The sequence below is a fragment of the Phyllostomus hastatus genome, unplaced genomic scaffold (assembly GCF_019186645.2).
Source record: "Phyllostomus hastatus isolate PE091 unplaced genomic scaffold, TTU_PhHast_1.1 phas_contig_348, whole genome shotgun sequence".
Classification (NCBI taxonomy): domain Eukaryota; kingdom Metazoa; phylum Chordata; class Mammalia; order Chiroptera; family Phyllostomidae; genus Phyllostomus; species Phyllostomus hastatus.
In genome coordinates this window covers 1,708,186-1,780,274 of record NW_025333860.1, presented here as the reverse complement: position 1 = coordinate 1,780,274, position 72,089 = coordinate 1,708,186, and the positions used below count along the sequence as shown (strand labels likewise).

At 41.6% G+C, this 72,089-nt stretch overlaps 2 protein-coding genes and 1 pseudogene across 2 annotated transcripts; all 3 read left to right on the top strand.

Annotated features, from left to right (window-relative positions):
* Nucleotides 1-3,400: 3,400 nt before the first annotated feature.
* LOC123820422 (cathepsin G-like) lies at nt 3,401-6,133 on the top strand. The gene is given in 6 exon segments (XM_045841133.1): nt 3,401-3,518; nt 3,521-3,598; nt 4,360-4,507; nt 4,945-5,080; nt 5,247-5,501; nt 5,915-6,133. Coding segments are annotated over 6 exon segments (954 nt in total).
* A 34,807-nt stretch (nt 6,134-40,940) lies between these two features.
* LOC123820492 lies at nt 40,941-43,556 on the top strand (annotated as a pseudogene).
* A 19,254-nt stretch (nt 43,557-62,810) lies between these two features.
* Nucleotides 62,811-65,248, top strand: LOC123820484 (mast cell protease 4-like). Its single transcript, XM_045841236.1, has 5 exons — nt 62,811-62,865; nt 63,437-63,584; nt 64,040-64,175; nt 64,401-64,655; nt 65,105-65,248. Exons 1-5 carry the CDS (start codon nt 62,811-62,813, stop codon nt 65,246-65,248), a joined length of 738 nt encoding a protein of 245 aa, XP_045697192.1.
* Nucleotides 65,249-72,089: the final 6,841 nt, after the last annotated feature.

The window sequence follows — 72,089 nt, the reverse complement described above, 5'->3', positions numbered from 1 at the left end:
CAATCAGAATTTCTGAAGTTTTTATGTAAATCAATTTATCCACTTTACCTTTATAATTATAAATGGTTAATGTTTTTATGTCTTACTTAAAATAATTTTCCCTACCTTAGGTTTATAAAGAAATTCTATCTTATCCTTTAAAGTTTTATTTTTACCTTTAAACTAATTAATTGGAAGCATTAAACAGTCAAGTTTCACCTTTATTCATTTATACCTAAAAAATTTTGCTATGCATTATTTCCATCATTATTAATCATTTTTTACTTATTTTTTATGTCCGTTATGATTTGGATTTTGATTTGTGATTTATTTAACAGTCTATATCTTTATTTTTAAATATATAGAGGAATTTTCTGCTCATATTTTTGTTATGAGTTCCTAGCTTAAATTCATTGTTGGATCACAATGAAGCATAATTTTAGACCTTTAAACATGTTTAAGACCTAATCTGTGGTCAATAGTTTGTAAATATTCTACATGTAATTGTAAAGGGTGGAATCTGCACTTGTTTGGTAAGGTGTCCTATATACACTAATTTTTTCATCAGCTATTTATAACTTCTACATCATTACCAATCAATTTATTAAATATGTCTTAAAACCTCAAATAACAGTGAAGTCGTTTCTTCCCAGGTATTATTCACTCATTGCTGCTACTGAGAACTCAGCCTTTGCTCACTATTCAGTTGCAAGTCATCTTTCTTTCTCTAGTAATCTCTCTTTCTTAAGATTTCTGCCATTTCCTTATGATATTGTTTTCTGAGTATGTATTTTTTATTCCTTTACTTTCATTTTATTTACCTTTACTAACCATAAATTGAATGTTGTTCACTGGGGTTTTTTTTTATTAATTCTTACCAGAGGGTATGTTTATTGATTTTTAAAGAGAGGGGAAGAGAGAGAAGGAGCAATAGAAACATAGGTGTGAGAGAGAAACATCAATCAATTCCTCCTGTGTGCACTATGACCTGGGACCAAACCCTCAAGCTAGGTGTGTGCCCTGACGGTGATCGCACCTGCAACATTTTGATGTACAAGACGGTGCTCCAACCAATTGAACCACCTGGCCAGGGTCATTGTTCATTTGTTGGAAAAAATCTCAACTACTATCTCTTACTCCTTTTCTTATTCTCTTTTTTCATCCAGAATTCCAATTAAATGTAAGTTCAACTAATTATATTATTTTCTATATTTTTGTCTTTATGCCTCTCTATGCTTTATTCTTGATACCTTCTTCTGAGCTACTGCACATTACAAGTTGTTCTTTCATCTTTATCTAATCTGTTATTAATTTTATCCACTGCAACTTTAATTTTGCTTACTACATTTTTCACATTTAGAAATTGTATTTAATTCGTTTTCAATTAGTATGTCTCTTTTTAAAATTTTATGTTCCCTGCAGCTCTTTTAAATCTTATTTTTATATCAACATATTGTTTTGAAATCTGTATAAGATTGTTCCTATAATATTATCCCAATCATTGAAGGTTTGTTTCACTGTTCTCATTGTCATGATTTCTTAGTCATGGTGCCTTATTTCTTTGTTTGCTTGTTGATCTTATTGACTATATGCTTGTCATTATCAATGAAAAAATAATTTTTAGGTGTGATTCAAATCTGGAATTAAGTGAATTTTCTTTAGATTTGTATTGGATTCTTCCAGCTACTTTGGGACACATCCATAAGCATAATAATACAACTTTATGGTCTGAGATTCCATGAAAATTTCAACTACTTCCAATCTTCCATGAATTACTTGCAAGGACTAGCCCCTTACCCTTCTTTGCTCCTTTGAGGGTACAGGCTTTTCAGGTCCTGGCTTCTTGTGGGGAGGGGCTCTGACTGGACCTTGAGCGATTTGGTTTTGTTTTCTCCTCTCCTTACTTTTATAAGGTCATCAAACCACAGACTCAAATTTTGTGAGTTCAACAAATATCCTCAGAGAAATAACTGCCTAACTGGACTCCCATTATGCTAGCTGGACTCCTATTCACTTTTGGTCTTGGCACTGCTTTAAACATTTGGAGGTTAGACATTTTAATCCCATCTGTTTTGGGCTGTTTATAGTGAGAAGGCTGGCATGCAATCCTAGGTCATTGTTAGTGAAATCACCTGTGCACATCTCTATTCAGATTGTTGGACACATAAATTTTACTCTCCTTTTTCACATGTGCAAGCTGTGTTTAAATTAGACTAATATTTTTTCAACAAAATCAAGTGTTGAAAATTTTTAAGTAAAAATAAATAAAAATTACTCAACATGCTAAGACAGTAATAAAGCTATTACACTATGTCTTTTCCCCTTCTTTTGCATTCCTTTTTCCACTATTTCTTTTCAGATGTGTAAAAAAATATCATGATATTGCAATCATAGAGCATGTATTAGGGAAGGGATTAATTTCTTTACATTTCTGAAAATAAATGAAAACCTGTATATATTTATATAAAAGGAGAGGAGTTGAAACTTTCAGATTTTCAAGTGGGCCTATCACAATCCCTAAAAGATTGAAAATTGTGTTAGTTAACAGTTCTTATATTTTTGCAAAAATTATACTGGATTACGTTTTTCTGGTATACACATACTATTCTAACTAGTTTTAAGTGTGTCTCATGACCCATTGTGTTATTCGGCAATAAATTGCCAGGTCTTACTCTCAATGTTTGAGGAATGGTTCCAGTTCTTTGGATTTATTATAAGTGGCACAGCAAGAATGTACCACCATCTTAAACCTGCCTTCTCCCCTCTACCATGAGCAAAAAATGGAGATTTGGCTGATACCTCAAATAAATAAGAGATGAAATAGGAGTTTATATGTTTTCCAGCCAGGCTATGACAGCTCTCAACAAAATCAACTCACTAGGCCTTTTCTGCACACAGGAACCTTCTGAGACACAAAGGCCTGCATCTTGAGTAGGAAGCAGACAAATACAAGTATTCAACTATGTCATAACTTTTAGTGAGACCTTCTCTGGGCTCAAGTGACCTAACAAATTTACCCTCAATGGCACAATCTTTATCTTCCATTTCCTTCTCTGTCAGTGCCTTTCACTCATTCAGGAGTGAGAGCTACTCAATCTGCCTCGACATCATCTAGAAAGTGGTGGAAGCAGCCAGGGTTTCAGCAGGTAGCCAGGGCCCGAATGCTGAGGAGAGGCAGGCTTCAATCCCAGAGCAATAGAAAATGGAAGCTCTGGGTAGCTAGCAGTGTTCAAGCCTTGTTGAGATATCATTGAATTGGGCGAGCTTGGGTTTCTGGAACACCAGGCCCAAATCTCCTCTCCTTGTACCCTAGTTCTCATTACCCCTGAAGCACTGACTCAGCAATTATGGGAGACACATTGGTGGCTTGGATCACTCTCTTTCCCCAGGTCACTGCCAGCCTCCAGGCCAGCCAGGGCTGATGAAACCTATCACACCCCCAGAGGAATGGAACTGTGAACCAGCCAGTCCCCACCCCACCCTCCCTTCCTTCCTCTCTCGGGGGGCTTAAAGTCTGGCAAGGGGAAGTACCAGCAGCAGCTGTTGGGCAGCCTTCCCTGGAAGATGCAGTTCCTCCTCATCCTGGTGGCCTTTCTCCTACTCCCTGGGGCTGGAGCAGGTGAGTGACCATGCAAACCCTCATAGGCCCATTCCCATCCCATAGACTCTGGGCCCACACTGCCTAGTCACTTTCTAACTCTGTGTCATGGAGCACATCATTTGAATTCACAGTACTCAGATTCCTCATTGGTAAAAAGAAATAATAGCAATGCCTACCTCACAGAGTTGCTATGACAGCTACATGACACTTAGTGTACATGAAACTCTTTGAATTGCCCCTGGCTTGCAGTATGTGCTCTGCAACTCTGTTCTTTGAATTCCCTCTGCAGACCATGTATCAAAACCTAGAAGACATGGATACAACAATAACAGCCCCATCAGCTCATGCCTAGATTCTTAAAAAACAATCCATGCTGCTCATGAGCTGGTCATGAGTTGGACAAACAGGGATCAGGGAAGCTCCTTGAAAAAGAAAGTACCAGCAAACTTTAGATAGAAGCAATTCCAGAAGCCTCTGGATCCTGACAGCACAGATCTCTCCACACTGGGACAGGCTTAAGCTGCTCTTGCCTGCAGCAAGGGTTGTTATCCTTTAGGGAAGGTGGGGGAGCTGAGATCTGGGCTGGGAAACCAGACTCGTTTCCTGCAAAACCCAGGAGTCCTCTCTCATGATGTGGTTCCCTGCAGACCCCAGTTCTCACCACCAAATCCTCCTCTCCCTGCATCATCTCTGTAGCCTCCCCATCTCCTAGACTTTCTGGAACCACCAAACTGACACTTCAGTGAGCAGAGTAATAACTGCTGAATACTTCCTTCCAGAGGAGATCATTGGAGGCCGTGAGGCCAGGCCCCACTCCCACCCCTACATGGCATATCTTCGCATCCAGTCACCAGGGGGAAGATCTACTTGCGGGGGGTTCCTGGTGCGAGAAGACTTTGTGATGACAGCAGCTCACTGCTTGGGAAGGTGAGGAACCAAGGGATTCTCAACAACCAGCAAGGCAGGTCCAGAAGCATTCATGAGAGCATAAAGCTGAAATCAGGGCTCTAGCAAGCAAGGGGTGAATAGTGACTGGTTATGTCGTAAGGGGCTGGACTGGACACAGGCCAAGGCAGGATAGAAGCAAGAGACAAAAAGCATGTATTGGAGCTCAAAATATGAATTTCAGCTACTTAGTAATTTATCCTAGTGATTAATTTCTCCTTAGAGTCACAGTGTTCCCCACCATCCCCAGTCCAGCTATTGAGAAACAGAGGACAGAGCGATCTCTGTCCTCAGCCCTCCTGTTCCCTCACTTCCCTCGGCTGCTGTCTTACGGCCCTGGGCTCTCCACCTACCCTGCAGATCTGGGGGACTTTTCCTCATGCAGCTCATACCTACCTCTACACCACCTTCCTTTGCAGCACTATAATGGTCACCCTGGGGGCGCACAACATCAGTAGGCAGGAAAGGACCCAGCAGCGCAAGTCTGTGCTCAGAGCCATCCCACACCCTAGATATCGCAGGCAGAACTTTCAAAATGACATCATGTTACTGCAGGTACGTTCTGTTTGACCCTCTGGTTCTCCACCTGAGCTCACTCTCTCCCAGGTCTGGGTTTCACCTTGTCCTTCGTCCATGGAGAAGGAAGCAGGGGCAGATACCTAGGGGTGGTGTGCTGAGCACTGCATAGACTTCCCCTGAGTGCCTGTACTCTTCTTGCCAGCTGACAAATAGAGCCAGGCGGAATCAATTTGTGAGGCCAGTGACTCTGCCTCGGTCCCAGGCCCAACTGAGACCTGGGTCCCAGTGCACTGTGGCTGGCTGGGGCCTGGTCAGCCAGAACAGGCAAACAGACACACTCCGGGAGGTGCAGCTGACAGTGCAGAGGAATCAGGTGTGCAGCAATCTCTTTAACGTCTTCAATGGCCAAAGCCAGATCTGTGTGGGGAACCAGAGGCAGAGGAAGAACGCCTTCAGGGTAAGGTCACAGGCATCTGCCAACACTACCTGACGCATTGGGGTCTGGAAAGAACTGGGCAGTAGAAACAGACTATATCCCCACGGCCTCAGTCTGGGGCCAGACCAGAGTAGAGTAGGGGCTTTTATCTATCAATGCAGTCTCTGAGGGTGGGGAGGGGAGGACTGCCTGACACACAACATGCATATGCAGTGTTTTCATGGGAAATAGAAAGGTACCTTGACTTAGGTTGAGCTATGAACCGTGCCCACAGCCAGGGTTGAAGCCTAACCAATGGAAGATGCAGGAACTTGACTTCTGCACCCCCACTCCCTTCCCATCTCACACGGAGGTTCAGGCCTCAGGACAAAAGGAATGGGGAGGTACAGACTGTGGAGGCCTGGCTTAGTGTCCCTTTCTCTCATCACCCACAGGGGGACTCCGGAGGCCCCCTTGTGTGTAACAATGTGGCTCAGGGCATTGTCTCCTATGGAACTAGAGCTGGAACTCCTCCAGGAGTCTTCACTAAGGTTTCCAGCTACCTGCCCTGGATAAACAGAACAATGAGACGCTTTAAAATGGCGAAGAATCAAAAGAGTCATCACACCACCCCACCTATGACGGACTCTTCTCTGGGACAAAGCTGGTTGTAAGAGATTTAATAAATGTCCATGTCTAGAGTGAAAATAACTTGTTTCCCACATTATTAACATCATGCTGTACAAATATGTCCAAGGCTGAGTCTGAGTTCCTCCAAGAATATGGGGTCCTTTCTTTCCCCAGGACAAATGAACCTCCAAAAACCATCCTAGGGGTCAGAATGAGGTACTTCTCTCCTCAAAGTCATTCATTCACCATCTCCCCTCCCACACGAGTTAGGGGTTGATGGAAAGCCACCTGTCTTTCCAGGGCAACGCTCTCTGCATTCCACCCTACAAGGGACTGTCCTATCAGTTATTAAGGTGCACCCTAAATTCTGCCACTGATGTGTGTAGCACAGGCCAATGAAAGGGAAAGAATTGAAACTCCATGTGAAGTTCAATTTAATATGTGACAAAGGTGGCATCTCAAATCAATGGGAAACTATGTACTTTTAATACATGGTGTTAAAACAACTAGTTTATAGCAAGAGGAAAGTAAAATTGGACATATTCCTCACACCATAAGACAAAATAGCACTCAAATGGATCAGAGATATAAATGCAAAAAAATAAACCTTAGAAGTTAGAAGAAAGAATAAGATCTGCTTGCTCAAAAAATAGCTAATGAACACCCATGTTCACAGCAGTACTACTAGTCACATGGCCAAGAGGTGGAAACAAACCAAGTGTCCATCTACAGCCAGAGTCCTTCTTCCAAACCCTGATGCAACTAAGCCCCACTGCTCTATAGACCAGTCATCATTTTCAATGAGTAGGGGGTGTGCTCCCTGTTTTCACCTCTAAACTTACAACAAACTCAAACCAAATGTTGATGACAATAGCATGACTTTTACCCTAAAGGTTTGCCCAAGGCTGCCCACATCAACATTACATTCAAACAAAAGATTACTGAAGTCACATAACCTAAAATCATGCTGTAAACACATTCTTTTCATGACTGTACAGAACCAGCTGGGAGGTTCTTCTATGCCCATCAAAATGTCAATCTTTCCTCAAAGTGTGACATTTACCACCTGAACCCTGCAGTTCCCCCCACTCTAAATGGAATTTTCACTGAACACATATCAAATCTAGCTGGCTACAAACAGAAATGCTTTGGTAAGTTAGACCATTATTTTACGGGAATTTCTTATCAGAAAGTCATTTGCCTAATATTCAGTGTAAGCCATTTATCAACAAAATTTTAATCAACAATGCATGTTGGACAATACTCAGTCATTCTCTCTATGTTTGTTACCACCAAACCAATCATAGGAATTCTATTGTTTGCATGTTCTGGGGGATAGCAGTCTCATTATTAATAGCTTGCATCAGCAAATGGGAAAAATACTTGATGGTGGGACTGGGGAAGAGAGCAAGTATCAGAGTCCCCATCCAGCCCTTACTCGCTGTGACAGGTACTGAGAGTCCCAGAGCACCACACAGTGTCAGAACTTAGTTTCCAGAAAACACCCAGAACAGACCTATCTCAGTTCTAAGTCGTTCCCTGACACTCAGCACTTCCAAGGCAGCTCTCTGGCTGCAGCTTCCCTACTGGAAAGGTTTCTACAGACCTGAAAATGTGCAGCTCTAGAAGACATGACCATTTGAGAGCCAGCCTCATCTCCCCCCACTGTGTGTCCCAATACAGTCTCTGCCCCAGACCACCGTGAGGAAGCCAAGGTTCCTCCTCATTTTTCCTGAATGTGTTCAGATGGGGACAGAGAGGCCTGGACTTTCTTCCTCTGCCTTTTCTACAAAACTCACTGTCCTGACAAGAATGGTAGATGTAGTAGAAATATAAGGAGCACTGGTGATGGTTGCAAAACAATGGGAATGTATTTACTAATGCCACTGAACTGTACACCAAAAAAAACTTACATATTTACATTAATAGGTAAATTTTATATTATGTATATCTTACTCCATTTAAAAAAAGTAATTTTTTAAACACATTATGACAGATACAAAAGGAACAAATCTCTAATGATAGTAGATGCTATCTGAAGCAAGTGGACAGCAACCTCCTCTGCCCGTGTCCAGCACTGTTGAAGCTACTTTTCCCTTCTGAGCACACAGGTTTCTGCATCAAGGAAAAAAGACACCACATCTGGCTAATGTTACAGAACCCAGAAGTAGATCCATTCAAGCATCTCCCTCCAGTGAACATGGCATTAAAAGCAATACAACATTACAAATTCATTAATAATAACCTCACAAGAACAGCCAGACTTCTCTCCAACACAATGACTAAGCTGAGGTGCAAATGCTTTCTGGCCTCAGTCAGAGAAGCAAAGTCATCGTCAGCCACATGTGGGGTCAGATGAGCTGGGGCAATGGGGGCAGAAGGAGAGCAGAGAGAGGCAACTGCTTGCCAACATTATCTAGATTACTGGGAACTCTGGGAGAATGGGGACCTGATCCTTGTGGGGATGGAAGTGGGCCAAGGAAGCATGCAAATGGCTCTGAGGAAATGATCTATTGGAAAAATGTGACAGCACAGCAAAGTGTACAACAAATTAGCTCCGGAAATTGTGCGACCTCTCGTGGTTCTATGTGACAATCCTGTCACTCAAATAACCACTTGCTTTGGGCCAAAGTTATATTCTCTCATCTTTGGTTGTCTATGTTTCCATAACTTCTGAAATATGATTTAATAACTACACACATTTGTTTATTAAGTCACTACATTGCAGAACATACTTGTGGTTTCCAAACTGAGAGTGGAGAGGGATTGTTAATCATCCGAGGTAAGTGGGCAATGCCAGCCCCAATCAGGAACTGTCACATCTGGGGTAAAGAATGAAAATGAGGCGACACTTGACCTGCTCCACCTTCTGAATAATGACTGTCCAATAGGTGCAGAAGCAAAATGAGCATTATATCCTGTTGGAAATACAATTTCAGAAGTCTTCTTGTATCCATATTAAATCATAAAAGAACAAAGAGAAGTCATCTAAACTCTTAGGCTGATGACTTGTATTCTAAGTAGAATCAGGCTTTGAAACTTTGCCCTCCAAAAGCTGATGGCCATCTAGAACCTATGTGAGCAACTACACTCAGTTCCTCACAAGAGACAGGGAGCCTTGCAGGGTAGAACCTTTGCCTACATTACAGTCTTCACTGGACACCAGGTTACCTGGGCCATGGGGAAGGAGTGACCTGGGAAACTCAAAGTAAGTGGCAAAGCTTTGTTTTTCCTTTTTCAGTTTCTACCTGTATGCCCCCCAACTTGTTTATTATTGGGGTCTTTTAAACTTTTGAAGTATCAACAATTTGAGAAACACATTGGCTTTGGTAGGACGACCAGGGAGCACACAGCAAAATCAAGTCCATTGGCCTGTGAAACTCTTCCTCTCAAAATCTTCTTCTCTCACTTCCTTACCTTTCTAGTACTCTCATCAATACCCAACCTCCACTTCATCCCCAATCTCTGATCCTCACCTCTATCTCCAGCACTTTGCAGTCTCCTGAAACCACTGAGAAGTTGATGGATGACTGGGCTCTTGAGTAATGTGTTTTAGGAGACCAGTGCTTGCACTTTTTCATTTATAGAAAAATAGGGGCTATCAAAAAATGGAATTGTACAAAAAGTACGATTGGATAGATGCATACTATTTTAGGAACTAAACACTTACCTCATTGCAAATTCAAGCCATGGTGGGCTCATATTCCTGCTCTTGGAAAATCCGTTAGGGGAAGAGAACACCTTTTCTAGCTAATGCCAACTCCCACCCCTGCCAAGTCACTTCTCCATGCAGAGCCCAGGCTTTTCTCTGGGTGAACTTGTCATGCTAACTATCAATGGCATCAGAATGTGGTTCTTGCAACACTCTCACCACACAAACATTTCTGTGAGGGGAAGAGGGGTGTGGTGAAAGCTCATATCCTGAGAATCAGTAGACCCAGGAGGAAATTGGTGGTCACCAGCTCTGCCCTGCCCTTACTTCACCTCTAGGACTGAAAAGCCTGGAAAAAGAAAACGCACACCTCTTCAAACCTGAGCAGTTTTTCAAAGAAGATGCTGCTGCTCCTATTCTCATTGGCCAGCTCCTCCCCTTCATGGCTGAAGGAGGCCAATGACCAGGCTTATTCCTTCATTGACACTTCCACAGGGTCCCAGTGAGGAGATAACTATGATCCTTTCTTACCTCCGTCTATTCCCAGAAATTCGCTGACCTTCAGATTTGTCACTGGACATATAATAGATTGAGACAAAAGTAGATAACAGTTGTGAGTACATGAAAACACAGAGTTTATTGTTGTATTAGTATTTATTAATGATTGTCTTATTTTCCACATGAACAACTGAAAACCTCTGTTTGCCCCACCTGGTAGTGCACAGAAATCACAGGAAAGAACACTACTGCCTAAGAGATCTGAGGGCCCTCTCCCTTTCATACCTCACAACCCTGTCACCTGGAATGTATCTTTCTAGGATGACCCATGATCCTGGTGAAGGGAAAAAGCTGAAAATGAGGGCTACCACTCCCCAGCTCCAACCTAGGGGTGGTTATCCATCCCAGGTGCTGTCATCTGAACTAAGAATGAAAGAGCTAGTTTCCCAGATGTCATCTTCTCCCTGTCCTCACAGCCTGTCAGCTCTACCAGGGCAGATGCCCAGAACCTAACCAAGCCATTAGAGTGGTGTCCCCTCACTACTCCCAAGGCCCTGCTGGAGACTGGCTCCCTCATACCCAGGTCTCTTCCCGTCCATTTCCCCATCTGATTCTGATTTCTAGTCCTTCGTACTCTTCCATCTTTCTCCTGAGGGAAATACCTTATGATGATAAATCTAGCCAGGGTTCAGATTGCATTAGGCCTGCTTGTTCCCAGCTGCTAGCCAAAGCAAATTGATACTTTTCATTCACGTGTTAAACAAGCATTTGTGTGTGGTTAATACATGCCTTACTTGGGATGCAGGAGAAAAAGGCCAGAGTGTTCTGCTCCACGAGCCAAAATCTTTCAGGTCTTAGGTCACATCCATTCCAGAAGTAAGCAGGAGACAGGAAGTCTGACAGGCTTTGGAACAAAGAAGCAACCTGGGTAAGTGAGAGAGAGTAATATCCAGGTCTCATAGGACAGTCTATCCTAAAGACAGGTGTCCTGCCTATAACATGTATTCAAAGTGTGTTTGATCCAGAACACGGGCTGACCTTCTCATCTCTACGTGAAGAAACTGAGAACTAAGCAAGGGAACATGAAGCAAGGTGCCTTGCAGCCCACAGGAGCCTGAAGCCCCAATCTCATCATGTCGGGCCCCTGAAGACCAGTCTAGCCTCTGAACATTCCATTGCTTCTGGCCATTAGGCAGTGCCTATGAACACAGAAATCCAGGGTAATTTTCTCTTTGGAGGAGATTAAATGGGGTAAGGGGGCCAGGCTGCACTTCAATCCTACATGGCATCAGTATGTTTCTATAACAACAAATAAAGCTGGAGCAGATGTGGATGGCTCCTGATAGGAGACAATTCATTCTGACAGCATCTCACTGCAATGGAGGGTGAGGAGAACCAATGAGCTTTGTCTTCCTGCGGACCCTGAGGCCTGTCCCATGGCCTATAAATCAGGAAGGTCTTTGAATATGCAGAGCCAATGGAGGAACCATTTGATCCACTCAGGCCAGAGCAGAGTGAGTGTGGACACAGGGTGGAGCATGTGGAGAGAGACCTGGATGGCAAAACAGGCTGCCAAAGGACTAGGCCTGCACCACCACTGCAAAGCAAAGAAGGACCACACTACCCACTTTTCCCATCCTCCCAATATGGCTCATGGCAGGTCTTCCTTAGGCTAGAATTCCAACCTATCTCAGAGACTGAGCTGTGATTCCTGTAGCTTATCCTATGCACCTTTCCTTTACAGGAACAATGCAAAGCCTCCATGTGTCTACACTAGGGTCTCAAGCTCTTTACACTGAATAAAAAGAAAAAAATACTTCAAACTGCAGAGACTGAGGTAACCCCAGGATTTAACCATCCATCGTCCATTGGAGCAGAGGCCAGAACTGCATTGTGGGGAAGGATGGGAGGCTGCCTGAGACTTAATCAACTCCTATTCTTGGAGTGGAAATCACTGATTCCTTCTTCATTCACCAAAATGACCTATACAGCCTATTGAGTAGTTTTTCTTCAATTTTTCAACAGTCTCTAAATCTTTTTTATAAGAATGGATTCAGAAAATAACTTTATTTTAAAAACACCATCCTTAGAGAAGGTTAGGCGAAAAAGAAGTGGTTTACTAAAAATCTGCCATTCATGAGTGTGCTTTGACTATGGGAAAGTATATTTTGGGTAATACATATTAATCATAGAAAGGTAGTGAAATACAGAACCTGTCAATGAGAAAATGAAAATCACCTAAATTCCACCACCCAGAGGTCATCATCATTGATGCTTAAGCATGTGATTTTCCACTCTTTATGCATTCATAAGATGCTGTTCCTTGCACAGAATCAGGATTGGGCTGTTTAGAACTCATAATGCCTTCCTTTCCATTAACCTTTCCTCTGTGTCACTCTGGTGAGAGTATTGGGATAACCTGCTTGTAAATGTATATAACTGCTAGGCCCAGGGACATTGAACCAGAAAAATAAGTGTCACCCACAGTATAAAAACAGAGAGGGGACAGCCAGCAGGTCACTCCTCTGCTCAGAGCCTTGTCTCACGAGGATTGTAAGTATAACCCAAAGAGCAAAAACATCATACTGCTGGGTTTCAGGCACACTTGCACAAGACTAAGCACTTCTCCAACAACACCATGTTACTGCAGGTAAGGAAACCTCCCATTGCTCTTGGTTTCCTGGGCCCTCATTATTTCTCCTCCCACTGAGACCTGTTTCTTCATTTCTTCCCATCCAAGCCACCTGACCAGTCCCAGTGGCTCATGGGGGAGGGAAGACAGTGCAGCCTCATCACGATGCCCAGGCCCAGAGGCCACTGGCCAACATGGGCTCTCTTGCCTCATCCCTATAGTGGCTGAGGAAGGCCACACAGATTAAAGCTGTGATGGCCCTCTGGCTGTCCAGGGGCAAGGCCCTGGTGAGGCCAGAAGTACAGTGGGCTGGCAGTGGTTCACAATAGGCTCTCACAATAGGCTCTTCAGACACTCTGCAGGAGGTGGAGCTGACCAAGTAGGAGGTCCCTGAGTGTGAACCCCACTTCCCTACCTACTACAGATTTGTGTAGGAGACACAAGGGAGATAAAGACCAGCTTCGAGGTCAGGTCACCTTTCCAGTATTTACTTAGACAGGTCCCAAGAGAGGAACTTGGGAAGTATAGGGCATGGAAGTCACCTTTCCAGTATTTACTTAGACAGGTCCCAAGAGAGGAACTTGGGAAGTATAGGGTATGGAAGTGATCATACCTTCATGCTTGAGCCTAAGCACTAGGAGAGCCTAAGTCCAAGAATCAAGTTTCCAGTGATTTCCCATGGAGGGTTAGGCAGGATCAGTCACGCCACAGCACAGTGAAACTGAAAGATACTTGGAGATCTGCAGGTCTTGGGGTGTCCAATCCACTCTGTGGAGTTCATGTCCAAGGGTTAGAGAGCAGGGAGGAGGCAGCCAGGGCAGCCTTCCCTTTACTTATATTGGGTTGGCCAAAAAGTCCATTTAGTTTCCTCTGTAAAATCAAAGACACATTTTTCATGTTCACTGGTAACTTTATTGATCTGAATACTTTGAGTATATCAGCTCTCTCCCCCTATTGCTTTTAGTGAGTAGAGGCCAGGGGTGCTGCTAACCATTTTCCAATGTATAAGACAGCCCCACATCAGAGAATCATTTGGCCAAAACATTCATACTAACAATAAGCTTGGCAAACCACTTTCGACATGTTTAATCAGTCACAGCACCATTCTCCATACACTACACAAATCTTTTTTTGCATTTCAGTTGCATTTTTACCTTTCTTGAAATAATAAACTAAAATGTCAAAAAATTACATATCTTCTTCCATTGTCAACAGTAAAATGGCTACACAAAAACTCACCAGTTTTGTTAAGTTATTTTTTAAAGATTTTATTTATTTATTTTTAGAGTGGGAAGGGAGGGAGAAAGATAGAGAGAGAGAAACATCAATGTGAGGTTGCTGGGGGTCATGGCCTGCAACCCAGGCATGTACCCTGACTGGGAATCGAACCAGCAACACTTTGGTTCGCAGCCCACGCTCAATCCACTGAGCTACACCAGCCAGGAGTTTTTTAAAATGCATTCTGATATAATAGCTGTCACTATACAATATAACTTAATTGTTTCAAATGAGGTTAAAGACAACTAAGCCTTACTAAAGCAATCATATGAAGAAAACTAATAGACTTTTGGCCAACCCAATGATATATGCAAAAGACATAAACTTCAATTTACAAATGCCACATTTCAAGTGCAAGACAGGTCACTGTTACCCAGATGACCTTACTTCAGAGTTCTGTGTCCTTCAAACAGCACCACCAGTGACAGATGTGACAGAACACAACAAATTCACTGCAAACATAAAATGTATCATGTGGGACCCACATCAAAAAGGGAAGCAACTTTCCTAAAAAGAGTAACAAATAAGTCACAGGGATAGGAGAAGCAAAATCCAGCCCATTTTAAACACAAGATGAAAAGCTAATGAAAGCTTATTTTCACACAAGACCATCCTTACATCCCTGTGCCAGGCGTTCCCTGGGGCTCACGGCCCTGGCAGAAGCACGGGTGAGAGAAGCACTGAATGCGTGTGTGGGATGGGCAGGTGAGCAGTAGAACGTGCATGAGCCAAGGGGCAACTTTGGGTCCCAGCAGCAAAACACGACTCTTAGGAGAAGCCAGCACACCAAAGAAACAGAGGCCCCAGATAGTCAGCCACAAGGAGCTCCACAGGGCCTCAGGGTGTAAGCCACAGCCAGCGGCAGAGAGGCCAAGGTTGTGTGGCCTCGAAGGACAGCACCTGATGAGTCCGCCTCCCTCCCACACCTGAAAGGAGCCCTTGACACAGGGTCACATACATTAGGAAGAAAACTGTTCCTTATAGAGACTGGGCATCATGAAGACTGGGCTGCTATTGGTTGCACATGTTCCCTTAAAATGATTTATAAGTATGTTTACATTTATTTCTCTCTCTTGACTTAGTTGTTTTTATTTCTAGGACCTTTATAGTATGTAAGGTCTAAAGTGTGTGGGGGGGTGGTTATTCATAAAAATGTTCATCACACCATTATTTAATAAGAGACTCCAATTTGGAACCATACTAATGTCCTACAATACAGGGAAAAAGGAACATGTGGCACATCACATTATGTATTTCTCATACAAGCCATTCACAGCTACATTACCCACTGCTCTAGGCTAGGAAATAAACTAGGCTAAGAAATAAAAGAAAGAAAGAAAACTGGGCTAAGTATATCAATAGAAAAGTTATTTAAAAAACTAACCAATTGGGGAAAAGCCAAAGCTTACTACCTAATCAATGCAAATTAAAATAGTAATAATTTTTGTGTATCTTATTAGGAAGGATTACAAAATTAATAATATTCAGAATCAGTATGGCCATTGAGAAAATTATGTTTTCACACCTTGTACAAATGAGTCTTTTATTTTTTTCAATATAATATCCATGCACTTTATTTCTTCATTTTTTTTGTTTCCTCTTTCTTTATCATTTTTTTATTTTTGCTCTAATACAGTTCTCTCCATTTTCCCACCACCACTTCCCCCCACCCCACCCACCCCCACCTTCCACCCTCAATCCTACCCCCTTTTGGCTTGGTCATAGCTTTAAAGGTTTTATACTGTTCAATCATATGTAACATTTTAAAAGCTAATTCCCAAATTTGTGCTAGACATCAGTATTGTTTTTAAGATTTGACTCGTGTAACAAATGTACAAAAAATAATCTTGTCGAAATTTCTTGGTGTGGTGGATAGCTAGGTAAAAAAGACTTTTTTAAAAGACCTATGTTACATATGATTGAACAGTACGGAACCTTTAAAGCTATCACATGGGATTACAATTTGCCACTGGAAGAATTTTCACCAGGCACATTTAAGTCAAAAGCAGCATAGTCATATGCCACTGAACAGCAGGAATATCTTCTGAGAAATGTGTCATTACATGGTGGAGCCTACTATACACCAGGGCTATATGCTATAGCCTGTTGCTCCTAGGCTGTTAACCTGTACAGTGTGTTACTGTACAAAACAATGCATGTTAAATCAAGCACAAGTGAAAGCGATGCAACCAAGGACTCAGTAAACACAAGGTGTTGGGCTCTGCTGCTCATATAACACGCATACTGTTTCACAGCATATTTCTTTCCCATAAGTATTAATAGTACATTCTAAAATACAAATAAGAACTATAGTATAGTAAATATACAAACCAGTGACATTGTTGTTTCTTATTCTTCTCAAATACTGTGTACTGTCCATAACCATATGTACCCCACTTTTATATGCCTGGCAGTGCAGTGGGTTTGTTGACAGCAGCATCACCACAAATACCTGAGTAATGCCTTGAGCAAGGATGACTAAGGTGGCACTAGGCAATAGGAATTTTTCAGCTCCATTATAATCCTACGGGACCGCCATTGCATACGCACTCTGTTGTTGACCAAAATGTTATGGGTCTCATGATTATAAACAGCAATCAAATTTTTATAATGCACATATTTTTTAAGTTTCTTCCTTTTCTCTACATACCCATTTTCCTAATTTTTCTACAACCTTTATGTATTATTTAGATATATTAAAAGCCTATGTTCATAAATATGAATGAGATCCTAAAATGATATTCACAAATAGATTTTAATTAAGTGAGGAATGGTTTTTGTTGAATGATATAAAGTATATGATTCAAAACTAAATATATTATAAACACATCTATATAAAATAATACATAGAAAAAAAACCTGACATGGAAATATACCTTTTTATACTGGTCATTTGGGTAGTAGGATTAAGGCTGACATTTTCTTCTAGTTTTTAATTTATTCAATACTCTAAGTTTTATAATTATGAAAATAATTTTATTTATAGAAGTATTCCATGTCAGAAAAAGGTAGACTTAAGTAAGTTGATACATGTATTAAGATTACCTTAATGAGTATAACACATGAACTTTAGCATTTCTGTGACTAAAACAATAAAAGTCTGTTCTTGCTCACACACGGTCCAAAATGAGTTTTCCTAGGAAGGAGTACCCTCATTTACTTCAATTGCCCCAGTTTGGACAATAAATTACATGGTCAGTTCATGTGAAGGGACCCAGGATCAGTCTCCTAAAATAGCTTCCAAATTCCCCAGGTTCCCCTGTGGCAAGAAGCAGAAGGGTAGAGAGTTCCAGCCAAGATGGAGGCATAGGTAGTAACACTTCAAATATACAGGGAAACAACAGTGAAGGGAAGGAAACTGGGACTCAGATAAATTATTTGAAACAGAAGGAAGAAATAAACATCCAACTGGAACAGAAAGAAGAAACAAGAATTTTAAAAAATGAAGAGAGGCTTAGGAAACTCTGGAACAACTTGAAATATTCTAACATCCGAATCATAGGGGTGCCAGAAGGAGAAAAACAAGAGAAAAAATGTGAAAACATATTTGAACAAATAATAAAGAACAACTTCCCCAATCTGGCAAAGGAAATAGACTTCCAAGAAGGCCAGGAAGTCCAGAGAGTCCAAAAGAAATTGGACCCAAAGAGGAACACACCAAGGCACATTATTATGAAGTTACCCAAGATTAAAGAGAAAGAGAGAATTTTCTCTTGCTTAAAAGCAGCAAGAGAAAAGGAGACAGTTACCTACAAAGGAGTTCCCATAAGACTATTAGCTGATTTCTCAAAAGAAACCTTACAGGCAAGAAGGAGCTGGAAAAAAGTATTTGAAGTCATGAAAGGCAAGGACCTACATCCAAGATTACTCTATCCAGCAAAGCTTTCATTTAGAATGGAGGGGCAGATAAAGTTCTTCCCAGATAAGGTAAAGTTAAAGGAGTTCATCAGCACCAAACCCTTATTATATGAAATGTTAAAGGGATTTATCTAAGAAAAAGAAGATAAAAAACTATGAACAATAAAATGACAACAAATGCATAACTATCAACAACCGAACCTAAAAAAAAAAAAAATGAACTAAGCAAACAGCTAGAACAGGAACAGAATCAGAGAAACAGACATCACATGGAGGTTTTTCAGTGGGGGGCGAGAATAGGGGTTAAGGTATATGGAATAAGAAGCATAATTGGTAGGCATAAAATAGACAGGAAGAAGCTAAAAATAGTGCAGGAAACAGAGAACCGAAAAACTTATATGTACAACCCATGGACATGAACTAAGTGGGAGGATGCTGTAGAGTTGGAGGGTGCAGGGGAAAGGGAGGATAAAAGGAAAGAAATTGGGAAAACAGTAATACCATAATCAATAAAATATACTTTAAAAAAATAAAAGGGTAAAAACCTAGATGGTCACAGAAGGTGCCCACAGCATATCCACTCACATACCATTTGCTATGACAATCACACAGCCACACTTGGCTTTAAGTGACACTGGATAATGCAGTTCACCTATGTCCCCTAGAAGAAAAAGGAAGTTTTTTGCCGAACTGTTACCTCTGCTGTACCACACTGCTTAAGAGTGTTTGCTGGCTATAGGAATCAAGAGACCTCAATATTTTCCTGTTACAACACTAACATTTCCATTATAGAAAAAAGTGGTAATATAGAGCTGAAAAAATAAGAATCACATGTTTCTCTGTTTGCTGTCCTTTTTGAATAGATTAGTATCGATTTGTACAGTTTTACATTTTGTTTTATCCACTTAATCTTAGATGATTCGAACTGCTCCATAACACAAAGCAGACTTCTAAAACTTGAAGTTTTTTGGTAGCTGGATAACATTTCATCCTGTGAATACATCATGATTTCTATTACCATCTCCCATTATTGAGTGTTTGGATAATCTGAGCATTTTTGGAAGAAGAGCCCAGGGAATGTGTACACCTTCACCTCTTTCTCACATTCACTCAGGGCCCCAGGGTCAGCTCCTCAGTCTCAAAAGTAAACTTTTCTGCCAGGAACACTGAGGGCCTTGAACCTTTGTTAAATCTTTCTCTGCCACTGCAAGGGTTTGCAGTGCCCTCTTTCCCCCTAACTCCTCTGATGGGAAGATTGTATGCAGATCCCATGGAATTTCCTTTGTCACCTAATCCTCCCTTACCAGGTAGGCAACACAGGCCAGTTCTTGCCAAGAAAGTGTCTCAGTGGCGCTGGCACAACCTCTCCCAATACTGACACTCCATGAAGTAATCACAAACCCATCATTAGGGACTTCCCAAGGAGTTTCCAAAAGTCCTTCAAAGAGTGACATTAAGGCAGCCTTGAGGATGCCTGGGATCCCTCAGCAATACACAACCTCCCCCACAGCAGAGAGCAGCTAGACTGGTGACTGACAAGAGCAGCATCAAGGGGGGAAGTGGCCCAGCACCAGCTTGGCAACTGCCTGCCCAGAAGAGCTGCAACGTTGGTGGCATATGGGGCCCAGGGAGGAGGTGGGAAACGGCCTACTTCAGTGTCCCAACATCCCAGAGGAGCAAAGGGTTGTAACTGACGGAAGTGTAATACAGCAGTCCAAACCAGATGAAACCAGCTATGGATGTTGTGAAAAGTGCCACTGTCTTATTTGTACAAATATTATGATTTTTATTAAAACAGAAAAAGAAACCATTAAAAACTAGCATGCCTCATCAACTCTCATATATTCCCCTATTTATCCAAATGTTCTCTCTAACCCACACCCTCTGGCAAATAGCCTTTAAACAAATTTTTATTGCAAAATATACAGACATGAAAAGTGCACAAAGCATAAATGTGCAGTTTATAGGATAATTATAAAGCAAACACTACTATTTATATCAAACAGAGCATAGTGAACATTCCAGAAATTCCCACTTGTTTTCTCTTTCCCTTAGGTCCCTTGCTTTAGGGGACATGTCAGTGAAAATATTGCTGCATGAAATACCTGAGATTTTCCTGCCTATATTCTCCTCTAGGACTTTCATGGTGTCAGGACTTATGTTTAAGTCTTTTATCCACCTTGAATTCATTTTTGTGTATGGTGTAAGTTGGTGCTCAAGTTTCATTTTTTTGCATGTAGCTGTCCAGATCTCCCAACACCATTTGCTGAAGAGGCTATTTTTACTCCATTTTATGCTTCTTTCCCCTTTGTCAAATATTAATAGACCATAGAGACTTGGGTTGATTTCTGGGTTCTCTGTTCTGTTCCATTGGTCTATGAATCTGTTCTTATGCCAGTACCAGGCTGTTTTGATTACAGTGGCCTTGTAATACAGTTTGATATCAAGTATTGTGATCCCTTCTGCTTTGTTCTTTCTCAAAACTGCTGCAGCTATTCAGGGTCATTTATGGTTCCATATAAATTTTTGAAATGTTTCTTCTATATCTGTGAAATATGTCATTGATACTTTAGTAGGGATTGCTTTGAATCTATAAATTGCTTTAGGCAGTATGGATATTTTGATGATGTTAATTGTTCCAATCCATAAGCATGGTCCATGCTTCCATATGTTTGTATCTTTCTTAGCTTCTTTCCTCAGTGTTGTGTAGTTTTCTGAGTACAAGTCTTTTACCTCCTTGGTTAGATTCATTCCAAAGTACTTAATTTTTCTTGTTGCTATGTCAAATGGGATATTTTTCCTGATTTCTATTTCTGACATTTCATTGTTGGTGTACAAAAATGCCTTTGCTTTCTGAATACTGACTTTGTATCCCTCTGTTTTGCCAAATTCACTTATTAGGAAGAGTAGTTTTTTAGTGGAGTCTATAGGATTTTCTATATACAATATTATGTCATCTGCAAACAGTGACAGTTTTGCTTCCTCCTTTCCAATTTAAATGCCTTTTCTCTTTTTCTTGTCTGACTGCTGTGGCTAGGACTTCCAATACTATGTTGAATAGAAGTGGTGAAAGTGAACAACCTTGTCTTGTTCCTGATCTTAGGGGAAAGCTTTTAGTTGTCACCCATTGAGTATGATGTTGCCCGTAGGTCTCTCATATATGGCCTTTATTATGTTGAGGAGTGCTCCCTCTATTCCCACTTTGCTGAGTGTCTTTATCATAAATGGGTGCCACACCTTATCAAATGCTTTTTCTGCTTCTATTGATATGATCATGTGATTCTTGTCTTTCCTCTTGTTTATGTGATGTATTACCCTCATTGATTTGTGAATATTGTACCATCCTTTCATCCCAGGATGAATCCCATTTGATCATGGTGTATGATCTTTTTGATGTATTGCTGGGTGTGATTTGCCAATATTTTGTTTAGGACTTTCACATCTATGTTCATCAGCAATATTGGCCTGTAGTTTTCATTATTTGTTGTGTCTTTATCTGGTTTGGGGATTAGGATGATGCTGGCTTCATAAAAAGAGTTTGGGAGTCTTCTGTCTTCTTGGATTTTTTGGAATAGTCTGTGAAGGATAGGGGTTAGCTCTTCCTTGAATGTTTTGCAAAATTCTCCTGTGAAACCATCTGGTCCAGGGCGTTTGTGTGTTGGGAGTTTTTTTATTACTGCTTCAATTTTGTCAGCTGTTACTGGTCTGTTCAGGCTTTCTGCTTCTTTTTCATTGAGTTTTGGAAGATTATATTTTTCTAGAAATTTCTCCATTTCTCCCAGATTTTCAAATTTCTTAGCATATAGTTCTTCATAGTAATTTCTTATAATCATTTGTAATCTCTCCTCTTTCATTTCTGGTTGTGTTTATTTGGGTCCTCCATTTTTTTTCTTGATGAGTCTGCTTAAAGGGTTGTTAACTTTGTTTATCTTTTCAAAGAACCAGCTCCTGGATTTACTGATCCTTAGAATTGTGCTTTTAGTCTCTATGTCTTGGTTATTTCCTTCCTTCTACTTGCCCTGGGCTGTCTTTTTTTATGTTCTTCCAATTCTTGTAGATGTGGGGTTAGGTTGTTTCTTTGAAATGGTTCTATCTTTTTTAGGTAGGCCTGTATCACTATGAATTTCCCTCTCAGGACTGCCTTCACTGTGTCAATAAATTTTGGGTTGTTGTGAGTTCATTTTCATCTGTTTCCAGAAACTTTTTGATTTCTTCCTTGATCTCATTCTCAACCCATTCATTGTTTAATAACACACTATTCAATCTCCATGAATTTGAGTGTTTTTGAGTTTTTCCTTGAGGTTGGTTTCTAGTTTCAGTCCCTTGTGGTCAGAGAAAATGCATGATATGATTTCAATTTTCTTGAATTTGTTGAGTCTTGCTTTGTGCCCTATCATGTGGTCTATCTATGAAAATGTTCCATGTGCATTTGAAAAGAAGGTGTATTTTGTTCCTTTGGGATGAACATTTATTTTTATATATATAATCAGTTAAGTCCATTTGATCTAGGACATTGTTCAATACCACAATATCTTGGTTGATATTTTGTTTGGAAGATCTATCCACTTTTGACAATCAGGTGTGAAAATCCCCTGCTATCATTGTGTTGCTGTTGATAACTTTCTTGAAGTCCTCCGAGATTTCCCTTATATATTTGAGTGCTCCTATGTTGGGTGCATACATGGTTATAATGTTTATGTCTTCTTGATGGATTCTTCCCTTGAGTATTATGAAGTGTCCTTCTGGGCCTCTTTTTATGATCCTTAGTTTGAAGTCTTTTTTGTCTGATATAAATATTGCTACCCTGGGTTTTTTTCCTGTCCATTTGTTTGGAATATTTTTTCTAACCCTTCACTTTCAGTCTGTATAGGTCTTTTGTTCTGAGGTTAGTCTCCTGTAGGCAGCATATGTGTAGGTCATGATTTCCTATCCATACATCTACTCTATGTCTTTTGATTGGAACATTTAACCCATTTACATATAAAGTTATTATTGATAGATATTTATTCATTGCCTTTTTACCTCCTTCATACCTGTATTCCTCTCTCTCTCACTCTTTTTCTTTCTTTTTTGAAAGCAGTCCCTTTAGCATCTCTTGCAACGCTGGTGTGGAGGAGGTGTATTCTTCGAGGCTTCTTTTATCCAGGAAGGTCCTTATTTGGCCTTCCATTTTAATTGAGAGCCTTGCTGGGTAGAGCAGTCTCAGCTACAGGCCCTTGGTTTTCATTGCTTGGAATATTCCTTGCCATTCCCTTCTGGCTTGGAACATTTCCATTAAGAAGTCAGCTGCTAGTCTTATCGGGGTTCCCTTGTATGTTACTTCCTGTTTCTCCCTTGCTGCCTTTAAGATTCTCTTTTTGTCTTGGAGTTTTGCCACTTTAATTATGATGTATCTTGAAGTGAGCCTCTTTGGGTTCCTCTTGATTGCAACCCTCTGTGCTTTCTGCATTTGTGTGACTTTTTCTCTCATCAAATTAGGGAAGTTTTCCATCATTACTTTTACAAACAGGTTTTCTATCCCTTGCTCCTCTTCTTCTCCTTTTGGTATTCTTATTATATAGATATTATTATGTTTCATGTTTTGCTGCGGCTTCCTTAACACCTCTTCATTCTTTCTTAGTCTTTTTTCCTTTTCTTGCTCTTTCTGGGTGTTTTTTTCTACCTTGTCCTCCAGCTCACTGATTCGATCCTCTGCTTCATCTAGCCTGCTTTTGATGCCTTCTGCTGTGTTCTTCAATTCAGAAATTGTATTCTTCATTTCCTCTTGGCCTTTGTTGATAGTTTCTATTTCCTTTTTCATGTTGATAGAGTTTGCAGTAAGTTCATTGTAGTTTCCCTGTAGTTTTGGGTAATTCTCAGTGATCCCACTGAGCTTCCTTATAACCATTGCTTTAAACTTAATATCTCATAGTTGACTTGCCTCCATTTCATTTAGCATTCTTTCTGAGGCTTCCTCCTTTCCTTTCATTTGGGGATTGTTTCTTTGCCTTCCCACTGTTTGTGAGACTTTTCCTGTTAGCCTCTGTTTTATAAATTGATATGTTCTGACTCCCTGAGTTTGTGGTGTGAACTTCTATGGTAGGAGACCTGTGAGATTCATTGGCACAGTCTCCTTGATCTCCTGAATGTTCTGCTCCTGGGATGACATTTATGTTGGCTCTCTCGATGTAATTGGGGTTTTTTGTTTTTGTTTTTGTTTTTGAAGATTTTATTTATTTATTTTTTTAGAGAGGGGAAAGGGAGAAGAAAGAGAGAGAGAGAAACATCGATGTGTGGTTGCCTCTCATATACCCCATCCTGGGGCCCTGCCCTGCAAGCCAGGCATGCACCCTGACTGGGAATTGAACCTTGACCCTTTTTTTTTTTTCACAGACTGGCACTCAATCCACTGAACTATGCAGGCCAGGGCTGTAATTGGGTTTTGATTATTGTTGGGTTGTTCTTTGGTGGGTCCTTCCCTCCACCTGGTTGACTGATTGTTACTCTATCCCATATGTCTTGTATGCTGTTGTGCAGGTGCAGACAGATTATGCTGAAGGTGATTCTTCTGTCTGTCTGAGGTTATAGGACTTCTCTCTCGCTATTGTTCACTTGTTTGTTCTGGGTAATGTATCCACAATTTAGTTGTAATTCCAGATTGATCCCAGGAAGAGATTAGTGTGGATTCCACTCACTCCTCTGCCATATTGCTGAATCCTATTGATCATTTTCTTTTTTTAATATTTATTTATTCATTTATTTATTAAATTTTATTTATTTATTTTTAAAGAGGGGAAGGGAGGGAGAAAGAGAGAGAAATATCAATGTGTGGTTGCCTCTCACGTGGCCCCCACTGGGGACATGGCCTGCAACCCAGGCATGTGCCCTGAATGGGAATCAAACCTATGATGCTTTGGTTCGCAGCCCATGCTCAATCCACTGAGCTACGTCACCCAGGGCCCTATTGATCATTTTCATGCCACTTATATTAACTTCTTTTATTTCATTTGCTAGCAGGATTAATATATAAAGAAATAGGATTAATTTTTAAATCCAGCTTGTTTCTAGCAAATTTTTTAAACGATCTTATTAATTTAATAATTTATCTGTGCATTCCTTGGCATTCTCCATGTACATATCATGTATCAGTTTCTGTCCTTATACCTTTGACTTCTTTTTCCTGCTTATATGCACTCACTAAAATATTTAGCATAATATTGCAGAGAAATGTAGTTTTGGCTCTCCAGGTGTCATTGTACTGTTTCACTCTTGAACAAAAAGAATTCAACATTTCACATTAAGTATAATAATTGCTGTGACATTTGGGGGAACAATTTTATCTTATTAAAGACATTTTTCTATTCCTAATTGGCTAAGATTTTTTAAAGAATGAAGATGAATTTTAGCAAAAACCTTTTTGTTTTGCTTCAGTTACATAATCACGTCATTTCTTCTTCTATCAGTCCATATGATGTGTTATAGCAATTGAATGTCCAATGGAAAGCCCCCATACCTAGGATGAACCTACATGAGTCATGATATACTATCTTTTTGCTTATTGATTGATTTAGCTTGCATCAATATTCACATGAGGGTGGCCGGTAACGTTACTTTTCCATATTGTCCTAATTGGGTTTAACATTGAGGTTTTGCTAGTCTCGTAAAGGAGATAGATAGCATCTACTCCCGAGAAGAAATTCTATAGCAGCCTTTGAATACTTTGTAGAGATTTTCAGTAAAGCCACAAGAGCCTCTGACTATTCTTAATGAAATATTTTTGATAGTTGAATCAATTCATTTCATGTTAACAGAAAAATCCAAACTTCTTGAGTATGTTTCATCAGTTATGTTTTCTAGATAGTTGCCAATTTCATGTCAATTTTCAAAATTATTAAATTCGTAATACTAATTAGATAGCATGAATGAGATTTATATATAACAATATATATACATGTATCTCCCAAATACAAAGCCTTTTTCAATTGTTACAAATATCTTCACCCACTCTGTAGCTTTACTTTTCACTATCTTAATAGTGTCTTTGATAATCAGAATTTCTGAAGTTTTTATGTAAATCAATTTATCCATTTTTCCTTTATACTTATCAATCAATGGTTAGTGCTTTGTATGTCTTGTTTACAAATAAAAATTTTTCTCTCTTATGTTTATAAAGAAATTATCCAAAAAAAAGAAATTATCCTATCTTGTAAATTTTATTTTTACCTTTAAAGTAATTCATTTGAGTTATACTGTTAAATTGTCAAGCTCTGTACATGACCAACACATTTTGCTATAAATCATTTCCTTCACTTTTGAAATCACTTTTTATTTCCATTATGATTTTGACTTTGATTCATGATTTGTCTATTTCTTTTTTAATGATAAATAATTTTATTTAAAGGAGAATTTCATGGGATTGTACTAATCATATTATTATGTCAAATATGTTATGTAAAATATAAAATTATTCTACTTGTTACATATATTCATAATTGAATACTTTTTCTTATATTTCTTATGGTATTATAGGAATTTTAGTATGGTTTTATAGTATTAACTGTGAAGTACTAAATCTCAGAGGAGTACAATGAAAAAATTATGTAGAAGTTTACTAGAAACTGCACCTCTATATATTTATGGTGATAAGTTCATTTAGAAAATTTTGCTTTCATTCTATTGACTTACATGTCATATCAGTGAGAACTGAGAAATGTCTTCTTCACATGTCCCGACTACACCTTACTTTTCTTTTTTTTTAATCCTCACCCAAGGATACATTTATTGTTTTTATAGAGAGAGGAAGGAAAAGAGAGAGAAGCTTTGATGTGCAAGAGAAACATCAATTTGAGAGACAAACATCTATTGGTTACTTCCCATACATGCCCCAACCAGGGATGCAACCTGCAACCTAGGTATGTGCCCTGACCAGAATAGAACCCACAACCAAGTTATCTGGCTATGTCTTTAATTTTAAAACTAGAGGGGAGAAGACTGGGTCTTTCCCTCCACTGCAGCCTTGGCCAGCCTTTGTAAGAAAGTTGAAGAGCATGATCCAGAGTTTGTGTGCCATTGCAGTGGGGTGCTGCCAGAGTTTAAACACAGGTGAAGATCAGATACTAATCTCACAGTTTGGTTGGTGATGATGATTACAGACAAATGAAAAATTCAGAAATCAACCATGAGTTCAAGATGAGCTGCAAACACAGGAATAAAAATTTTAAAACCTTGGAACATAATCCCAGCCACATCAAACCAAGCTGCATGGACTTGCTGGTGGCTCATAAATCCAGGACCTCCTCCACCACATTGACAGACAGGTGGAAGGCCATCCCTACCACCACCAACCCTACCCACAGGAATTGCTTCTACTCTGGTCTTATTCTCGTTCTGCATTTCTAGTTTAAATTCACTGTGGCCCACAACAAATGATGTATAATTTTAATCCTTTGAACACTTTCTAAGACATGATCTATGGTCAATATTTTGTGAATCTTCTACATGTGCTTGTAAAGTATATAATCTTTCTTTGTAGGGCAAGGTGTTCTATCATTTTCTCATCTGCTATTCATAAATGCTGTATCATTACTAATTCATTTCTAACCTATGTATAACTCTTCCCAAATGACTGTGAAGTTGTTTCTTCCTAGATACCTTTCACCCATTGTTGCTACTGAGAATTCAGCCTTTAATCACCACTTATTAGAAAGCCATCTTTTTTCCTCTGGTGATCTATCTTTCTTAAGATTTCTGTCAATTCTTTGTATTATTCTACTTGAACTTTGTTTATCTTTTTAAACTCCTAATTGGATATTCTTCATCACTTTGGAAAAAAAATCTCAGCCAATATCTCATTATCATTTTTCCTGGTCTGTCTTTCTTCTTCCAGCACTCTAAGTATGTTCAACCTTCTAATTGTACTATTTTCTATATTTTTATCTTTATGCTTCTCTGTGCTGTATTCTTGGAACATTTTTTTTTCAGTTACTACACATTACATATTTTCTTTTGATCTTCATCTAATTTGTCATTAACTTTATTCACTGTGACTTTAATTTTGCTTATTTCATCTTTCACTTTTAGAAGTTGCATTTAGTTCCTTTTCAAATAGTATGTCTGTATTTATTTTTAAAGTACATTTTGATTTCCAGCAAGATGGAGGCATAAGTGGACGCACCGTACCTCCACATACAACCAAGATTAGAACAACAATTTAGAGGCAGAATAACACCCAGAACTGACAGAGAATTTATCTGAATAGAAGTCGGACAGCCAAGAAGTTGAAGTAGACCCCTTCATCCAGACTGATAGGAAGGGCTGAGACAATCAGCAGCCGGGCGCAGGTTGCGGAGCTCGGAGAACAGGGAGAACTGGGTACAGAGGGCAACCGGGAGTGCGTGAGCCATCCATAAGCCATCTGGGGTGCACAGGATCGCAGCAGGTGGACTCTGAGTATGCAAGCGGCAACTGGCAGACCCAGTGAGGCTGCGATTGTGAACCAGGGCAGAGCACACAACCCAGGATCCCAGGGAGGGGACTGGGATCCCAGGAGAGCAGAGCTACCGACATTGTTCCCTCTGGCCCCCGCCCCCACCCCCACATACAACGTCACAACCTAGTAACTGCCCAGCCCCAGTGAACACCTAAGGCTCCGCCCCTCACCGTAACAGGAGCAACATGTCTCAAACAGAAAAACAGATTAATGCCCCAGGGCTCATCCTTTTGAGTGACCAAGAGATTGCCAATCTATCAGATGCACAGTTCAAAACACTGGTGATCAGGAAGCTCACAGAATTGGTTGATTTTGGGCACAAATTATGTGAAAAAAATGCAGGTTGCCATAAAAGAGATGAGGGAAGATTCACGGAGAACCAATAGGGATGGGAAGGAAACTGGGACTCAAAACAATAGAGTGGACCAGAAGGAAGGAAAAAAAAGCAGGAAAGAATGAAGAAATAAGAATTCAAAAAAAAAATGAGGAGAAGCTTAGGAACCTCCAGGACATCTTTAAACGTTCCAACATCTGAATTATAGGGGTACCAGAAAGGGAAGAGGAAAAGCAACAGATTGAGCATGTATTTGAACAAATAATAAAGAATAACTTCCCCAGTCTGGCTAAGGAAATAGACTTCCAGGAAATCCAGGAAGCTCGGAGAGCCCCAAAGAAGTTGGACCCAAGAAGAAACACACCAAGGCACATCATAATTACATTAGCCAAGGTAAAAACGAAGGAGAGAATCCTGGAAGCAGCAAGAGATAAGGGGACAGTAACCTACAAAGGAGTTCCCATCAGGCTGCCAGCTGATTTCTCAAAAGAGACCTTACAGGCAAGAAGGGGCTGGAAAGAAATATTCGAAGTCATGAAAGACAAGGACCTATATCCCACATTACTCTATCCAGCAAAGCTTTCATTTAGAATGGAAGGACAGATAAAGTGCTTCTCAGATAAGGTCAAGTTAAAGGAGTTCATCATCACCAAGCCCTTATTTTATGAAATGTTAAAGGGACTTATCTAAGAAAAGAAGATAAAGAAAAAACATGTATAGTAAAAGGACAGCAAACTCACAATTATTAACAATCACACCTAAAGCAAAACCAAAAGAAACTAAGCAAACAACTAGAACGGGAACAGAACCACAGAAATGGAGATCACATGGAGGGTTAGCAACAGGGGAGTGGGAGGAGGAGAGGGGGGAAAAGGTACAGAGAATAAGTAGCATAGATTGTAGGTTGAAAATAGATAGGGGGAGGGTAAGAATAGTATGGGAAATCTAGAAGCTAAAGAACTCATAAGTGTGACATATGGACATGACTAAAGGGGGGGATATGGGTGGGAGAGGGGGTACAGGGTGGAGGGGAGAGAAGGGGGGAAATGGGACAACTGTAATAGCATAATCAATAAAATATATTTTTTAAAGTACATTTTACGGACTTTGCTCTTACAACTGTTCCAATTTTTCTCCCTTTGTCCCACTCTGCCCGGTAACCCATATTCCCTCCAGTAATTGTCTCCTTAGATCAATCATGTCCATGTATCATGCATACAAATTCTTTGGCTTCTCCATCTCCTATACTATTCTTAACATCCCCCTGTTTATTTTGTACCTACCAATTCATGCTCCTTAACCCTGCACCATTCCCCCTATTCTCTCCCTTGTCCCTTGCAGCTGATAACCCTCCAAACGATCTCCAAATCTATTATTCTATTCCTGTCTAGTTGTTTGCTTAGTTTGTTTTTGTTTTTGTTTTCCATATTCAATTGTTGGTAGTTTTTAGTTTGTTGTCATTTTAAGGTTCATAGTTTGGATCTTCTTCTTTTTCCTACATAAGTCCCTTTAATATTTCATATAACAAGGGCTTGGTGATGATGAACTCTTTTAGCTTTACCTTGTTTGGGAAGCACTTCATCTGTCCTTCAATCCTAAATGATAGCTTTGCTGGATAGAATAATGTTCTTTGTAGGTCCATGCTTTTTATCACTTTGAATAATTCTTGCCAGTTCCTTCTTGCCTACAAAATTTCTTTTGGGAAATCAGCTGATAGTTTTCTGAGAACTTCTTTGTAGGTAACTCTCTGCCTTTCTCTTATTGCTTTTAGGATTCTCTCTTTATCTTTAATCTTTGGCATGTTAAATATGATGTGTCATGGTGTGACCCTCTTTGGGCCCACCTGGTTTAGGATCTTATGTGCTTCATGGACTTATATGTCTACTTTCTTCACCAAGTTAAGGAAGTTTTCTTTTATTATTATTTCAAATAAGTTTTTAAATTCTTGTTGTTCCTCTTCTGCTTCCTGAATCCCTATTGTTTGGATGTTGGCCCTTTTGATGATGTCCCAGAATCTTCTTAAATTCATTTGTTTTAATTCTTGTTATTTCATTTTGTTGTTTGAATTTTTATTTCTTCCTTATGTTCCAAATCATTGATTTGAATCCTGGCTTCCTTCCCTTCACTGTTTGTTTCCTGTGGATTTTTCTTTATTTCCCTCAGCAGACTCTTCATTTCTTTCCATATGTTTTTGCTGTATTCAATGAGATCTTTGAGCATTATGACCTCCAGTATTTTGAACTCTGCATCTGATAGGTTGGCGGTCTCCACACTGCTTAGTTGTTTTTCTGGGGTTCTGTTCTATTCCTTCATTTGGCCATATTTCTTTGTGTCCTGATTTTGGTAGCCTCCTTGTGTCTGTGTACTAGGTAGCGCTCTTTGATTGTGTTTTAGCACACTTGTTAAGTCTTATGGGACAGAATCTTGGGTATTGCCAGAGTGGGGTAACTGTGACTCCATGTGGGGGGATGGGACAAACAGGGGACAATATCACTGCTGGCTGACTTCTGAGAGCTTGACTGGCCCTTGTCCCATTTCCAATCACTTCACGCACTTCCCGTGTGTGACTTTTGCCCCTCCAGCTGTTGCACTGGTTGTGGTTCCCAGGGTAGGTGGGTTTGTGTATGTTCTGGGTTCTCCTAAGAAACAAGCACTTTCTTCTGCTGTTCCAGTACCCACAGGGTTTATAGCCAGAAGTGATTATCTTTCTTTTTTCCAGTAGCTGGAGCCCTGGGCTACACAGTACAGCCTGGGGTTAGGATGACACACTTGCAAGGTGACTCCCTGATTTTCATCTACCACACATGCACGTGGGGCTGCCCATTCTGCCATCCACCATCACCTGGCCCTCATAGCCTCACTGCCTCTCACCCCTGGCTTGCACAGAGACCAAATCCTCTGTGCCCCAGCTCCCCAGCTCCACCCTCCTACTTGTCTGGATGAATATAGCTTCTTTAAATCCTTGGTTGTTGGACTTCCATACAGTTCTGGGTGTTTTGCTGGGTGATTTTCTGGCAGTTCTGGATGTTTTTTGTGTTTTTTAGTTGTGTTATTTCTTATGGTTCTGCAATGGGATGGAAGCATAGTATGACTCTTTTTAAAATTTCATGCTCCCTGCAGCTCTGTTAAAGATTATTTTTTTCTTTTTTCTTTTTTTTAATTTTATTTTAATCATTGTTCAAATACAATTTTCTCCTTTTTACTCCCAATCCAGCCCCCCCTCCCACCCCTCCCCACTTCCCTCCCATTACCACCCTCCTCTTAGTTTATGACCATGTGTCCTTTAAGTTTGTTCCCGTACACCCTTCCCACTGTCCCCTGAAATTCCCTCTACTCTCTTCTGTGGGCACTGTCAGCCTGACCTCTATTTCAGTGACTTTGGTTATATTTTGCTTGTTTCTTTGTTTTGTTATTTAGGTTCCTGTTAAAGGTGAGATCATATGGTATTTGTCTTTCACTGCCTGGCTTCTTTCGCTTAGCATAATGTTTTCGAGCTCCAACCACGCTGTTGCAAAGGGTAGGAGCTCCTTCTTTCTTTCTGCTGCATAGAATTCCATTGTGTAAATGTATCATAGTTTTTTGATCCATTCATTTACTGATGGGCATCTTGGTTGCTTCCAGCATCTAGCTATTGTAAATTGTGCTGCTATGAACATTGGGATGCATAGGTTCTTTTGAATTGATGTTTTAGTATTCTTAGGATAGAGTCTCAGCAGTGGAATTGCAGGGTCAAAAGGCAGATCCATTTTTAGTTTTCTGAGGAAGTTCCATACTGCTTTGCATAGTGGTTGTACCAGTCTGCAGTCCCACCAACAGTGCACTAGGGATCCCTTTTCTCCATAACCTCTCCAATACTTGTTGTTTGTTACTTTGTTTATGATGGCCATTCTGTCTGGTGTGAAGTGGTATCTCATTGTGGTTTTAATTTGCATCTCTCTGATAGCTAGCGATATTGAACATCGTTTCATGTGTCTTTGGATTTTCTGTATGTCCTCCTTGGAGAAGTGTCTGTTCAAGTCCTTTGCACACTTTTTAATTGGGTTCCTTGACTTCTTAGAGTGCAGTCTTGTAAGTTCTTTATATATTTTGGAGATTAAACCCTTGTCTGAGGTATCATTGGCAAATATGTTTTCCCATACAGATGGTTCTCTTTAAATTTTGATACTGTTTTCTTTAGCTGTGCAGAAGCTTTTAATTTTGATGAGGTCCCATTTGTTTATTCTTTCCTTTATGTCCCTTGCTCTAGGGGACACATCAGTAAAAAAAGTTTCTGCATGAAATATCTGAGATTTTCCTACCTACGTTCTCCTCTAGGACTTTAATGGTGTCACGTTTTATATTTAAGTCTTTTATCCACCTTGAATTTATTTTTGTATATGGTGTAAGTTGGTGCTCAAATTTCATTTTTTTGCACGTGGCTGTCCAGTTCTCCCAACACCATTTGTTGAAGAGGCTATTTTTACTCCATTTTATGTTGCTGCCTCCTTTTGTCAAATATTAATTGACTGTAGAGACTTGGGCTTATTTCTGGGCTCTCTGTTCTGTTCCATTGATCTATGTGCCTGTTTTTATGCCAGTACCAGGCTGTTTTGATTACAGTGGCCTTGTAGTATAGTTTAGTGTTGGGTATTGTGATCCCTCCTACTTTACTCTTCTTTCTCAAAATTGCAGCAGCTATTCGGGGTCATTTATAATTCCATATAAATTTTTGAAGTGTTTGTTCTATGTCTGTGAAATATGCCATTGGTACTTTAATGGGAATTGCATTGAATGTGTAAATTGCTTTGGGTAGTATGGACATTTTGATGATATTAATTTTTCCAATCCATGAATATGTATATGTATGGAAACATGTATATGTTTCCATTTCTTTGTGTCTTCCTTGATTTCTTTCTTCAGTGTTATGTAGTTTTCTGAATACAAGTCTTTTACCTCTTTGGTTAGGTTTATTCCTAGGTATTTTATTTTTCTTTTTGCTATTTCAAATGGGATTTTTTCCTTGATCTCTGCTTCTGCTGTTTCATTGTTGGTGTATAGAAATGCCTTTGATTTCTGGATATTGACTTTGTATCCCGGCTGTTTTGCCAAATTCATTTATTAGGTCAAGCAGTTTTTTGGTAGAGTCTATAGGATTTTCTATGTATACTATCATGTCATCTGCAAACAGTGACAGTTTTGTTTCCTCCTTTCCAATATGGATGCCTTTTATTTATTTTTCTTGTCTGATTGCTGTAGCTAAAACTTCCAGTACTATATTGAATAGAAGTGGTGAAAGTGGACAGCCTTGTCTTGTTCCTGATCTTAGTGGAAAAGATTTTAATTTTTGCCCATTGAGTATGATGTTGGCTGCAGGTCTCTCATAAATGGCCTTTATTATGTTGAGGAATGCTCCCTCTATTCCCATTTTGCCAAGTGTTTTTATCATGAATGGGTGCTGTACCTTATCAAATGCTTTTTCTGCATCAATTGATATGATCATGTGGTTTTTGTCTTTGCTTTTGTTTATGTGATGTATTACATTTACTGACTTGCGAATATTGAACCATCCTTTCATCCCTGGAATGAATCCCACTTGGTCATGGTGTATGATCTTCTTAATGTACTGTTGGGTGCGGTTTCCAGTATTTTGTTGAGGATTTTAGCATCAATGTTCATCAGTGATATTGGCCTGAAGTTTTCTTTCTTTGTTGTGCCTTCATCTGGTTTTGGAATTAGGATGATGTTGGCCTCATAAAAAGAGTTTGGGAGACTCCCATCTTTTTGGATTTTTTGGAATAGTCTGTGAAAGATAGGGGTTAGCTCTTCCTTAAATGCTTTGTAGAATTCTCCTGTGAAACCATCTGGTCCCAGGGCTTTTGTGTGTTGGGAGTTTTTTTTGATTACTGCTTCAATTTCTTTTGTTGTTATTGGTCTGTTCAGAATTTCTGCTTCTTTTTCATTGAGTTTTGGAAGATTATATTTTTCTAGAAAGTTTGTCCATTTCACCTAGGTTTTCAAACTTTCTTGGCATACAGCTCTTTGTAGTAATTTCTTACAATCCTTTGTATTTCTGTGGTATCTGTTGTAATCTCTCCTCTTTCATTTCTGATTGTGTTTATTTGGGTCTTCTCTTTTTTTTCTTGATGAGTCTGCTTAAAGGCTTGTCGATTTTGTTTATCTTTTCAAAGAACCAGCTCTTGCATTCATTGATCCTTAGAATTGTGCTTTTAGTCTCTATGTCATTTAATTCTGCTCTGATCTTGGTTATTTCCTTCCTTCTGCTTGCTCTGGGCTGCCTTTGTTGTTGTTCCTCTAGTTCTTGTAGATGTAGGGTTAGGTTGTTTGTTTGGAATGTTTCTAACCTTTTTAGGTTGGGCCTGTATCGCTATGAACTTTCCCTCTCAGGACTGCCTTGGTTGTGTCCCATAAGTTTTGGGTTGTTGTGAGTTCGTTTTCATTTGTTTCCAGAAACCTTTTGATTTCTTCCCTAATATCATTCTTCACCCATTCATTGTTTAATAGCATGCTATTTAATCTCAATGATTTTGAGTGTTTTGGGTTTTTTTTCTTTGGGGTTGGTTTCTAGCTTCAGTCCCTTGTGGTCTGAGAAAATGCTTGGTATGATTTCAATTTTCTTGAAATTGTTGAGGTTTGTTTTGTGTCCTATCATGTGGTGTATCTTTGAGAATGTTCCATGTACATTTGAAAAGAATGTATATTTAGCTTCTTTTGGATGGAAGGCTCTGTATATATCAGTAAAGCCCATTTCATCAAGGGTATTGTTCAATGCCACAATACCTTTGTTGATATTTTGTTTGGAAGATCTGTCCAATTTTTGATAGTGGGGTGTTAAAATCTCCCACTATAATTGTGTTGCTGTCCATATCTTTTCTTGAAGTCCTCTAAGATTTTCTTTATGTATTTGGGTGCTCCTATGTTGGGTGCATATATATTTACAATATTTATGTCTTCTTGATGGATTCTTCCCTTGAGTATTATGAAGTGACCCTTCTGGGATCTCTCTTTATGGACCTTTTTTGGAAGTCTATTTTGTCTGATATGAGTATTGCTACCCCGACTTTTTTTTTCCCTGTCCATTTGCTTTGGAAGATTTGTTTCCAGCCTCTCACTTTCAGCCTGTGTAGGTTTTTTATCCTGAGGTGGGTCTCTTGTAGACAGCAGATATGTGGGTCAGTTTTTCTTATCCATTCAGCTATTCTATGTCTTTTGATTGGAGCATTTAATCCATTTACATTTAAGGTTATTATTCATAGGTACTTATTCATTGTCTTTTATGTACGTGTGTTCCTCTCTCTCTCTCTCTCTTTTCCTTCCCTTCCTTAAAGCAGTCCCTTTAGAATCTCTTGCAGAGCTGGTTTGGTGGAGGTGTATTCTTTTAGACTTCTTTTGTCTGAGAAGCTTCTTATTTGGCCTTCTCTCTTGATTGAGAGCCTTGCTAGATATAGTAGCCTTGGTTGCAGACCTCTGGTTCTCATTACCTGGAGTATTTCTTGCCATTCTCTTCTGGCTTGAAGTGTTTTCCATTGAGAAAGTCAGCTGTTAGCCTTATTGGGGCTCCCTTGTATGTTACTTCCTTTTTCTCTGTTGCTGCCTTTAAGATTCTCTCTTTGTCTTGAAATTTTGCCATTTTTATTATGATGTGTCTTGAGGTGGGCCTCTTTGGGTTCCTCTTGATTGGGACTCTCTGTGTTTCCTGGATTTGTGTGACTTTTTCTCTCATCAAATTAGGGAAGTTCTCCTTCATTACTTTTTCAACTAGGTTTTTCGATCCCTTGCTCTTCTTCTTCTCCTTCTGGTATCCCTATTATATGGATATTATTACGTTTCATATTGTCTTGCATTTTTCTTAATCCCTCTTCATTCTTTCTGAGCCTCTTTTCCTTTTCTTGCTCTTTCTGGATGTTGTTTTCTACTTTGTCCTCCAGCTCACTAATCTGATCTTCTGCTTCATGAATCCTGCTTTTCATTCCTTCTACTGTGTTCTTCAGTTCAGAAATTGTATTCTTCATTTCCTCTTGACCTTTGTTGAGAGTTTCTATTTCCTTTTTCATGTTTATATAGTTTGCAGTGAGATTGATGTAGTTTCCCTCTAATTTCTGAAAGCTCAATGTGAGTTCATTGAACTTCCTGGTAATCATTGTTTTGAACTCACTATCTGATAGTTGAGTTGCCTCTATTTCATTTAGCATTTTTCCTGAGGCTTCCTCGTTTCCCTTCAATTGGGGGTTGTTTCTTTGTTTTCTCATTGTTCATGGGTTTCTTCTTTTTTCTTCTTGTTTCTTAAATTGATCTGTTCTGATTCCCTGTAATTATGGTGTGAACTTCTGTGGTAGAATATTTGTGAGATTCAAGGGTGCAATCTCCTTCGTGTGTGCTGGTGTTCACAGCTTCCCCCTACTCTTTTTTTGTGATCAGTTGGAGGAGTAAGGCGAAATGGTTTAAGAGAGCAAGACAATCTACTATGATAATTACATTAGCAGCCTGTAGAGAAGAAATGGGTTATCCTTTGGCTCCTTATAGTGTTAACCGTGATCCTCCACCCCACTATCCACGTTTTAGAAAGGATGGAAAGAGGGTAAGACTCTTATTGGGGATGAGAGGATTGTTAGTTGTATCTAGAAAGCTGTGAGGCTGTGGGAGGTCAGATTCTAAGGTAGGGGTTGGATTAAAGATTAGTATATAGGAGTAGTGTGTAAAAGAATAGAGGGCAACCCCCCACAATAGTATAGTTCAGAAAATTGCAGGTGGGCTGAGATCAGGTAGGGGTATTGAGTAGTATTTACAATTGTATGGACTAGGTCTTATTAACAGTAATAGTAAAGTGATGGTCTCGTGGCAGAATTGATGAGATCTAGATAACAAGAATAAAGAGTATAGAACCTTGAGAGGTGTATTACTGGAACACAGATGAAGAATAGTAAATTATCAACACATTGTGACTGAGATACCAGGAGGAACCCATCAAATGACAGTATAACCAGCCAAGCAAAGAAGATTATACAGAAAGAAAAAAGAATACCAAAATATTATTAAAATAAAAAAATGTCAGAAAAAGTGAGAAAAAGATGATACAAATTTACAGTAACTTGCAAGATTAAAAAAAAAGGGAAAGAAAAGCAGAAGATGGAGTGCAGGAGAGATAAATTTGGAGTGGAAAGAATAATATTAGGATGAATGGAAGAGAAACATAAGGGATTGCGAGGTATAAAAATAATAAGAATTGAAAAAATAAAATGTCACATAAAACACAAGATAAAATCAATCAACCAACAACAGCCACAAAAAACAAAACAAAACCAAACAAAACCAAACAAAATGAGAAAAACCTCTTGTTGGTTTCTAACTGGCCAGACCAGTTTTTCTGATCTTGCTGGCTTCAGATGGCTGAAGGACCTTTGAAATGCTTCTCTCTCTTCCCAGCCAGATCGCAGCAAGACTGTCAGGTACCCTGGGTGCTCCCGAGCACACTTGCTCTCTAGAGCTCACTGCCGTGTTCTTCCGGACTCCAGGGTCATGCAGGGTTCCAGCTCTATGATCTCAGAAGGCACCCGCGATGTTTTGGGATTCACTACACCCTCCCTGGGAATCGTAAAAGCATGAGACCCTGCTGGGTTCACAGCACGCACGAGTCAGGCTTCCTGATGGGGCGTGAGCGGAGCCTTTCCAAGCTCTTTGTTTTCCACCGATCCCCACCCCAACCGGGCTAGGGGTGTTGGCGCCTTTCCCAACCAGGGGCAGTCGTGTTGGCTGGAGGCCCTCACTTCTCCCAGGTCTCTGGGTGGGTGTTCACAGTCCCTGGGCGATTTTTTCCCAGACCAACTGGCCAATCTGTTCCTTCAAGCAACACGTTCTCCCCTGAAGTTGCTCAACCCCGTATTCGGGGAGGGAGCAGTGACTCCCCTCTCCCGGGAGCCCTGAGGCAGACCCGGGAGCACTGGGCCTGGGGACTGCACACCCCTAGACCCCGCGCTGATCCCTGGGTCCCTTTTGTCCTGAAGTAGTCTCCTTACCATCTGGTTTTTCAGTGATTGCAATAATTTTTGATGTCCTGCTTTCAAAAGTGATTCGGTAACCTAGTCCACTTGCTCTGTTTCTCCACCGATACACGAGTTTCCCTCTTCTTCACAGAAGCCGAGAAAAATGCTGCCTAGAGTAAAGCCGTCATCTTCCTCCCCACCTAAAGATTATTTTTATATCAACATACTTGTTTTGTAATCTGTGTAAGATTATTACTATAATATTATCCAATGCTTTCTCAGTCATTGTGTCTTATCTCTGTGTTTGCTTGTTGTTCTTCTTTACATTTCACAATATATTGTCATTATAAACAAGAAAATAAAGTTTAGGTGTGATTCAAATTTTGAATTAAGTGAATTTCCCCTAGATTTGCATTAGATTCTGCCAGATACTTTGGGACACTTCCATATCACAATAATGCAACTTAAAGGTCTGAGATTCCATGAGAAGTTCAACTAATTCTGATCTTTCATGAATTACTTGCAATGACTAGTCCCTTACTCTTCTTTCTTCCTTTGAGGGTGCAGACTTTTCAGGTCCTGGCTTCCTGTGAGGAGGGGCTCTGATGGGACCTTGGGTGCATTTGATTTTGTTTTCTCTTCTTCTCACTTTATAAGGTCATCAAACCAGAGTCTCAAATTCTGTGGGTTCAGCAATACTCTCAGAGAAATCACTGCCTAAATGGACTCCCATTATGCTTTCAGTTTTTGGCCTGATAATCACCCCTGTATTGGTAGTACTTTTAGTCATTGAAGGTTTAAGACATTTAAACAGCTTTGTTTTCTGTTGTTTTTAGTGGGGAGGCTGGCATGCAATCCTAGGTCACTGTTGGTGAAATCACCTCCCCACATCTCTATTCTGATCACTGGATGCATAGACTTTACTCCCCTTTTTCACATGTGCAGGCTGTTCTTTATCCTTCTGTTTTTAAATTAGGCTAAAATTTTAAAGCAAAATTAAATGTTGAAAAAAAATTAAGCAACAATAAATTAAAATTGCACAAATAAGATACCAGTTAGTTTATTACACTATTTTCTCTTTCTTCTCTTTTTTCTGCATATTGCTTTTCAGATGTATAAAAAAATTTCATGAGGTTGCAGTCATAGAGCATCTATTAGAGGGAGGATTAAATTTCTTACAGTTTTAAAAATAAGTGAAAATGTGTATATATTTCAATATAAGGAAAGGATATATAATTTTCATAAGATTTTTATCTGGACCTATCAGGAATCTTAAAAGTTTAAGAATAGTATTACTTTTCAATTCTGATATAGGTTTTGAAAAAATTATGCTGGCTTATAATGTTTTTCTGAGCACACACAAATGTTCTAAAGTTTTAAGTGTGTCTCACAACCCACTGTGTCATTCTGCAGTATACTGCCTGTTCTTGCTTTATAATGAATGAGTAGTTCCAGTTCCCTCCACCCTGGGTGAAGAAGGGGGATTTGCTTGATAGGTCTCATAAATTCCTGATGAAATAGGAGCGTATATGTTTTCCAGCCAGGCTATGACAGCTCTCAACAAAATCAACTCACTAGGCCTTTTCTGCACACAGGAACCTTCTGAGACACAAAGGCCTGCATCTTGAGTATGAAGTAGGTAAATAAAAGTCTTTGACAGTGTCATAACTTTTAGTGAGAAATTCTCTGGGCTCAAGTGACCTAAAAAAGTTACCATCACTGACACAACCTTTATCTTCCATTTTCTTCTCTGTCAGTGCCTATCACTCACTTAGGAACAAGAGCTACACATTCAGGAACAAGAGCTACTCAATCTTCCTGACCACCTTCCAGAAAGTGATAGGAGCAGCCAGGGTTTTGGCAGGTAGCCAGGATCCAAATGCTGAGGACAGGCAGGCTTCAATCCCAGAGCAATAGAAAATGGAAGCTCTGGGTAGCTAGCAATGTTCAAGCCTTGTTGAGATATCATTGAATTGGGTGAGCTTGGGTTTCTGGAATACCAGGCCCAAAGCTTCTCTCCTTGTGTCCTGGTTCCCATTTACACTGACAGCACTGAATCAGCTCCTATGGGAGATGCAGTTTGGGCTTAAATTAATCTCTCTTCCCCCAGGTCACTAGCAGCTGGTAGGCCAGCCTCCAGGCCAGCCAGGGCTGATGAAACCTATCACACCCCCGGAGGAATGGAACTGTAAACCAGCTAGTCCCCACCCCACCCTCCCTTCCTTCCTCTCTCGGGGGGCTTAAAGTCTGGCAAGGGGAAGTACCAGCAGCAACTATTGGGCAGCCTTCCCTGGAAGATGCAGTTCCTCCTCATCCTGGTGGCCTTTCTCCTACTCCCTGGGGCTGGAGCAGGTGAGTGACCATGCAAACCCTCATAGGCCCATTCCCATCCCATAGACTCTGGACCCACACTGCCTAGTCACTTTCTAACTCTGTGTCATGGAGCACATCATTTGAATTCACAGTACTCAGATTCCTCATTGGTAAAAAGGAATAATAGCAATGCCTACCTTGTAGAGCTGCTATGAGTTACATGACACTTAGTGTACATGAAACTCTTGGAATTGCCCCTGGCATGCAGCATGTGCTCTGCAACTCTGTTCTTTGAATTCCCTCTGCAGACCATGTATCAAAACCTAGAAGACATGGATACAGCAATAACAGCCCCATCAGCTCATGCCTAGATTCTTAAAAAACAATCCATGCTGCTCATGAGCTGGTTATGAGTTGGACAAACAGGGATCAGGGAAGCTCCATGAAAAAGAAAATACCAGAGAACTTTAGGTAGAAGCAATTCTAGAAGCCTCTGGATCCTGACAGCACAGATCTCTCCACACTGGGACAGGCTTAAGCTGCTCTTGCCTGCAGCAAGGGTTGTTATCCTTTAGGGAAGGTGGGGGAGCTGAGATCTGGGCTGGGGAGCCAGACTTGTTTCCTGCAAAACCCAGGAGCCCTCTCTCATGATGTGGTTCCTTGCAGACCCCAGTTCTCACCACCAAATCCTCCTTTTCCTGCATCATCTCTGTAGCCTCCCCATCTCCTAGGTTTTCTGGAACCACCAAACTAACACTTCAGTGAGCAGAGTAATAACTGCTGAATACTTTCTTCCAGAGGAGATCATTGGAGGCCGTGAGGCCAGGCCCCACTCCCACCCTTTCATGGCATATCTTCTGACCGAAACACCAACGCGTCAGAGCTTTTGTGGGGGGTTCCTGGTGCGAGAAGATTTTGTGATGACGTCAGCTCGCTGTTGGGGAAGGTAAGGAATTAATAATCTTCCATGGGGCCAGTAAGGGAGGTCCAGAAGCATTCATGAGAGCATTCCACTGAAGTGGGTTTCAGCAATGAAGGGGTAAACAAGGACTACATAAGTCTTGCAGGGCAGGGAACAGTCCAGTGTAAACGAGGACCAAAAGAGGAAGTGAAAGGCATGCGTTACCACTCAAAAGATGAATTCAGGTTATTTCCCAATTTTCTAGGGGAAGCAAAACTAGGATGACTTAAGCAGAGGGCACAGAGATCTCTGCCCGAGAGCCCTCCTGTCCCCTCACTTTCCTCGGCTGCCATCTTGCTGCCCTGGGCTCTCCACCTACCCTGCAGATCTGGGGGACTTTACCTCATGCAGCTCATCCCTACCCCTACACCACCTTCCTTTGCAGCACTATGATGGTCATCCTGGGGGCACACAACATCAGTAGGCAGGAAAGGACTCAGCAGCGCATCTATGTGCTCAGAGCCACCCGCCACCCTGGGTATAATGAGGAGAACAACCTGAATGACATCATGTTACTGCAGGTACCATCTGCCTGACCCTCTGGTTCTCTATCTGAGCTGGCTCTATACTGGGTTTGGGGCTTCACCTGTTCCTGGGATCATGGAGAAAGAAGCAGGGGCAGATACCCAGGGGTGGTGTGCTGAGCTCTGCATAGATTTCCCCTAAGTGCCTGTACTCTTCCTGACAGCTGGAAAATAGAGCCAGGCTGAATCAATTTGTAAGGCCAGTGGCTCTGCCTCAATCCCGGACTGAGCTGAGACCTGGGTCCCAGTGCACTGTGGCTGGCTGGGGCCTGGTCAGCCAGAACAGGCAAACAGACACACTCCGGGATGTACAGCTGAGGGTGCAGAGGAATCAGGTGTGCAGCAATCTCTTTAATACCTACAACAGCCAACAGCAGATTTGTGTCGGGGATCAGAGTGATGAGGAGACCACATTCCGGGTAAGACCCCAGGCATCTGCCAACACTACCTGAGACAGAGGCATCTGTGAAGAACTGGGCTTGGGAACAGATTACATTCCCATGGCCTCAGTCTGGGGGCTTTTGCCCATCAATACAGTCTCTGAGGGCAGGGAGGGGAGGACTGCCCAATACACAACATGAATATGCAGTGTTTTCATGGGAAAGAGAAAGGTACCTTGACTTAGGTTGAGCTATGGACCGTGCCCACAGCCAAGGTTGAAGCCTAACCAGTGGAAGATGCAGGAGCTTGACTTCTGTACCCCCACTGCCTTGCCATCTCACACAGAGGTTCAGGCTATAGGACAAAAGGAATGGGGAGGTACAGACTTCAGCAGCCTGGCTTAGTGTCCCCTTCTCTCATCACCCACAGGGGGACACCGGAGGCCCCCTTGTGTGTAACAATGTGGCTCAGGGCATTGTCTCCTATGGAAGAAGCATTGGGGCTCCTCCAACAGTCTTCACCAGGATTGCTCGCTTCCTGCCCTGGATAAATAATACAATGAGACAATCTGAACATAAGGGATCACACTGAGACCCCCTTACCCCCTCTGACTGTCTGTTCTTTAGGATGGAATCAGCTCCAGTGGGGTTGCCAAAGCTTTAATAAATGTCCATGTCTAGAGTGCAAATAACTGATTTCTCATGTTATAAATATCATTCTGCACAAATGTATTCAGGACTGAGTCTGAGCTCTCCAGGAAAAACGGAGTCCTTTATTTTCCCAGGACAAAGGAACCTCCCACAATCCATCCCTGGGGACAGGATGACCTACTTCCCTCCTCAGAGTCATCCATTCACCATCTCCCCCTCCCCACACAGCTTTGGGGGTTAATGGAAGGCCACCTGTCTCAGGGCAGGCTCCCTGCCCTTCTTCACACTAGCAGGGACTCCCCTACCACATATTAAGGTATACCCTAAACTCTGCCACTGGTGTGTGTAGCACAGGCTGACCAAAGGGCAAGAATTGAAATTTCATTCAAGGTTCAATTTTTTTATTATTGTTCAATTACAATTGTCTCCATTTTCCCCTGTTACTCTCCCCTGCCCTACTCATTTCACCTCCCACATTCAATCTCCCCCCGTTGTCATTGTCCATGAGTCATTTATACATGTTCCTTAATGACACTTCCCCTTCTTTCCCTTATTACCCCCTCCCCGAAACTCTGGTCCCTGCCAGTTTGTTTTTTATTTCCATGTCTCTGGTTCTGTTTTGCTCACTTGTGTTGTTTTTGTTGTTGTTGTTGTTGTTGTTGTTGTTGTTGTTGTTGTTGATTAGGTTCTATGTATATGTGAGATCATATGGTATTTGTCTTTCACTACCTGGCTTATTTCACTTAGCATAATGCTCTCCAGTTCCCTCCATGCTATCTCAAGGGTAGGAGCTCCTTCTTTCTTTCTGCTGTGTAATATTCCGTTGTATAAATGTACCACAGTTTTTTAATCCTCTCATTTAGTGATGGGCACTTAAGTTGCTTCCAGTACTTGGCTGCTGTAAATAACACTGCTATGAATACTGGGGTGCATAGGTTCTAATATGTGGCAAAGGTGGCATCTCAAATCATTGGGAAACAATGAACTTTTAATACATGATGTTAGAACAACTTGATAGTTTGGGAGGGGGGATAAAACTGGACATTCTCCTCACACCATAAGCCAAAGTAACTCTCAAATGGATCAGAGATATAAATGTAAAAAGATAGCTCTGGCCAGGTAGGTCAGTTGGTTGGAGCATCGTCCCAACACACCAAGGTTGAATGTTTGTCCCACATTAGGGCACATACAAAAACCAACCAATGAGTTCAAAAATAAGTGAAACAACAAGATCAATGTCTCTCTCTCTCTCTTTCTGTCTCTCTCTCAAAATCAATATATAAAAAATATTTTAATGTAAAAAGCTAAACCATACAAGTTTTAGAAGAAAGAATAAGATCTGCTTGCTCAAAAAATAGCTAATGAACACCCATGTTCACAGCAGTACTACTAGTCACATGGCCAAGAGGTGGAAACAAACCAAGTGTCCATCTATAGCCAGAGTCCTTCTTCCAAACCCTGATGCAACTAAGCCCCACTGCTCTATAGACCAGTCATCATTTTCAATGAGTAGGGGGTGTGCTCCTGTTTTCACCTCTAAACTTACAACAAACTCAAACCAAATGTTGATGACAATAGCATGACTTTTACCCTAAAGGTTTGCCCAAGGCTGTCCACATCAACATTACATTCAAACAAAAGATTACTGAAGTCACATAACCTAAAATCATGCTGTAAACACATTCTTTTCATGACTGTACAGAACCAGCTAGGAGGTTCTTCTATGCCCATCAAAATGTCAATCTTTCCTCAAAGTGTGACATTTACCACCTGAACCCTGCAGTTCCCCCACTCTAAATGGAATTTTCACTGAACACATATCAAATCTAGCTGGCTACAAACAGAAATGCTTTGGTAAGTTAGACCATTATTTTACGGGAATTTCTTATCAGAAAGTCGTTTGCCTAATATTCAGTGTAAGCCATTTATCAACAAAATTTTAATCAATATACATCAGTCATTCTCTCAATATTTGCTACCGCCTAATCAACCATAGGAATTCTATTGTTTGCATGTTCTGGGGGATAGCAGTCTCATTATTAATAGGTTACATCAGCAAATGGGAAGAATACCTGATGGTGGGGCTGGGAAGGTTAGAAGGTGGCAGAGTCCCCATCCAACCCTTACTCTCTGTGATGTGTACTGAGAGTCCCAGAGCACCACCGAGTCTCAGGACCAGTCCCCAGGAAACACCCAGAGCAGACCCACCTCACTTCCATGTCTTTGCTGACACTCAGCATTTCTGAGGCAGCCTCCAGCTGCCCTGATGAAAGGGTTTCTACACACCTCACAGTGCTCACCTCCAGAAGACAATACCTTTTCTGACCATCCCAGAGCCAGCAACTCCACTCCCCACAGCTCTGCACACCTCCCCACTAAATAACCTTCAGCAGAAGAGCTTTGGAAAGAAAGTGTTTTCAAGACACATTGAAACTAGTGCAAAAGGACACAGTTCCTCCCACTTTCTTTCTCCAGGTACTGACTGTGCATTAGAGGCCTTACTGACTGGACTGAAAAGTTATAAAACCATAACAAGCTCAGGTGCAGGAACCTCACATGGAACCTCTCTCTCAACCCAACAGCCAAGGCAGACTTCCAGTCTACATAGGCTACAGTCTCTGCCCCAGCACAGTGCATCAATGTCAGGAGAAACTGAATGCTGGCTGTTCATCACATTGTAGCAGAAGTGCAAAGGTGTTTGGCGGTGACATTGATAGTAGTGTCTGAGTCTGTCTAGGGAAAAGGTGGGTGCCCCTAGAGAAAGCCATCTGAACTTTGAGTAGGACATAGGGGGCAGCACAGGCCAGTCTCAAATAGCTCATAGAAACCATCTGTGTTACAGAAATGTGAAAATGACTATCAGAAGTACATGGAATCTGCTAAACAAATTATAAATTATTTCAAGATTTTAGGCAGCATGACACCCAGAACAATTAAGAATTCCATATATATAATTGCTTTTTCAAATTTCCACTGAATTTTCTGAAGTACAGTTTTCCAAAGCTACATTATGATCCACTGTATAACAAACTATTAAGCCATTTCAACAGTCCAGAAATTTTACAGTATTTGATTTAGGAGCTGCTGCTATAACTTTGACCATTAGAATGGGTTTCAGAGGTAGCCAGCCTCTAATATGGCCTGAGTGACCCCCACCTCCTGGTATTCACACTGGAGAGTAAAGGCTTTGCTGGCATGACTGTAGTCAGGGAGGCCCCAAATTCCCAGGGCAAGGTAGACCAGAATGACATGAGAACATCAGGATAAACTGCATCATCTTCACTTTTCTTATCTGGAGTCAACAGATGTTACCCATCTGTTGGGTTGCCCATCTGTTGTGGAGGCAACAGATGTTGTGCCCCCAACATCACTGAGGCAGAAGCCACCCAACAGCAAATCTCTGTGGGCAGAGCCATCCCAAATCCTGATGGAGACAAGAGACATGAGCCAGATGCAATGTAAGTGCCCCATGCCTGCTTTTCTGCTTCAGCAGTCAATCAGGTCCCAGCTCCACCCTCTCCTCTAGCCTGACTCATCTGCTGGATCTCAGGTCACTCAGGGGCAGGTACAGGTGCTACAGGAGGGCTCAGTAAACATAGATCCTCCCTGGTTCTAACACCTAACAGAGAAAAGCAGACCATTTGCCATCTCTTGCCTCTCCCAGCTATCTGAACACAAGGATGAAAGACTTTTGCTTTGAGGCCCTTCTTCTTGCACCAGAGCTGGAACTAGGTGATACAGGGGATGAAGTGCAGGGAGGCAAGCTGAGGGGATCTGGATGATGGCAACCATCCAGGCACACTCTGGGAAGTAGAGATGGAGGAATGGCAGGAGCACAGAGCATCATCACTATAACAGCTCTGATCAGCTGTGTGTGAGATGTTGCATGTGGGAAAGTCAAAAGAGAAGAAAGCTGTCGCAGATGTAAGGTGACAGATGTATGCCAGCAGCAACCCAGATGCAAAATGTGCTAGGGGCATCTGGGAAGACTTTTGTGGCAGAAGTGAGTCTGAGACCCAAAGAAAATTCCCCTCTGAGGGGACTGCATCTGGAAGGCCAATTGAGCAGTGCAGGGAACCTGAACAGGGACAGTGAGCTGGGCTAATGGACACTGAGGACCCAAGAGACCTTCATCCCACCAGGACCCCTTTTCTTAGAAAATCACCCACATTTATCTGGCCCAGATTCCCACAGCTGGCCGTTTCATAACCTGTGGATATCAACTGGACTCCTCTTTGTGGTGCCAAAACTCCTGGCAGCTCACCTGGGCGCTGAGTGCTGGAGGACAAGGTGGCAGCATCAGCCCCAACCTTGGGGCTGATCACTCAGCAGCCACAGAACATTTCAATCCAGCATTTCTGGTCACAGCTGGCAGTTTGGTTGTGCTCCTGCCATCCATCAATATATAAAAGGTTAGTGAAGATCAGTCAACTCCTAGGCATGGTACAGGGCCCTGGAGATACAATGGTGAGAATGACAAATGCCTAATGACCCGGTATCAGAGAGACCAGCACAGCCATTCAGCAAGAGGTGAACAGGAACAGGGCTGTCTGGTATTGACACTAACAGGCCATACAGGAGATTTTACTCCTCACACTCCCTTTTCTCCAAAATTCTGGCCACAAGGACACAGAAGATGCTCTGACACCTACTAGAGAGGATGCCCCATGTGGGATTATGAGGTATATCCTGTCTCTTGTCTATAAGCTTGAATCAACCCCTCTGGGCTCCCAAACAACTGTATTTCTCAAGTAAGTGCTGGAATGTAAGTTACCTGAGTATCTTCTCAACTCTATTAGTGTTCCTTGTGAGGTTATTTAACCACAAGACCTGGAACCTCAAGGAGGAAATCACCAAGGCCCCACCTGACAGTCCTTAATTTGGGATAGCAATCACGCATACCATCCTTTTAGTCCAACCATACTCTCCTCCAAGCTAAATATCTATGGTTCCTTATCCATCCTCTTGAAGTGAGAACCCATTCAACTCCCAGGATCCTCTTTAGTGGAAATTCGCCTCAGAGGATAAAGGTGGTTATCTCCAATGCCAGATTCTCTTCAATTCTCTCCACTGTGCTGAGCTAACCTCTCAGGTAATGAACGAAACAGGCCCATTTGGAGAAGAACCCATCTTCCATCCTAGTGAGCTACTTGGGCCTAGGAATGTGTTTTCAGGAGAGAAAGTGGCCAGTATTTCCACTACACCCACCATTCCTCTCAGGACATTGAGTGGGAAGAAAGGCAGAAAACAACACTCAGGTTGGGTCAGTCTTCCATAACTGGGACTGTTTCTTCTTTCCTTGGAAATTAAATCAGACACTTATAACTGGGAATGGAGAGTGATGAGCTACATAAATTTTGCCTATATAACAGTCTTCAATGGGGCCCCGTGGCATGGGTCTATGGAACAGGAGAGATCAGGTACAGGGAGGACTACTGACACAGTCTGGTTTCACTTCTTTATGGTTCTGCTTACACATCCCAGTTATGTTAGCATTGGAAATTGTGGCCTCCTTCCAAGCATCATGATATTGAGAATAACACTATCTTTATCAGGGCAACGTGGGACCACACAGTGAACTCAAGCACACTTGTTTGGGATCCCTCCTCTGAGAACTGCTCTCTGGCCTGTCTTTATCTTCCTGGTACTCCCTTTAACATCTCATGTCCACTTCCTCCCCAAACTCCACACTGCACCTGCATCCCCAGGATTCTGCAGTTAACTCAAACTACCAAGAAGCTGAATGACTGGGTTCTTCAGCAGCATGTTGTAGGTGAGACTAGTGCTTGGCACTCTTACATGTAAACAAAAAAGCGCTTGGGCTGTCAAACAATGAAAGACTAAAAAGGAGAGGACTGGGTCAGGTGTTGATATTTTAAGAAGTATGCAGGCACTAATCACAAATGCACGGCAATGTGGAGTGATGTTCAGGCCCTTTGATCACCCAGAGTTCAATCAAGGTAGGGAATGACACTTCTGTCCAAGTCCCCAAAAACCTTCTGCAAGCCCAAGGTTTCCCCCTGGTGGATAGTGTCCTGCTATCTTAGCAACTGCCTAAGGATGCAGTGCTTGGAACACCTTCACCATGTAGAGAACACTAACCAGGCTATCTCTGTGACCCATTCTTGGCTCAGTGCTATCTAGGAATTTGCTAAACCCCAGATCTATTGTTAAAAATAATTCACTGAAAGGACAGAAATGAAAACTTCTCCCAAAGGACAATGGTGAGCCCACTTACCTTTCACCAGGATGACTTACTAGGAACTTATTAGAATGCTGAAAATAGGGATAAAACTTTCCATTCTCTTAAGCTAAGAGTGGTTATATATCCCAGGAGCTATCATCTAGGCCAAGAATGGAAGAGCTAGGTAATACTGTGCAAAACAGTACAGCCAAACACTGCAGAATCTGCATTCCTTTCAAGTGCATGTGGAACATTAATCAGTATTGAATATCTGATAAGCCAAAGAATAAGCTGCAACACATTTTTAAGTATTGGATTCATACAGTATTTCTCTGACCCACAATGGATAAGTTATAAATAAAACTAAAAGTATAACTAAAAATTAACCAATATTTTGGAAACAAACTCTGAATAATCCTTGGGTCAAATCTATAAGAGGCATAGATGGATGGGACAGACAGCTATCAGAGGGGAGGAGGGAAGGGGAGAGTGGATGAAAGAAGGTGAAGAGATTAACCAAAGAACGTATATGCATGACCCATTGACACAGATGATAGTGTGGATACGGCCTGGGCAGGGATAGGGGTGGGGGTGGCAAGGGTGAAAGGAAGGCTGGCAAAGTAGAGGAAAGCAGGGACATCTGTAACACTAAAAACAATAAAAATAAAGTAAAAATAAGTAATCAAATGCACAAGGAAATTTTGTAAATATGCAAGAAGGGCACGAAACTAATAGGCAAAAAGCAAAGAATGTGAATATGTAATTCACAGCATGAAAATCTCAAGTGGCTAAACAGTATATGAGGGATGCTCAGTTGTCAGAAGAAAATAAAATTAAAATAATCAGATACTATTTTACATCCACAGAGTTTTCTTTTTAAAAAAGCATAAAATGGTGTGCAGAATGTGAAAAAAAAAAGGAACTTCAGGGGAAACAAAGAATGTTTGTTTATCAAAAGACAAGAGGGTGAGAATACAAACCACAAAATAGGAGAAATCATTTGCAATGCATATATTTGGCAAAGGACTCATATCCAGAATATATAAAAACTTTTACAAACCAATAAGCTAGATATAGGCAATGTAATTTTTTTAATGAGCAAAATATTAAACACACACTTTACAAACCAGGATATTAAATGGCCAATAAGCAAGAAAAACATTGTTCGACAGCATTAGTTCAGGGAAATACAAATTGAAAATTGCATTAAGATACCACTACACAGCCACCAAAGTGGCTAAAATAAAAAGTTCTGACCATAGCAAGTGTTAGCAAGTTATGTACCATCAACACCAAACCTTTCATACACTACTGATGAGAGAAAGACAATCATGTTGGACCAAATGTTTTGCTTAATTTATGTTTATGTTGAGCACAGCAATCATATTTTAAATACACATTCAACAGAAATGCACACATGTGTGTACCAAAGGTATGAATATGAAAGTTCATAGCAGATTTATTCCCAATAGCAAGAACTGGAAATAACACAAATTCTAATATCCAGCAGAATGCACATATAAATTGTAGAATCACCACAATGGAACACTAATCATCAATAAGAATGAAGAAACACCCTTCTACATGACAACACAGATGAGTCTTTAAAAACATAGCTTGAATGAAAGAAGCCAGACACTAAAAGGTGTATACTGTCTGACTCTATTTATATAAAGTTTTAAGTAAATAGGCAAAATTAATCTAAGATGATGGAAGTCAAGGCAAAGATTACATTTAGGGAAAAGAAAGGTAGTCTCTGGGAAGGTCACAAAGAAACTTCTGGGGCACTGGCAACAGTTTTTATGTCAGTGCCATACAGTTTTGATTACTACAGTTTGCAAGAGAGTTTGAAGTCAGGAATTGTGCTGCCTTCAACTTTGTTCTTTCTCAGAATTTCTTTGGCTATTTGGGATGTTCTGTTGTTCCATACAAATTTTAGGATTGTTTGTTCTACTTCTATGAAAAGTATCAGTGGAGTCACATGAGTTCTTTAATATTTTGGAAATAAAACCCTTGTCACAGGTATCACTGGCAAACGTACTTTCTAACATGGTTGGTTCCCTTTTCATTTTGCTGATTGTTTCTTTAGCCATGCAGAAGCTTTTCAAATAGCCCATTGATGAAGTCCCATTTGTTTATTCTTCCCTTTATGTCCCTTGCTCTAGGGAACATTTATAAATAGAGACAACTGTACTTGAACAACAATAAAAAAAAAGTTTAAAAAAAAAAGAACTCACACTACTCCACTCCAGGAAGACAAACAATCTAATTAAAAAATGGGCAAAGGACCTGAACAGACACTTCTCCAAGGAGGACATACAGAAAGCCCACAGACATATGAAAGGATAATGAGCTTCACTAGCCATCAGAGAAATGCAAATCAAATCCACAATGAGATACCACTTCACACCAGTCAGAATGGCCATCACTAACACAGCAACAAACAGTAAGTGCTGGGGAAGTTGTGAAGAAAAGGGAACCCTAGTACATTGTTGGTGGGAATGCAGACTGATGCTGCCACTTGGAAAACACTATGGAATTTCCTCAGAAGCCTAAACATGGAACTGCCTCTTGACCTGGCAATCCCACTGCTGGGATCATATCCTAAGAACCCTGAAACACTAATTCAAAAGAATCTATGCACCCCAATGTTCATAGCAGCACAATTTACAATAGCCAAGTACTGGAAGCAACCTAGGGATCCATCAGTAAATGAGTGGATCAAAAAACTGTGGTAACATTTACACATGAAATACTACTCAGCAGAAAGAAAGAAAGAGCTCCAACCCTTCGCAACAGCATGGATGGAACTGTAGAGCATTATGCTAAGTGAAATAATCTAGGCGGTGAAAGAAAAGTATCATATGTTCTCACCTTTAAGTGGAACCTAATCAACAAAACAAACAAGCAAGCAAAATAGAACTGGAGACACTGAAATAAAGAACAAACTGACAGTAACCAGACGGGACAGGGAAGGGTGATAACGGGGGAAAGGGAGAAGGGTCAAGTCAAGGAACCTGTATAAAGGACCCATGGACAAAGTCAAAGGTGGGAAGGATTGAGGGTGGGAGGTGGGGGTGGGTGGGGCAGGGAAAAGTGGTGGTGGGGGAATGGAGACAACTGTACCAAACAACAATTTAAAAAACTGAAAAAAAAAGAAAAATATCATTGGAATTTTGAGGAAATACATTGAATCTATAGAAGTCTTTGAATAATATGGCTATTTTAACAATATTAAATCTTCAAACCCATTAACATTGGATAATTTTCCATTTGTTTATCTTCTTCAGTTTCTCTCATTTAACTTAGTTTTCATTGTAAGGATATTTCACTACCCTGGTTAAATTTATTCCTAAGTATTTTATTGTTTTTTATGCTATTGTGAATGGGTAGTTTATTTCTTTTTCAGATATTTCATTATTAGCATACAGAAATTTCTGATAATGTGAGTGAATGAGTGAGTGAGCGGATATACCCAGAACCCAGAGGAATGCAGAATTTTGATATCCAGACTGACACAAGTGTTGTCATTGAAAGGCTTGTATGATAGTAGGAGAAAAGGAATAGAAGCTCGACACTGGGGGAGAGAGTGCCATTCATGTTTCATGTCATTACCACAAATTCAGACTAAATTAAAAAATGGGGTGGGAGGGGACCATGAAATCAGGGAGGAGTTAACAACTGGAAGAACACACAGAAATAATGGCACATGAGGTCCCAGAACACAAAAATGAGGATGCAATTAACTACCCCAGCCCTCAGTTTCCCAAGCATAACAAAAACCACAGCATAAGATTCAACAAAGCTGGGAAACCAAGGGCACAGACCCCCTGTTTCTCTGGAAACAAAGTAGAGGGCCCCAGAATCTGTCAGACATTATCAGAGGATTGGGGCAGGCGGGAGACTGTTCTAAGTGCTAGAAGGTGCTTTTTAGTTCCTTCGGCTACTTAGAGTGCTGGCTAAATCTGGTTAACAAACTCCTGGAAGAAGTAAGTGACCTTGGGAGCTAGTAATGCTGATACCAATTAACTTTCAGTACTGACTATGCCTGATGCTCTACAAAAAACAATTCTCTTATTTAATCCTCACCATTCTTATGCCCATTTTACAGATGAGTGGGGACAGGGCTAAGAGACATAAAGAAACTTGCCCCAAATCACTAAGCTAATAAGGGATGGCACAAGAATTCCAACACAGTCTGACTGCAGAGCTCTTGACTATGTACTTAATCCACCTAGCTCTGTACGGTATAGACAGACTTCTGTAAAAAGAGGATAACTACTGCCCAAGCCTCGACAATGCGACTTTTGCATTTAACTCAGAGATATTTGCCCTGGGAGATCTACCCCTCTCTCCCCTTTATGGCATTCATCTTACAAGCGCTGAAAAGTCAGTCCTTCACAAGAGACCTTCCCACCACCATAGCAGCATCAATAGACTAGCCAAATGTTCTATTGTACTTTATATCAATTATAGATAGCATCTAGGAGAAGGAGAAAGATATTCTGGATGGTTGTGTTAAGATGAAAGGAAATGCAGGAATAAGTAGCAATTTAAAGGAAGAATCGTTACCTAGGAAAACATTGGTTTCAGAACCTGAAGGCTAAATGAAAAGTCTTGAGTAACATACCTCCCCACACCCATCCCCACGCCCCACCAACTAATTGAAACCACAGATAGAAGACCATAAAAGATATCTTGGACCTGGGCCCTGTGACTCTTGCCACACTAGCTCAGCACAGCTGCCCCGCTCCATTCCTGGCAGCAACCACAAATCAAACTATTTTGATATAGTCACATGGAAAGGACAGTTGGTGTTACACAGGCCTCCTGTAATATCCCACCAGATATGAGAAGATTGCCAAAGACAGATTTGATTCTAAGATGCGTAGAACTATTCATTGCAGGCCACCCATGGTTTTTGCTGGTAGAGAGACTGGCTACATCACAAAGTATATAAGAGAAGCACCTCAGATTTAAGGAACTTTACCCAAACCCATGAGGAAAGGATGGCTTAAGGAAAGCCTAATGTGACCAGTGGACCAATGGAGAAGTTTGTGAAAGGAGATGAGACAGAACAGTGAACAACACAAGACCAGCTGTTGTCAGATCTGCAAAGAGCTTACAACAGAAGCCAGAGAGCAGCCCTAGCTGGCATGGCTCAGTGGATTGAGTGTGGCCTGTAAACCAAAGGGTCACTGGCTCGATTCCCAGACAGGGCACATGCTTGAGTTGTGGGCCAGGTCCCCAGTAGGGGACATGCAAGAGGCAACCTCACGTTGATGTTTCTCTCCCTCTCTTTCTTCTTCCCTTCCCCTCTCTCTAAAAATAAATTAAAAAGACAACGAAGAAAAAGAAGCCAGAAATCAAAATAAGAACACATGTCCTGCCATGTATCACCTCCAAGAAAGTGGAATCCACTTTCCCTCGACATTTTACTTCCCTGGCTACTTTATTCCTATAACCTTCAAGCAAGAACATTGAACAACAATTTTAAAAAATGTATAAAATAAAATAAAAAAACACAATAGACCCAGATGTTCTCAGGCATGCAGGAGAGAGCCCAGAAATCCTACACCTAACAACTAAGTACAATAAATATTAAAACAAAGCAAAATTTTCAAGTAAAGCTAAATATCAGAGAACTTCAAATGGACTCCAGCTAAAGTACAAAAAAAAACAAATCATCCAGTCCCTATCCTACGCAGTGTCCTTGAGAAGGCCTGCTAATACATGAAACAAGGTGTGTGGTGTTCAGCTAAGTGCCAAAATAAAATTCAGAAAGTGGGGTTAAAACCACAAAAGTATATGTATAATGTATTGTTTCTACACTAGTAAAAAGACAAAGGAAAATATTTAAAAACTTAATCACTTACAAAAGCAGACAGGAGAGAAGGAAAAAAATACAGACTATAAAATAATTTAGTATAATAATTCAAAATATAACAGCAGTTAAAGAAACTGTAGCCTGGCTGGCATAGCTCAGTGGATTGAGCATGGGCTGCGAACCAAAGTGTCCCAGGTTCGATTCCCAGTCAGGGTACATGCCTGGGTTGCAGGCCATGACCCCCAGCAACCGCACATTGATGTTTCTCTCTCTTCTCTCTTTCTCCCTCCCTTCCCTCTCTAAAAAATAAATAAATAAAATTTTAAAAAATTTAAAAAAAAGAAATTGTAAATGAACTTAACACTTAACATAAAAGATAAATATCATCAGATTTGGAAAACAAATCCAGCTAAATATTTGCTTACTCTCAAGAATGTTAAAAGGTTGGAAATGAAAGGATGAAAAAAAGATATACCCGGTAGACACAGACCAAAACAGACCTGATGAGATTATATTAAAACCAGACTATTTGTTTTTCTAAAAAGCATTACAGAGGATTGTTTCCATATATAAAGACAAAAGTTAGAAATCTCTAGGAAAATTCAATTCTAAATATGCCTCTAATAAAAGCAATAATTCAAAATAGATATATCAAAAACTAGAAATGAAGTTTCAAACCAATGATCTAAGAAAGAACTCACCATAAGAAGCTACAAAAAGAACCCTCGGAATAATAAGAACAAAAAACAAGAATTAAAAATTAGAAAACAATAGAGAAAATTAATGAAAGCAAAGTTGGTTATTTGAGATCAATTCAATTGATAAATCTCTAGGCAGTCTGATCAGTAAAAAAGAGAAAGAGAGCCCACATTTCAAGACAACACAGTATCAGCAATGAGAGAAGCAATGGTGCTAGAGATTCTACAGCTATTAAAAAGGATAATATGGGCTCTGGTTGTTGTGGCTCAGTTGGTTGGATCATTGTCCTGTAACCAAAAGGTTGAGGATTAGATTCCTGGTCAGGGCACATGCCTGGGTTGTGGGTTCTACCCCACTACCTGTGTGCATACAGGAGGCAGCCTGTTGATATTTCTCTCTCTCCCTTCCACTCTCTCTAAAAACCAATGAAAAAATGTCTCCTAGTGAGGGGTATTTTAAAGGATAATATGGTAATATTATGAATAACTTTATGCTGTAATTTTGACCAACTTGGTGAAATGGACAGATTCCTTAAAAGACATAAACTATCAAACTTATTCAAAAAATGTGTTCTTTAGAGTACTATATCATGTAATTACACATCTTCCTTCAAACAAAGCTTCTGACCCAGAAGACTTCACTGGTGAATTCTATCAAATATTGAAAAAAAAAACAGTACTACCAATTCTACCAAAACTTCTTTAAAAATAGAATAGGAGGGCTCATTTTCAAACATATTCTTTGAGGTCAGTATCACCCTGATACCAAAAGCAGACAAACATATAACAACAAAGGAAACAGACAAATATCCCTTGTGAACATTGTATTGAATACTGCTGCAAAACAAATTAATGACCAAAGGAGGTATAACATCTCAACTTCACTTAATAAAGGTCTATAACTCAATTTGACCAACTAGGCAAATAGAGCCACTTCAATATGCTTCATCTAATGCACTGACATTAGAATCTCTGCTTAGTTCATCCCATCAAGAAACTCATCCTGGCCCAATTTTACCACCTTCCTTCTACCCTACAGAAAAACCCTTAATATCCATGCCCATTCATGTTTCTATTGATATAAATTAGCAAAACTCTTGCAATTGCTTTGATAGACTCTGCAGTTCCTCATGGACCACACTTACCTGTGAGACCCACTGGGACTTGAGACTGGTTATAGATCTATTGTAGAAGCAATAAAGAAGGGTGGGGAGGGGAGCTCAGCAGCCCTGCAAAGTAACTATCTCAGGTGACCCCATTACAGATTATTCAGGCCTGGGAAGACTAAACCTCCTCAGATTGGAAAAAATGGGCTACTCTTATGGCAAAGGAGAGTTGGAGAAATTTAGGGTCTCAAGGTTCCAGTTTCATCAGAATCTCCCCCAAATATGGCCCTACTCCAATTTTCAGAGAGCCAATTAATACTTAACTTTATAAAAGAGACCCTGCCAGGCTGGGAATTCAAAATGTGTTGCAAGCCACCCACAGGATTACACATTGATTTAAACTGAGATATCTCAGACCTGAGGCTACATGAGATAAGAGTTTCTTCTATGGCACTTCCGGCCAAGATGGAGGCATGGGTAGACACACTGTCCCTCCTTGTACAACCAAAATAAGAACCACCACAATTTAAAAACAAAAAACAACCAGTACTGACAGAAAATTGAACTGTATGGAAGTCCAAAAACCAAGGAGTTAAAGTAGACACATTCATCCAGGCCAGTAGGAGGGGCAGAGTTGGGCAGCCAGGACAGAGAGGGCTCGAGGCAAAGTAGTGGTTGGCAGACCCTGGGTGCCCAAGGCAGTGGCTGTGGACCCAGTGAGATGGTGGATTGTGGAGGGGCTCAACATGCAAGGTGGCTGGCAGACCAGATGGTCCCACATTCACGTGCAGATAAAGCAGGTGAAACTGGGGATCAAGACAGACCATACAACCCAGGGTCCCAGCACAGTGAGATAAAGCCTAAAAGCACCGATTGAAAACAACTGTGGGGGTGGAGGTGCTAGGAGAAACTCCCAGCCTCACAGAAGAGTTCGTTGGAGAGACCCACAGGGTCCTAGAATGCACGCAAACCCACCCACATGGGAATCAGCACCAGAAGGGCCCAATTTACTTGAGGGAAGCAGTGGAAGTGACTGAAATCTGGCAGAGAGCAGAACAACCACCATTGTTCCCTCTCGGACCCCTGCCCCACATACAGCATCACAACACAACAACATGGGTTGCCCCACCCCAGGGAACACCTAAGGCTCCACCCCTCACTATGTAACAGGTGCATCAAGACAAAAAAAAAATGGCCCAAATGAAAGAACAGATCAAAGCTCCAGAAAAAATACAACTAGGGGATAAAGAGGTAGCCAACCTATCAGATGCACAGTTCAAAACACTGGTAATCAGGATGCTCACAGAATTGGTTGAATTTGGTCGCAAATTAGATGAAAAAAAAATGAAGGCTATGCTAAATGAAATAAAGGAAAATGTACAGGGAACCAATAGTGATGGGAAGGAAACTGGGACTCAAATCAATGGAGTACACCAGAAGGTAGAAAAAAACATCCAATCATAAAAGAATGAAGAAACAAGAATTCAGAAAAATGAGGAGAGGCTTAGGAACCTCCAGGACATCTTTAAACATTCCAACATCCAAATTAGAGGGGTACCAGAAGGAGAAGAGAAAGAGCAACAAGTGGAAAAATTATTTGAACAAATAATAAAGGAGAACTTCCCCAATCTGGCAAAGGAAATAGACTTCCAGGAAGTCCAGGAAGCTCAGAGAGTCCCAAAGAAGTTGGACCCAAGGAGGAACACACCAAGGCACATCATAATTACATTACCCAAGATTAAACAGAAGGAGAGAATCCTAGAAGCAGCAAGAGAAAAAGAGACAGTTACCTACAAAGGAGTTCCCATGAGACTCAGCTGATTTCTCAAAAGAGACCTTGAAGGCAAGAAGGGGCTAGAAAGAAATATTCCAAGTCATGAAAGGCAAGGTCCTACATCCAAAATTGCTCTATCCAGCAAAGCTTTCATTTAGAATGGAAGGGCAGATAAAGTGCTTCTCAGACAAGGTCAAGTTAAAGGAGTTCATCATCACCAAGCCCCTATTATATGAAATGTGAAAGAGACTTATCTAAGAAAAAGAAAATAAAAAACATGTACAGCAAAATGACAGCAAACTCACAATTATTAACAACCACATCTAAAACAAAAACAAAAACAAAGTAAGCAAATAACTAGAACAGGAACAGAACCACAGAAATGGAGATCACATGGAGAGTTATCAACAGGGGAGTGGGAGGAAGAGAGAGAAGGAAAAGGTACAGAGAATAAGTAGCATAGATGGTAGGTAGAAAATAGACAGGGGAAGGGTAAGAATAGTGTGGGAAATGTAGAAGCCAAAGAACTTATAAGTATGACACATGGACATAAACTAAAGGGGGAGGATGTGGGTGGGAGGGGGTGTGCAGGATGGAGGGGAGTGAAGGGGGGAAAATTAGACAACTGTAATAGCATAATCAAAAATATATTTTTTTAAAAAAGCATTTCTTCTATGATAATCAGAAGATTTGGGGCCCTTACCTGGACCATAATTTAAAACCCAAAGCTCACTGCTTTCTTGTCCAAAGTTCTGTAGTGCAGTCAGAAGCAATCAGCCCCATTAAAGTCCTTATTTCCACTAATATTATCTGTGCCAGCAAATACTTGGTCACCTAAAGTCTTGCCTATGATTACAGATATATATAGGCAATAATTTAAGGAGCAGGTGTGCTACTGTGTGCCATAAACGATCATGTACAACTTCCAACTAATATTCTTCACCACTTACAATTGGGTAATACCTTTAAATATATAGTGGTACCATGGTACTCATCATTAATTCATTCCAGAAGTCGTGACAAGTGTCACAACCAATGAGTACTGAACAATGAAGCCTTTTTCTCTTGTGGGGCAATGCCACAACTCACACAGGTTCTAGCAGGTACGACAAGTCCCGAGCAAGCGCCAAGTGCTACAACATTTTTTTCTCATAAAATGCAATGAGTACAGGGATTGACGTGTTCTGAAGCCAACAAGTACCAAGATATGACTGTGTTTAGATTATAAAACCAAGAGGAGATAGCCCAGGACAATTTATAGAATCTAAGTTTAGGACCCACTTCCAGTACTAATATTTCTATTATTTAGAGTTCAGTTGGGAAAGCAGAGCCACTGTGAGTGATATAAAGTAAGGAAGTTATTAAAAGGATTGTATCTTATAAAATTGTGGGAACTGCTAAAGAAATCCTCTTTGCATTCTTCTTGTTCTCTTTTTGTTTGCTTGTTTGTTTTCACCTTCCAGGAAAGCAGGGTGACATACAAAAAGATCATATTGTACAGTCAAACAGATACATGTTTGACACCTAGTTATGATAGTTATTAGCTAGGAAATCTTTTCAAATTACTCAAAATCTCTGAACCTCAATTTCCTCACTGGTAGAATGGAAACAACAGGACTTCTCAGGGTTGATACGAGGATAAGTGAGGTAAAGCACACACACGTAAAAGCTATTGATTGTATTAGCTCATTGATCCCAAGGTACACAATATTTCACATTTTAACTTCACTATAGCAGGAGTGAGTCCTGTAATAACTGGCATGTTAGTGTCTAATTGAGAACAGTTTTTTCCTTTCTCAGGGCACACAATATAATGAGAACCCAGATAACACCTCAAGTAATGACAACTGCAGATGTCATTTCATTATCAAACCAAATGTGACTCTTAGTGCACAAGTGGAAAACCCCAACATCCCCTACAAAACACAGGTATTCTCCTTCATACATTCCATTTGTTTCTCCATTACTGTACAAACCCTTCATCCCATACCCCTTACTATTCAGATTAGTGGAATGGAAAAGTATGAGTTTTAGAATCTGACATATTATGTTTTCAGTCTTACTGCTGTGTGACATTCTGAGCATCAGTTGAGTGTTCCATTATTGTGTATAATGATGCTTAGCCCCCAAAAATGTTAAAAAGTTAAATGAGAATGCATGGAAAGCCTTCTCAGTTCCAAATATATTGTGGGTATTCCATATCTAATCTGCTGCTGATTATTTGCCTTGAATGAAGGGCTGATCTTCTACATTGGGAAGTGGGGCAAATTCTGGCTCTCAGGCCAAATCCACCTACCATATGTTCTTTTAATTTTTTAAATTTATTTTTACTGATTTTATTGAAAGAGAGAGAGACATCAATTTGTTGTTCTACTCATTTATGCATTCATTGATTGATTCTTGTATGTGCCCTGACCAGGGACCAAACCCACAACCTTGGAGTATGGGTGTTACCAAACAGAGATTGGGATTCTCCTGCCCGCTGCACAAAGGCAAATTCCAGGGGCAGAGGTTTGGTGAAAAAGGAAAGGGGTCATTTATTCAAAAACTACACAATTTTATGCCCTGGCTGGTGTGGCTCAGTGGATTGAGCTCTGGCCTGTGAACCAAAGGGTCACCAGTTCAATTCCTAGTCAGGGCACATGCCTGGGTTGTGGGCCAAGTCCCCAATTGGGGGTGCGTGAGAGACAACCACACATTGTTTCTTTCCCTCTCTTTCTCCCTCCTTTTCCCTCCATCTAAAAATAAATAAATAAAAAAGTGTTTTTAAATACACAATTTTGGAAGAATGGCAGGCTTCTGCCCCAGGTCCCATCCCCTCCAGAACACCCAGAGAAAAACCCCACCAACCTCTTCCAGACAAACCCAAGGCTGCACACAGAGTTCCTTCTCCCATTTTAAAACATTGTCCTTTGGGAAACTGTAGGCAGCTGCTGCACAATCACTCTAGCTGCCCATCACTGTCCGGCCTCAAGCTCCTGCCTGGAGTCTGTGCTCATGGTCTGTACTACCAGCCACTGCCACTTCCCGTGCCGGTGGCCGTGGGGCCTGATGCCTGGCCATGCATCTTCCAGGGCCCGTGGTTCACAAGTGCTCTGGCCCAAACATCCACACTACGGATCCCTGAGGAAGAGAAGGCATGGTCTGGCACCATCTGTGCAGCAGCAGAAGACGCCCCAGCATCCCTCAGGCCACCGCTGGGACACACATCACTGGGGCGTGACCCAGCACTCATACCTGGGCCTCAGCACAAGACTATTCCAACAGGACAAAGTGAAGGAAAGAAAACACATGTTTTTCCCTTCCCCCCATTTAAATCTCCAGGCCCAAAATTCCATGCAGTCTGGAAAGGTTCAGTTCCCCAGCCAATCCTGTCATCCTAGAAGCCAGGACACTGAGGCTCTGACCACAGCTTCAACAGCAGCACAGCAGAGAGGAGAGCTGAAAAAATTTCTGACGAGGAAGATAAGCCAGGCCAGAGTGAATTACAAAATGTGCTTCCTATGATTTCCAGCCCTCCCCCTACTTCTATGACTGGGGTTATAAAGCAGGAGCAAGAGAGGAGAGTGACAGAAGACGCTTACCATGGGCAGCATCACTGGGAAAATGCAGGTCCTACTCCTTTGGTTGGTCTTTCTCTTGCCTCCTGAAGCTGGAGCTGGTGAGTTTGAGGTGTGATTCCCTATTCTCTGGTCCTCAGTTCCTATTCCAAGCTTACTGACCTGAATCAAATAAGAGTCTAAAATGAGAAAGCAAGAACCCATTGCAAGTGTTCCAAGGGGAAATCTCTATCTGGAAGAGTCATACTCTTTCCCAGCAGTTAATGACAGTTGACTTGGCAAAAGAAGTCTTGGATGGAGATAGAATCAGGAAACTTGCTTGGGAAGTACCTCTTCAGCTGCTTTCCTCAAAATATCCACAGTTCTGATTCATGGTCATTCAACTGCTCTCACGTGGAAGAGGTCAGGATCAGGACATGAAGAAATGTTTCAATCACAACTCACAATCAAGACTAGCCATGGTGGTCTGCAAAGTAGGATGAGGACTGACAGGGTGCATTGGGGCAGGGAAAGCCAATAAGAAGGATATGTGGTGGGGCTGAGCTACATTAGAGGTAAGGGTGAGGCTGAGGGTGGGGGTTTGCCTCAGCTTTCAACTCATCTTCCTCAGCCAGTGCTCTGTCTGAAGGCTCAGTTAGCCAATGTTTGGGAACCTGGGCTTTTCTGTTTCAGGGGAGATTATCGGTGGCATTGAGTCCAAGCCCCACTCCCACCCCTACATGGCCTATCTGGAAATCACTAAACAAGATAATGTTAGTGGATGTGGTGGGTTTCTCATAAGTGAAGAATTTGTGGTGACAGCTGCTCATTGTCAAGGAAGGTAAGAAAACTTTGCCTTATTCCCTTTTCATGTGAGGTGTTGTAGGAACCAGAGTTAACACAACTTTCAAGTGGCCTGAGGAAAAATTTTCATGCCCCACTCATATCAAGATGGTCAGTGATGTATACTTGGAGGAACTGGGCCTTTCTGACTAGTCATCTCCATCTCCAGAGGCCACAGCTTTATCATAGGCAGCCCAGGTCAAGACATGCCAATGTTGCCCCTCTCATCCTTGGGCCAGCAAAGCCCTCTCACTTCCGTGTCTGTCAGGGCCTGGCCCTTCCTGAAACAGCTGTGATCCCAGGCTGTGATCCCAGGAAACACCTGTCCTCAGTAAGATACAAGTTCCTCAGCTGGCTCTACGCTGATGAAGAGGGCCTGGTGTCACCTTATTCACAATGGGCCCTTCTCAGGAGACCAACACCTTCTCCTGACTCTCTCTTCCCTCTCAACAGAAATATTACTGTCACTCTTGGAGCTCATGACATGAAACAAGAAGAATCCACATGGCAGAAGCTAGAAGTCAAAAAACAATTTGTTCATCCAGAATACAACAGTGACACCTATCTCAATGACATCATGTTACTGAAGGTGCCATTCTCTTTCTTGGACTTCTTGATTCCCCCTTCTTAATCCTTCCTCTGACCTGTACCTTTCTCATTCTCTCTTCAAACCCACTTCCTTGGGGACCATCCCCATTCCATGTATCACCACCCCCCTGGGAAAATACTCTAGGCCCTGCCCAGGGAGCCTCTACCACACCACACCCACCACTTTCTCTGAGACGGGCAACCATCTACCCTTCCTCCCTCATAGCTACAAACAAAAGCTAAGCTGAACCATGCCGTGAGGACAATACCCCTGCCCACCTGGTCTACCTTTATTCAACCTGGAACAGTATGCCAGGCAACTGGCTGGGGGAGAACAGGAGTGAACGAGCCAACATCAGATACTCTGAGAGAGGCAAAGCTGAAACTCATGAATGCCAAGACCTGCCGCCACTTTCCCTCTTACAATAATAATTTGCAAATCTGTGTGGGTGACCCCATAAAGAAAGGATTACCATACAAGGTACTACATACTTACACTTCCTCCTCATAATCAGTCCCTGGAAGATAAAGTCCTCCTGCAAGGGGGTAAATCAGGAAGTCCCCTAGTATAGTGATTGGTATCTGCATTCATGGGTGTCCAGGATTATGAGAACTGGAATCCTCCTTCTGGGTTCCATCACCCCATACTCAAGTCTTGCCTTTAATCCTCCCAGCTAGTCTCTGTACAGGGATCCAGGAGAGAAAATATAAGGGGGAGGCGGGGTGCCGGATCTAGAGTTTTGGTTCTGAGCCAGAGAAAGAAACAGGATATTAAACTTAAGACCCCTAACTTATGACTCCATGAGGAGTCAGGATTCCTGGCCTGACTATGGGGTATCTTGGGGCTAGCCAGAGTGCTGATAGAACCAGGATGAGAGAACAGGAGAGAAAGATGATCCCTGCTCATGGTCTGCTTTCTCTAACTCACAGGGGGACTCTGGAGGCCCCCTTCTGTGTGCTGGGGTGGCCCAAGGTGTTGTGTCACATGTACATATAAATACAAGGCCTCCTGCTGTCTTCACTCGAATCTCCGCATATTTGTCCTGGATTAATGAAATCTTGGAGAGCGAGTAGCCACAGACGCCTGGTCAGCCTCAAGGAAAATCCCAAAGCCAGAGCTCTCCCTGGGTAGCCCCCAGGTTCCACAGGAGCCTGGCCCCAGCCCAAGCCCTAGGAGACTCCCAGAGGTACCCAAAACCCCTGCTGATTGTATCCCCAGCAAAATTCAATAAAGATGCTGCCTCCAGCATATGTGTGTGACATTCTTTGTCCAACCCAGAGCTTCCCCACAGCTGGTCTGCTCCACAGGGAGAAATGCAGATCTTCCTCTCTAGTGTGAATGAAGAATTACACTGGGCTCCTTTCTTGCCAGATTAATCATCAAGCCTACCAGTTTCCATGTAAGTTGTATGCTGTTATGGATTATTAAAGAAAACATTTTGATCTGTTCAATAGGATTTAACATCCAGAGTAATACTGGCACTGATTGACCTTTTTCCTCCTCTGTCCCCTCTTCTTCCGCTTCCTACTCCCACCCACCCCCTACCACCTCTTCTTTTCTTGCTTCTCTTCTTCCCTCAAACCCCAGACTCAGCCACTGCAATTCAGGGCACACATGTGCCACAGAAAATTCCCCCTGACTGTTTCCAAACACGGTCCCAGGCCTGGGCTATTGATACCTTATGTCCTCATACCCACCTCTGCCTCATGATCATCCCCCTCAATACTGTGTCTATGGTCACAGAAGTATCTGCCAAGTGGGAAAGAAGAAAATTTTTCAAGCACAAGAGTTCAGGATAGTAGGGTGAGAGAGGGATGACCCTTGAAAGTCCTCAGCACAAGTCTGTCTATTGCAGCAGTCACAATGGGGCTATACACAGCTCAGGGCCATTCTGGCCCAGCACAGGGGTCCCCTAGAGCATCAGAGTGAGCCTCATCTCTGAACTATCTCAGAGCCACCTAAATTCATCTGCCAAGGAAGATCTCAAAATAAGAGACCATATGCTGGAATGATAATATAAGGACTTTTTTCTATTTATCTTAACTCATGTTTTATATTTGTATAATTAAATAAAAAATTTTAAATATGAGATAAAAGAAACAGAGACACTATGTAATGTTTGCTTAGGAGACCAGAACCCACACTGAGTTGCAGCTAAAGTCCCATCCACCCTTGACCCTCAGACCCTAAGGACAGCACATCCACAGGGTAGCCCTGTTCCCTGGAACTGGGCAATGGAGATGTAGGGAGAGTACTCAACCTGTCCTTCCAGCCTGGCCCCCAGGGAGTAGCAGGGCAGGTGGAGAGTATCAAGAGCTTGCTTGAGTCCACAGGCTGAAATGGACCCCGAGGGGTTAACAGGGGCCCAGCCACCACAGAAAACCAAACAAGCATCACATGGACCCTTAACGTGGAAAAAGTAGTTGGTGGCTGTCACCCAGATAAGATAAGCATATCATCATTGTCAAAGTGTTAGTTCTGCCATGCGGAGAATAAGTCCACAGAGTGAGTCCGCCTGACCGACACCAAGAGTGATAAAGTCTCAGCATCACAGAGTCAGCAGGAGAAAGTGCCCAGATAAGAGGGCTTTGCCCAAACTCATGGGAAGAGGGCCTATGGACAGCTTAGGCAACACACAAAGAAGTAAGTGCTAAACAGTCACTTCCCCTTGGGATCACAGTTGCTGAGGCCCAGGTCCAAAAGCCCAACAGGCAAGTATCTGTTCCTCCCACCCCACCTCAATGTCAGGCCCTCCTCTGGGAACCTGGGGACTCTTCTCTTGCACCCACAGTTTCCCTGACAACAGTTAGCCTCACATAGTCATGCATGGTGTAGTGGCTTGGCATGTGTATATACTGAAGGAGTTATTATAGGTTGTATTGTGTCCCTAAAATATATATATATATTGAAGTCTTAACTCCCAGTGCTTTAGAATGTAACCTTATTTAGGAAATAGAGTTGTTGCAGAATTAATTAAGATGAGGCCATGCTGGAGTCAAATCCAACACTGGTGTCCTTATAAGAAAAGGAGAGAGCCACACATAGGCAGAAGGCCATGCGAAGACAGGCAGAGATGGTGTGATGCATGTCCAAGCCAAGGACCACCAAGGATTGCCAGCTCTCTCCAGAAGCTGGAGGAGAAGCATGAGAGATTCTTCCTCACAGCCCTCAGCAAGAACCAACTCTGCCAAAACTTTGATCTGAGATTTTCACTATCCAGACTCTGAGAAAATAAATTTCTCTTGTTTTCAGCCACCTAGTTTGTGGTGCTTATTTTCTTCCTCTATATTTCTCCCAAATGTAGTTAGACAGGAGCACTACTGAAAACCCAAATGTAGTTAGACCAAAACACTAGTGAAAATTCCCCAGAAGCACTACTGAAAACAACCTAGGGTAGGTTGGCCCTACCCTATACTGTTGAAACTCTACACTTCCTGTCTCATTAGTCCCACATAAACTTGTCCCTTCACACACCCCTAACAGCCTTACAAAATCATATCTGTGGTTAGGCAGCATTTGCCATTAGGCAAACAAAGGAATGTTCTTGCAACCAAGAATGTAGGATATGGAAAAAAGACTAGGCAGATAAGACACCATTATAAGGCCTCCACATAATAAAGTAATCCCAGTAGAAGGAGAATATCAGGCTATTCTAGAGCTACCTGAAGATAAGTCATTCCAAATCCAGGAACTATACCCTGACAGGAAGCAGGAATGGAGACTGGGAGGAGGGGGGTTGAGCCTACAAACACTGACTTCACCATTGGCAGACACTTAACATCAAGCACACATTATATGAACCCCTGAAATGGAAATAATAGTTGCTGTCTCTCCTGCAGCCCACCAGATAGATAAGATTATCATGGTTATTAATTCTGAGGTACACAAGATGATGATCCAAGGAGCAGGCTGACCTGACTAATGTTGACAGTGATAAGGGGAGTGTGAGGATCAGAGTCTACAGGAGAAACTGCTTCACCAAAATAAAAAGAAGGAACACTCTAGTACTTTCTCTCCTCAAATGCTAGCCTATTGCAGGAATGGCAAATGGAAGCTGGAAATATCTGGGGGCTTCCAGTCAAGAGGGCAGAGTAGGTAAATGCTGTGCTCACCTCCTCCCGTGACCATATCAAAATTACAACTAAACTGCAGAACAACTAACATTGAGAACTGCCTGCACACTGGCTGAACAGAACTCATAACTAAGAAGAAGCCACATAGAGACTGGTAGGAGGGGCTGACACACAGAATCAGCTGGTCCCACACCCATGTGTGCTGGTTAAACATCAGGAGGGATATCTTAGCTGTGGAGTTATCCCTGAGAAGCCAGGAATCCCAGCCTTACACCAGGCTCCCCTGGATTTCAGTGCCAGAAAGAAAAGTCCCCATAACTTCTGGCTGTGATAACCAGAGAAGATCATGGTAGATTGAGAGGGAGGGCTTTCAGGTTCCTAGACATTCCGCTTAAAGGACCAGTGCATGAACTTACTCGCTGATTAACTCACTCTGGGCTCTAGCACTGGGGTGGCAGCTCAAAAGGTGACAGGGATACTCAAGAATACACTGCATTGCCTGGCTGCAGTATGAAGGCTAGGGGAGAGGGCAGTTTTATCCCAAACAGTAGTACTGGCAATAGCCATTGTTTCCATGCTGAGCCCTCACCCTGAGGCACAAGTAAGTGTTATATTTGAGTCTCCATCAACCCAGATAATAGTGTTCTCCCACCTTGGTGACTGGTTCCCTGTGACCATGTCCCACCCAACTTTAGGACCCACCCAAGCCACTTCCAGCGGCTCTTCCATACAAATGGCCTCTCTTGGCTCATGCTGTGGACTTTCCTAACATCTAAGTTTCACAAATCCTAAACAAGCAGCATCTGGCTTCAGCATGCCGTGTACCTCTTGCTAAACAGCCCCAAGCCCAGCACTGGAGGCACTTGGCCTCAGTTCATAGCTTAGCCTCTCACAGGGACCTCCAAGCCCAACACAAGTGGCAAACACCTGCAGATCATTTTGTAGCTCATACCAACTGGCCCCAGGCATGGCATAGGCATCAGCTGACTTTTGCTTACATCTCCCATGAATCCCCAGAACCAATACACCTGGTGACCAGCTTCAGGCCACACCAGAGGACCACCCAACCACCCCTGCAAAAACACACTCAAAATACAGATTTGGCTAGCACCAGGGACCTGCTAACACAAATCTTGCTCCAAAGGGTAGCCATTGCACAACAGATCCTCCACTGTAGTCACGGTCAGTTCTCACAATCATTCAACCTGAGGGTCAATCCCTCCCACTAATGTGCCAACAAAAATCAAGGTTCAAATACAACAAGACACAAAATCTACATAGGGACACACCTGGCACACCCACCTCAGATGACCAGGGAGATTGCACCACTGGGCCCCAGGGAATATACCTCCTACATTAGGCCACTCTACTAAGACTGGGAGAGATAGCAGCTCTTCCTAATACATAGAAATAAATGCAGGGAGGCAGTCAAAATGAGGAGGAAAAAAACCATGTCACAAATGAAAAAACAGAACAAAACTCCAGAAAAAGGAATAAACAAAATGCAGACAAGCAATCTACCAAATGCAGATTTCAAAACACAGGTTTTAAGGATGCTTGGTGATGTCAGTCAGAACTTCTACAAAGAGATAGGAAGTATAAAAATAGAGATAGAAAACATAAAAAAGAACCAGTTAGAAATGAAGGATGCAATCACTGAAATGAGGAATACATTACAAAGAATCAACAATAGAGTAGATGAAGTAGAGGATCAAATCAGTGATTTGGAAGATAAGGTAGCAGAAAACACCTAATCAAGGCAGCAAAAATGAAAAAAGAATCCAAAAAAAATTAGGGTAGTTTAAGGGACCTCTGGGACAACATTAAGTGTAACAATATTCACATCATGGGGTACTACAGGAGAAGAGAGAGAGCAAGGAACTGAACACTTATTTAAAGAAATAATGATGGGAGACTTCCAGCAAGATGGAGGAATAGGTGGATGCACCGTACCTCCTCACACAACCAAGATTAGAACAACAATAATTTACAGACAAAATAACACCCAGAACTGATAGAGGATTTATCTGAATGGAAGTCAGACAGCCAAGAAGTTGAAGTAGACCCGTACATCCAGACTGGTAGGAGAAGACAAGCCGGGCGGGCGCAGGGCTGGTGCAGGTCGGCAGCACACGGAGGTCGGGGAAAATTTGGCGCGAAATCGGCGCGACAGCCATCCGGGGCACAAGAACACAGCGGTGATCCCTGAGTACGCAAGCTGTGGCTGGCAGACCCAGTGAGGCAGCAATTGTGGACCAGGGCAGAGCTCGCAGTCCAGGATCCCAGAGAAGGGTCTGAGGCCAGGAGAACGGAACTACCACCATTGTTCCCTCCCATCCCCGCTCCCACTCCCGCCCCCGCCCCCACATATAATGTCACAATCTAGCAACTGGGGTGCCCAGCCCTGGTGAACACCTAAGGCTCTGCCCCCCACCATAACAAGAGCGACCAGACCGGGGAAAAAAAAGGAGAGACAGGGAAAGGCATGTATCCAACAGAGCAGATCAGTCCCCCAGGACTCATCCTTTTGAGCAACCAAGAAATAGCCAATCTATCAGATGCACAGTTCAAAACACTGGTGATCAGAAAGCTCACGGAATTGGTTGATTTTGGGCGCAATTTAGATGAAAGGATGCAGGTTACCATAAAAGAGATGCAGGAAGATACGCGGAGGAGAGCCAATAGTGAAAGGAAGGAATCTGAGTCTCAAAACAATACAGTGGACCAGAAGGAAGATAGAATCAACCAAGCAGGAAAGCATGATGAAATAAGAATTCAAAAAAATCAAGGAAAAGCTTAAGAGCATCCAGGACACCTTTAAACATTCCAACATCCGAATTATAGGGGTACCAGAATGGGAAGGGGGAAAGCAACAAATTGAGCACGTATTTGAACAAATAATAAAGGAGAACTTCCCCAATCTGGCAAAGGGAACAGTCTTCCAAGAAATCCAAGAAGCTCAGAGAGCCCCAAAGAAGTTGGACCCAAGAAGAAACACACCAAGGCATATCATAATTACATTAGCCAAGGTAAAAACGAAGGAGAGAATCCTAGAAGCAGCAAGAGATAAGGGGACAGTAACCTACAAAGGAGTTCCCATCAGACTGCCAGCTGATTTCCCAAAAGAGACCTTACAGGCAAGAAGGGGCTGGAAAGAAATATTCCAAGTCATGAAAGACAAGGACCTATATCCCACATTACTCTATCCAGCAAAGCTTTCATTTAGAATGGAAGGACAGATAAAGTGCTTCTCAGATAAGGTCAAGTGAAAGGAGTTCATCATCACCAAGCCCTTATTTTATGAAATGTTAAAGGGACTTATCTAAGAAAAAGAAGATAAAGAAAAAAACATGTATAGTAAAAGGACAGCAAACTCACAATTATTAACAACCACACCTAAAGCAAAACCAAAAGAAACTAAGTAAACAATTAGAACAGGAACAGAACCATAGAAATGGAGGGCACATGGAGGGTTAGCAGCAGGGGGGGGGGTGGGAGGAGGAGAGGGGGGAAAAGGTATAGAGAATAAGTAGCATAGAATGTAGGTTGAAAATAGATAGGGGAGGGCAAGAATAGTACAGGAAATGTAGAAGCTAAAGAACTCACAAGTATGACACATGGACATGAACTAAAGGGGGGGAACGTGGGTGGGAGAGGGGGTACAGGGTGGAGGGTAGAGAAGGGGGGAAATGGGACAACTGTAATAGCATAATCAATAAAATATATTTTATAAAAAGGAAATAATGATGGAAAACTACTCTAACCTGGCACAGGAAATAGACATACAAGCCCAGGAAGCACAGTGAGTCCCAAACATGATGAACCCAAAGAGACCCACAGC

What these genes read in the sequence shown, in the direction of transcription:
- LOC123820484 (XM_045841236.1), top strand. Translation starts at nt 62,811, where the DNA reads ATGCAGGTCCTACTCCTTTGGTTGGTCTTTCTCTTGCCTCCTGAAGCT. An exon ending in ATGACATCATGTTACTGAAG is followed by an intron (nt 64,176 to 64,400) that starts GTGCCATTCTCT and finishes CCTCCCTCATAG; the next exon opens with CTACAAACAAAAGCTAAGCT. An exon ending in AGAAAGGATTACCATACAAG is followed by an intron (nt 64,656 to 65,104) that starts GTACTACATACT and finishes TCTAACTCACAG; the next exon opens with GGGGACTCTGGAGGCCCCCT.